Here is a 72089-nt window from a genome sequence, read left to right on the forward strand (position 1 = left end):
TCCACGAATTCTTATTATAACTATTGTTCACATTTTATGTGATAACAATATACTTAACATCGATTATATGGATTCAAATTTTTACAGATACCCCATATCTCCATATATCTAGTCTTCATAATTGATTATATGATTATAAATACGGTAGTACATTCTCACTTTCGACCGTTAAGTACATATTCTCTTAAAGAAGAACCATGCTCAAAGATAACTGTTAAAATTGTGAATCGATCTAAATTTAATTTCAGTGTATGAAACTATAACTTCTTACCCACATCTTACAGAAAATCCCATCCGATTTGTTTCAGTGGTCAGAGAGAAATGGGGATCTTTGTAGAGCATGTCAAGAATCCCTCACCTCCGAGTTATGTCAACTATGTTTACACATTAATATACAGTTCCAATCTCGAGCATCCACGAATTCTTATTATAACTATTGTTCACATTTTATGTGATAACAATATACTTAACATCGATTATATGGATTCAAATTTTTACAGTGGTCGTTTCTATCCCTAACTCATAATTATGAACTATTCTAAAGCACTAAGGCTGGATTTTTGTTTCATCTGCAAAAGGTAAAGTATGCCTTTAAATCTCTTACCCCAAAATTGCATTCAGACATATTTCTATCATAATCAGTGATAATTACAATTTGTATTGAAATTTGAGGGAACACACTGTGGGCCTATGGCTTCGATTCTGGAACGCATACCAACAAAGCACGTTTTTCCGATGAAATTCCTGCTGCAATGGCATTCGAAGTCGACCAATGTCTCCGAACAGTTTCCTCTATTTCCACAAGGATTAGGTATGCATGCTGTTTGAAAGAGGAAAGTGGTATGCTTAATCATCGAAGACGAAATTTTGATAAACGCTGTACCATATTCCATTTCATTTATTATCATTTTTACAGGTTGTAGCAATTCCCTCGTGCATTGCTCATCGGCTGTTTTTATATCCACAACGAATGTGATCACGAAGACTAACAATGTCATGGCATTTCTCTCCCGAGGACTACAATGTGAGGAAGAGTGAAAACTTCCAAAACTGCATAATGTCTAATTTTGAAACTATCACCTGTTGAACGTTAAAACAAAAGCCAACTATGCAATTTTACGAAAGCCCCGTGCATGGTTGACTATGCAACTATCAAAACGGTACAGGCCAGTGTTGAGTGTTGAGTATTTGTGTTCCAACATTGTTTTCTATTATAATACTGTAATCTATGAAAGTACGATGACGATATCGATATACTCCGCAAAGGTGATGGCGAATCTCCCTCACACCAGCCCTATTTTAACAGACCTTACCGTGACAACGTCGCAACAACGTCCGAAGAACACAATTCCTCATAAAACAGCAGCAGCAGCAGCAGCAGCAACTACAACAACACATTCTCACACACACACACACACACACACACACCAAAAGAAAAAAAGAAAATATAATGATATAAATGATATATAATTTTTAAAAAGTAAAACGCATGGGAGATAGTGAGGGGTACCGTTTTAACAGAAGTGTCACACCGAAAGCTATATATCCGGGTACTTCCACGGAGGGGGTGTTGTCTACTGATACAACTAACGCCTACCGGCCAGCACCGCCTAATATTCTAGGTTGTGTACATACAGTCACTGACCTCAACTACATTTTGCTACAGTCACACACGGCCGGATTTCGAACTGGGTCCATTAAAAAAAAAAAAAAAAAAAAAAAAAAAAAAAAAAAAAACGTATCGACATGGTACGAGCCGCAGAGACCAGCATTGACCCGCATCGTAACCCTTGTCCATTCCATGATGTTTCCGGGGGTTACGATACGGCGGTGAAAAATTGTTTGTCATGTTCAAAATTTTTGTCACGGATTTAAATTCCGTATTAATCTCCGACCTGAACAGGTTCAAATCACATTGACTCTCATCGACCCGCTGCAACCCGCAGGGTAAGACCGTATGGACCCTTGCCGCATACCGCATTGCCTTCATGCAACGGTTGATGACAAGGTTTACATCCGGGTCGGTAAGGGTATAAAAGCGGGTTGACACGGATCCATATAGGGGTCGAAAAGGATTCAGTTAAGGAATTAAAGCGGATTTTTATACGGTTCGATAGGGGTCAATACGGGTCTCTACTGCTCGAACCGGGGCGACACGGCTTTAATTTCTTATGGACCCGGCTTGAAATCCAGCCGTGTGTGACTGTATCACAAATTACCCTCCATTCCGGGACTAATCTGGCTCATTTTCATTCGGATCAAATCCGGATCAAATCCGTTTTGTGACCCGTCTGTGTGTGACTGTAGCATGGAGATCAGTGGCTGCAATCCACGAACATGAGGCATGTTAATCCTTCGTTGTCTGCAGTGCTGCGCGTGTAGGTTGAAGGTATCAAAGGAATGTCAACTGCTGTTGCATTCTTATAGAAAGATTGTCAGGGGAGTGTCGCAGTAATGTCAGGGCAACGCTGGGGTAGAATTTGGCAAAAGTTACCGTGACAACGTCCGCATAATTTTATTTTTTTTTATTTATTTATTTATTTTTTTTACGTGGACCGTTTTCAAAAGCAGATTAAAAAAGGCAACAAAAACCCTTACACTACCCGGACGTTACCGCAGTAACTCTAGTTGAAACACTGTTAAAACGGAATCGATTCAGTCAAAATGTATACGAATGAAATATAATGCTAGCTTTATGCAGCAAACTGGCCAACGAAACCAGATGTGGTACTAAGCCTAGTATCCCTCCTTGGAGAGAACCGTACTCAAATAGCTGTCTAGTCACCAACAGTATAGTACCTGGGTGGGCGCAGTAATAATTGGTCATCCCTCTGGCCTCCCTAGGAACCAGGACGTCATAATTAGGATGGTCAAGTGGGACGTACTTCGGAGTCAGCCTGACGTAGCCGCCAGTCCTTTCGGAGAATACTTTCGGACACGCGTCTTTCATTTCGCGATGAACATTACGACACGAATCCCCGTTTGATTCACAAATTCCTGTTAGACATCAGAGATTCTTTATTATATCATAAGGGATAGAACTTAGAGACTACAAACAATGTGGACAATGTGACGACACTGATCGTGTTTCATTAATCATAATTCACGTAATATAATGATACACAGGAATACTGCAGGTATAATCTTGGAGCGGCTATAATATACTTCAGGGTATCATGATGATGATCATATCACTGTGCATAAACAGTGTTATAAACTGACTTTTTTACCCCACCGTTGACTCGTGACTATTTTTATACCTGGCGAGCAAGTTGGCCCTCTTGGAAATTTCGTAGCCCGATATAAATTTTTAGTTGCCCATTGTCATTGGACCTCTTTATAGGGTAAATACATAGATACATAAACACATAAACACACACGCATAACATGTATATATATATGTATATATATATAATTATATATAACACATTCATGTAATAGTTGCCTAGCCGTATTAAAATTGGAATTGCTTGAAATAAAAGAGTCCTGTTCCTATACGATTTAGTGAATTAGCCTAGTCTAATCTTACTGAAAGCCAGGATGTGTATTTAAATTTCAAATTGCTGATATAATCATAACGACGTTAAAGTGGTAAATTATGGTACAAGAATGCTTGTTAAGCCCATGCGCAATTTACGATTTCAGATCTGATCAAATTAAGGTTGACGCCTCGATTCGGTAACAGGGTACATTACTGAATAGCTGCTATTTGATTACCTGGCGACGCTGCAATGTGGAATATGAGCAGGACATACAGGTTAATGAAGGCCTGCAGAAGATAAACATAAATGAATGTCATTCAGTTACATCGTGTTCACTTAATGTTCTTCAATATACAAGTTCAGAACTTCATAAGGCAATTAAAGATCAAATGGTTAATCAGCTTTGAGCTGATAAGCATTCTTCGCACAGTGCTGTTATGTTTGTGTTTTCTCCTTTTCCCCTCTTTCTCATTCTCTTCTCTTTGTTGTGTGTGAGTGTGTGCGCAAGCAAGTACACTTGCAGAGAGAGAGAGAGAGTGCGTGTGTGTGTGTGTTTGTGTGTTTTGTGTGTGTAACTGCCTGTCTTTGACATTTTTTTTTTTTTTGGGGGGGGGGGGGGACCCTACTCCCTACAAGGGCATCAGCTGCTTCTGTGAAAGTTCCAACCGCATATACAATTTTATTCATCCGCCATGAATGTAGTGTACTTGAGTTTAATTTCAATTGATTTTATGTCATGTAAATGTTATTATAATCTTTATACGCTTAACTAATAATCCATTTGTTTATTACATTGTCATGTGGATGGATGTTGCAAATACAACACTGTGTAATTTGTGTGGAAACTTGACCAATGAAATTAAATGTATACTCTTTATAAGTTTCCATAGCTTCGAGTTATGACCACAAAGCTAAAACCACAGTTATACGTCACCTCACTATGCCGATAAGCATAACTATTGGTGAATTTCGACAGGGTCAAGAATAAAATGAGTAATGGATTTTACGTGATAAGCATTGTATTTACACACAGTATGGTGGTATGACTCATTAACTTGCCACAGCTTCGAGCTGGAACCATCTTATACAAACCATAGGTACATTATGATGATGTATGATGATATATGGTTTGCCTATGTACTTTTTTTCTTCTCTTTTTAAGGCTGTCGTATCTTCAAGCTATATATGCTTATTTGACGACAGTCTTCTGGATTTACACTCCCAATACATGCGTCATGATTCATTCAGATCATTTGATTCACTTTATCCTGGGTTGTTCCCAGTTGACGTGCCCTCTTATTCTTTTCTTCAATCTGTACACGAATATTCCATGGTGAAGAGAAAAGAAAAAGAAAGGCAATTAAAGAGCGAGACAGAGAGCGAGAGAGAGAGAGAGAGAGCGAGAGAGGGGGAGAGAGAGATGTCGGTGTCTAATCTCTAACATGCTATGATGAATGACGACATAGTACCTGTCGTGGTTGATTATAAACTGCCATGGTTTCAATCACGTGCACTTTTGTTAGGAGGGAGACCAAGCGAGTGATTTTCGGATCAGATCATTATTACATTATTATCAGAATCAATAAAACATCAAACATCAAGGATTTCGATATTGACTCATTAGCAATATTGATCAGTATAATGATCATGAAGACGTATGTTCATGAAAAAGGTAATAGCAATTATAATGATCGCCGCGTCTGCCTTAACAACAGTGTACTCGGAAGCGACCAAGGTGAGAGAGGCACGCCGGGGTACAATCGAAAGTAGCATGCAACGGTGTGGTTTTTTTTTATCGAAGAGATTCAGGATTGACATATTTTTTAAAGAACATACGGCCCATTACTGATAGGAACAATAACAGAAAGTAACGCGGATATGATAAAAGTAGTGCAGTCCAGATATGAATGGGTGAGAATAGTTTTCATTTCAGTCAGATGCGTTTAATTTTGACAAAATTCCTACTTTATGATGTCATTTGCACGGATGAGTAAAATTAGGTAGGCCTATAGGTAATAAAGTGTAATGCTGGTGGCTGCAAACTGAAAGAGCTCATATGGGGTAAGAGGCCGTGAACAACAGAAGATTTGTCATGTATATATACACTGTAAAAACATCAGTGTTAGATTTAACACCACGGGTGTTAAATCTAACACCGATCAAACTTCAATAAACGACCACACCCACAGGTGTTAAAAATGCACTGTGATGGTGTTGAAAAGTGTTCACCTGACACTTCGTGGTGTTAATTTGACACCGTACCTGGTGTTATTTTGACATTGTACTGGTGTTAATTCAGAAATGACACCACATGGTGTTGATTTGATATTTGTTGGTGTTGATATCAATGGTTTAACACCCGTCCAGCTTCAATAAGAGACCACACCAGCTGGTGTTAGTTTGGTGTAAATTTATTTTCACATTTTTTTCAAAAATCTAGTATTTCAATGTAAAATTCTTGATCGTCTTGTTTAAATTAAGAATCAACAAGAAGTGCAGTTACTAAGAAACTCTTCAAAAAAAAAAAACAGTTTCAAATTGGGAAATGACACCCGGAGGTGTTAATTAAACACCATAAATGAGCACCGAAAATCTAAAACCAGGTCGGTGTTCACTATTTAGCACCGGACTTTTTGCAGTGTATATATATATATATATATATATATATGAACAAAAGATTTTAGCGAAAATGCTTATCTCGTTCCCCCCGCAATTCTCTGAGAGCCTTCAATGAACCCAAACGAGATTCTTTGTGCTCGTCGACACAGAATGGATAGATTGTTTACCAGCCTGTGCGAAAGCAGTCAAGCAACATATGTATCCCCTTTATGTGGTTAACTCCATGTTGCCATCGAACAATGCAACGTAACTATTGGGCATCATGATACATGAGTTATCATCAGAGCATGCGCTGATAAATTTACAAATTCTTTTGCTACACACTGTAAGAATACCTGAATTGGGTCAGTGAATGCAAAAATCTAGTGAGCTCATACCTCGATTGCTTCAAACGTCTTCATACAAGTTTGATACCAAACCCAAGCACACCACTAAAAAAGTAAATTAAACAAGGGTACACCCAGGTGTGATACAGAAAAAAAAAGAGGAGATACTGATAGGAAACACCTTTACTATTTTGCTGAAACACATGATGTTTTTTTTTTTTTTTTTCTGGTCAGCATAACACAGTAATAAATGTTGACCTTAACGCGGAGACTACACTAAGAACGGATCCTACACTAGGGCATAAATCTACCACCTCTCGATTACTGTAATGTTGTGAGGAATTAAGGTCTGTAGTTAACTGTAACATAACAAGATTCCAGATGCTGCAAAAAGACTCGCTGGATTTACTATAGTCAGTGCCATTAATGCTTCGGAAGGTAGACTGCCAAAGAATCTAGTCTTTTTTTTTCTTTTTTTCTTTTTTTTTTCTTTTTTTTTCTTTTTTTTTTTTTTTTTTGGGGGGGGGGGGACTTCTTTGATACAAAAATGTAAATGGACCGACCTCTGCTTGCTTATTCAAACTCGATAGGATGGTATACGTGGGAAGGCTTTGGACTGGTTTCGAGATTATTTATCAAATAGAAAACAATTTGTGAGTATAATGGTCGTGATTCTCAGTTAAAGTTAATTTCATGTGGTGTTCCACAGGGCTCCTTACTAGGCCCACTTTTGTTCATTTTTTACATCAACGATCTTCCCAGTTCCTCGCCAATTCTTTCCTTTATATGTTTTGCTGACGACTCCAATTTGTTTTTTACAAACAGGGATCCTTATACTCTTGTTAACACAATGAATAAAGAACTTAAAGGGATCATATAGTTTTGGTTGAGACCTAATTTCAGGTTTCTAACATTTTTTTTTTTTGTGAGATAATGAGAAACCTCTTATGAAATATGAAAGAGCATGTAATTCTTAGAGGAATTCAATGTTTATTTGATGAAAATTGGTTTTGAAATGGCTGAGATATCCAAAAAAGAGCGATTCTAATAAAGTGTGGGACCCGCACTTTATTACGATAGCTTTGTTTTACTTTGTTTTTGGATGCTTCAGTCATTCCAAGCCCGATTTTCATCCAATAAACTTTGAATTCCTCTTAAAATGGTATGCTCTGTACTATATCATAAGTGTTTTCTTGGTATCTCGCAATAAGTTAAAAGCCCAATTCTCATCTCCACCAATACTGTACCATCCCTTTAAATCTGTGCAATCTTGGATATACGCCAACAAATTGTCACTTAATATCGATAAAACTCATTGTATGCTTTTTAGCAACAGTCTTAAAACCCTTCCTTGTAACATTAAGTTTAATGAAACTGAATTAAATCAAGTTAGTATCATAAAATTTCTAGGGCTTTTTATTGACAGTGATTTGTCTTGGAAATCCCACGTTAGTTATTTAAGTAATATTCTTTCCAAAAATACGGGTGTTCTTAATAAACTGAAGAGTGTTTTTTCCAAGTCAAATCCTGCGTAATCTTTATTCTACTTTGATTACTCCGTACCTTAATTATGGTATTCTTGTTTGGGGAATGCACCTAGAAATCTTCTTGATATACTGTTCCGTGTTCAAAAACACGCCATCAGAAATATCAACCATGTTGGATATTTGTCCCACACGAATGATTTATTTTTCAAAAATAAGATACTGAAAACATCAGATTTATTTAGTTACAATGTCGGCATATTTATTTATAAACTTTCTGCCAATGAATTACCGGATGTTTTTACTCGCATGTTCAGGAAAAACTATTTGATTCATAATTATCCTACCCGTCAAAATGACGCATTTCACCTTCCACGTACTCGAAGAATTTTCGCTCAAAAAACGATAATGTATACGGGCCCTAGATACTAGAATGACCTCTCCCCCGAAATAAGAAGCTGCTCATCTTTATATTCCTTTAAACGCAAATTAAAAGAGTCTTTATTCAGTGCATCGAGCCAAAGTAGGCTTTATGATTACGCAAATCATGCTGTACTCCTGAAACCAATGTTAGCTTGGTCACATTTCAGTATTTTTTTTTTTCTTATTTGGCACCATTTAAATATACATCATCTGGTCTTATCTTCTATCAGTTCTCCGTTTCTTTTTCAAAAAAACACTGATTACTCGGGGCTTACAGCCAAACAAGCTTGCTTTCATGTAGGTCCCGTCATACTTTTCTTTGATCAACCCCATCTCGATTTCGATCTTGACCAGTTATCATTACTACACAAATGATGCACAGGATAGAGTGCTTTAGTGGAGGCGTATAGCGCACTCGAGGGTATTTACAATTGTGAAACATGCACGAGGCGAAGCCAAGTGCATGTTGCACTACATTGCAAATACCCGAAAGTGAGCTCCATCTCCACTAACGCCACGAAATAATCCTGTGCATCATTTGTTTTATAAAATGGGTCGAAAATTCGAAAACTAACAGCATTTTTAAGCGTTTTTCACGTACCTTTGTGGGTCAAGACGTCCGAAGATATAAGTATGATGGGGGGTTGGGTTTCCGGACACTTAAGTTCCCGCATGAAAACTTACTTTTTTTACATAGAATATGCACCCTTTACCTTAAAGACTTGATATAGACTCCTCATATAGGCCTACTAGACAACATACTCTGAAAACGGCGTGAGAATTAACCTGCTAAATCGTTGGATTTGCCCTTCAAAGTGACGCCATGTACGCGTCCGGTCCCACAACGCTTGGTCTACTGTACTGTACGTATAAGAGTATACGTACGCCACATAATGTTATGCACAAGAAAAAAACAAAAAAAGGCCGGCCGGCCGGCAGCCCGAACTAGAAGTTGTTTACAGGATTGACAGCGCGTATGCATGCAATTCAAAGGAGCCGCCGTGCGCACAGACGATCGGCAGTAGGATTTAACACGCAGTGCGATGGGACTAGAATAACCAAAGCACACGTGACTCATTTCAGCGCTTCCTATTGGCTACATTCTTGAACCCATTTTATAAATGTAATTACTGTGTTATCACCATGTATATTGTTTGTGTTTTGCACATTGTTCACAAGGTAAAAGAACTTGTTTGATTTCTGTTATAGTGTCCATAAATGAGAAGTATGGAAATAAATGAATTGAACTGAATTGAATTGAATTGAATTGATAGGCAACTTACCTTTTTAACATCAGATTGCCTTTAACTGAATATATATATATATATATATATATATATATGTGAGTGTGTGTGTGTGTGTATGTATGTATATATATTCTTTCCACTGTCATGGATCTAACATTTGGAACAATATACCCGACTTCATTGGGAATGCTAACTCTGCAAGCGTAATAAAGTGTTGTACTTTGTGTGAATGTGTGTTTGTGTATTTCTGGGTGGTACGTGATGGTACTTTTGTGAGGAGGTTTATGTGTATCTTATGTTTGATACCTAGATTTGATTTCATGTTCTTAAATGACTTGCTTTTTAACATTTATCTGTGCTTCGATTCTCTTTATCACCAGTTATTACAAGGATGTGGACTATTTTTCCCCTTACGCAGATTATTTTTTTGATGTGTTGCAGGGTTCGTTACATGGAGAAAGTACGAAAATGACAAATTTCTGATGTTTTCAGTCCTAGAATGCAGAACTTTATTCTCTCCTTCACCAGCTATACATTTTGTGAAATTAGTTAAGATTTGTAGCGTAGGCATGCTCAAATTAAGGTTTTGATGCTTTACCAATATTAAACTTCTTAAGACCACAAATGGTGAATGTAAACAATTGCATTTAGACTATTTGACTTTGTCAATTTCACTCTATCCCGTAGAGTTCTCAGAAATTTGCTGTTTGTTTAGAAAAGATAAGTTTAATTACTCGATATACGATACCGGCTAAAAGCACGCCTTAGCGAACGTTACTATGACAGCATGCTTTTTTGTGTGTGTGTGTGTGTATAGGATAATCATTTTATTGTAATGAATACTGCCCGAGAAATATTTTTCTCTCTTTGATTGTGCACACAACAAGAAATAAACATCAAATATCAAACTTGTCTATTAATGATCAGTTACTCTTCTACCTACAAAAGGAGTCCATTGGAAGGTCTTCCCGTCTGCAAGGATACTTCTGAAATATCTTACAATACGTCGACTGGAGCCTTATTAGTTTCAGCCATGTTACTCTCTGTGGTCTAAAAAACAACAACAACAAAATCTTGTACGTAACGTGCACCTTTCTCTGGTCTTAAATGATTATGTTTGAGATTGTCCAATGATTAGCAAACAACTAAACTCTATCAACATGGCACGACATAGTGGACAGTGCTATAGCATTTTGTTTCTTTTAACCACAGTTACCATAATAAAGTGAAGTATCAAATTCCAAATGTAGTTGAAAGCAGTTCTTTATCACAAAACTTACCCTATTTTCCCCATGCTTCTGTCCCAGGTATAGAAATCTCATCTTTCGACGAGAGGGCCAATTTATATGACTGATGCCTACTCCGTGCAGGTACTGGATATACTTAAGTGGGGTTGGTATTACATGTATTCCTATATTCATGAAGCACAGTAATATCATAGGGATGAGAAAATAATTGAGGTGATGTAACTTTCGGTGTCCTACCACGGCCAATCATAAACTCTGATGCTGTCTAGCTTTCACAGAGGAACTCATGAATTATTCATGGAGCATCATTACGTGGATAGGCATCACACCTGCTTTAGCCGTCGTGTTGACATCACGTGGTTCTCTCAGTTGATCGCCTCATCACACATTCTCATTCCGAGTTTTAAAGCGAGAAAGCGTTCCATGCACTGCAACCATAATTCCACTTCATTATAGGGCAGTGCTGCCCTGTAGAAATTTAGGCATTAAGGCAATAAATAATGAAAGCACACGGGAGACTATTTCGATGATTACTTTGGTATTCCCTTTATGTGAAATATTGGGCCGATACAGGAAATTAAAGTGGCAGAGCTCCGTATCTAGACAATTTGATTAACTTCATTAGAGAACCGCGTAGCGCGGACATTCATTGGTGAACCAATTCATTCGCTGCCCACCTGGGGTGCATACAAAATCACTAATAGCACTGGTCAGCGAAAACGTGCATTGAAGTAGTATGACGCTCTTCGATGACAGTCGAATCCAGTCGAGTTTCTGCGTCTGTGTGTGCTGTACACAGTAATTCATTACGGGGATTCTGGGAAATATCTCGGGCCAGCTTTCCAACTCTTTGAATCCCGAGCTGCAGGGTATTTATAGGCTGAGAATTAGGCCAAAAAAAAAAACAAAAAAAAAAAAAACAAGGGGTTGTATTGGCGTAACATGAGATCTTGAAATAGGGTTGGTCGGTCGGTCGGATTTTTTTTTTTTGGCTACCTGCATTTTACGTGTATAACTCATGCTCAGTAAACAGTTAGGATCCTACAACTGCTGCACCGTATGTGCTGTGCACATCTATTCTACAAATCATTTATGAGGCTGATATTACTCGAATTATACCCCTTCACAGAATTTAAAGATGTTGAAATCCCTATCCTGAATGTTTTCACTTCATATTTTACTATTTTGACTTAGATAAGATAGATGCAAATTGACCCATATGTACGATCTTCTCATCGCACATGGCGATCTCTATTACAGTCCCACATATACAGATTCGTGTAAGTTCTCCACACAAGAAACCTATGGCAAAACTGTGCACAATACATTGCAGTCTGAATGCTAAGTATACACTGTATAAATCTTGATGGAGTACGCGTCCGTGCGAGGCGCTAGCGAGATCTCTCCCTCGAGATCGTACATCCGATATCCCCAGAGCCGTTTCCACTTCCGGGTTTTTTGCGATCGCGATCGCAGTCAAGAAGATACTTGATATCGATAGAAAAAGAAATAATAAAAAAAAAAAAAAACATAGGGTTGGCGGAATTTTTAGGGTCGGGCGGGTTACGCCAATACATTTTTTTTTTTTTTTTTTTGCCTTACAGAGCGCAATGATACAAAATTGTTAGCTGACGAATATAGATATATATGAAGAGTTTGTTTGCAAAAACCGATAAGTCCATTTTTGAAGATTTTGAAGTACGGTCTCTGTCATAAAGTACAAAATAATACCTTTTAACTGATATATTGGTCACTACATATAAAGGTATATTTTTGAAGTTATAGTCAAAAGAAGCAAAAATTGTCTTATTATTCCCTTTATTTTTCTTGACCTTTAATCGCAAATATCTCCATTTGACAAATATGGACTTATCGGTTTTTGCAAACAAACTCTTCATATGGACTGGCCTTCAGGGGGATACGACATTTACTGGCTGAACTACTTAGAATTGTATTGCCCGAAGACGAGTCGAAGACGAGGGCAATACAATTCTAGTGAGGGCAATTAATGTCGAATTAAAAATCGATTGTATTATAAATACAAAATGGAAAAAAACTGAACGAACAAAGAACAAATATACATCATATAAAAACACATTAACCAGGATTTTACGTTTGGAAAAGAAAAGGTATTATTTTCAGCAGCTGTTGAGATACAAGTCTGATATTAAGAATACCTGGAAAGTTTTAAAACAGGCTATGGATATTCCGAATAAAAAAGCAGAAATTGGTGAAATAAAGTGGGATGGTGAAACAATTGATGACCCTGTTGATATTGCAAATATTTTTAATTCTTATTTTTCAAAAATAGGTGAAATGCTTGTTCATGGTATTCCGGCTACAGAACAGAATTTCACTGGATTTTTAGGCCAGAATAACCCAAATTCTATTTTTTTAACTCCAACAAATAGACATGAGATTATCGACATTGTATCCTCTTTAACAAGCAAACGAAGTTCGGGTTATGATGATATAGATAATTGTATCCTTAAAGGTGTTATATCCTCAGTTGGAGATCCCTTGGCCCACATTTTTAATCTGTCAATTTCTAATGGTATTTTTCCTGATAAAATGAAATTGGCTATTTAAAAGCATCTTATTATTTGGGAGTAAAAATTAAAGCATGGGATATTGAAATAACAGGTTTGTAAAATGCGGGTAAATTGGAGAAAGTGTTTAGCTAAAGAGTAATATTTCAACAGAAAAAAAAAACCCCACGAATCTGGTTACATCATCAGCTGTCTACCATTACGTACAGCTCAAGAGTACAAGTTTAATATTCTGTCAACACATACACATATCGCTTAGGATACTTCTTTACGATTTTGAACTGAATCAGATCGTTGCAAGCTAGTTAAATGGTGTTCAAATGAAGAGTTTTTTGCAAAAAACCGATAAGTCCATATTTGCCAAATGGAGATATTTGCGAATAAAGGTCAAGAAAAATAAAGAGAATAATAAGAAAAAAATTGCTTCTTTTGGCCATAACTTCAAAAATATACCTTTATATGTATTGACCAATATATTATTCAAAAGGTATTATTTTGTACTTTATGACAGAGACCGTACTTCAAAATCTTCAAAAATGGACTTATCGGTTTTTGCAAACAAACTCTTCAAATGTATGTGCAGTATTATTCCTCACGGACGTTCGCTGCTCTAGGCATTGTTGTGTTTAAGACATATGCACATTATAATGTTTATTACTATAGAGGGCGCTTACCCCTATATGTAAAAGCGTGTGACACCGGAGCCATGTTTACCTAGAACAAACCTCGAACTATCCTCACAGAAAAGGCCTGATGTTTTGTTTATTTGAGTGACTCCACATAAATTGGCGACGAAGATGGCTACAATAAGTATTCCTGCACCCACACCTTTCCTGTCGACGCCGGGTGAGCCTCCAGTGAGTTGGCCAAGGTGGGTTTCCAGTTTCAAAACTTACCTGATCGCCTGCGGCTTAGATGGTACAGCCGTCAGCGATGAGCGGCGCCGGGCAATCCTCGTCCATTGCCTGGGGACAGAAGGGCAGCGGATTTCCGCGCAGCTTGACCCTGCAGGTACGTGTACTAGTTACAGTGAGACTCTCAAAGCACTTGATAGTCATTTCGGGCCCAAGACAAGCACCATTATTGAACGGTATAAATTCAGGCAACGTGTCCAAGGACCTGGGGAGCCCATAGCCCAGTACGTAGCGGCTCTGAAAAGCCTTGTAGTGGACTGCAAGTTTGACAAATTAACAGATGAAATGGTCAGGGATCAACTGATCGAAAAAACTTCAATCCCTCGGGTCAGGGAGAGGTTGCTTATGGAGGATGACTCCCTAACATTGGACAAAGCGGTGAAACTGGCGACTCAGGTCGAAACTGCAATCAGTGACGCAAAATGTTTGAATGCTACTCGGAGTCAAACGCAAAGCGACTCTAGCAAAGGGCAGCCAGTACAGGGGGTAGGCCTACAGAAAAAAGGACAGAACCCCACATACAATAGCAAAGGTAATTGTTGGAACTGTGGTAGATCACATCACCATAAGGCTGACTGTCCCGCCAAAGGGAAAAAATGCGGAGCATGTGGGAAATTCAATCACTTCGCGAAAGTATGCAGGTCAAAGAACAAGCAAAAACAGTGAAACATGTCGAAAGTCATGAACCTGCCTATCCAGAAAGTGTCTACACAATCAATAACAATGCAAACTCAGGGAACTTCAAGCGTTGTGATGTTGAGATTGGGGGAAATGTACTGCCTCTTCTCATTGATGTTGGGGCGAAGGTCTCTATCTTGAATGAACATGTCTATCATGAGAACTTATCGCAGTACGCGCTCAACCCTACAACTGTGTCACTTCAGGCATATGATGGCACTGGAATTTCAGTGCTTGGAACAGTCACAGTCCCAGTACAGTACAAGCATGTTAGACTAGAGCATTTCACATTCTACGTGACAAATGGACAAAGTTTGATGGGAGTAAACTTGTTTGATCAGCTCGGTTTCCAACTGCATGACCCGAAGGGTGAGCAAATTCAGACAGTAGCGGAAGACTACACATCAAGGTATCCGTCCGCCTTTGATGGTTTTGGTGAATGCGTTGGCTATTGCCATGCCCCCCGGATTGACCCCAGTGTAAAGCCTGTTTCGCAGGGACTGCGGAGACTTCCCTTTTCTGTGCGTGAGGAAGTCTCACACGAGCTCAAACGCTTGGAATCGGACAATATTATCGAGCGAGTTGATTCCTCTTCCTGGATATCAAACCTTGTCATTGCCAGGAGGAAAACTGGTGAACTGAGGTTATGCGTGGACCTCAAGGCAGTCAATAAAGCGGTCATTCCTGACAAATACCCACTCCCTACGCTAAATGAACTATCAGCTAAATTTCATGGGGCGACTGTCTTCACGAAATTGGACATGCGACGGAGTTACCTGCAAGTCCCCCTGGCAGAACAAAGCAGACACCTCACGGCGTTTGTCACACACGAGGGCGTGTATCACTACCGACGAATGCCGTATGGCTTAAGCTCAGCCCCTAGCGCATTTCAAAAGATTGTCTCATCTGTCTTGAAAGGAATCCCGGGAGTCGTAAACCTGCTCGACGACGTGGTCATTTATGGGAATGATCAGGCTCAGCATGACCAACGTCTGCAGGAAGTGATGTCGCGCCTGACAAAGCACAATTTGACCCTCAACAAGGACAAATGTACTTTCGCAGCTCGAGAAATCGACTTTCTCGGGTACAGAGTATCCGCGGAAGGAGTCATGCCCATGCACGACAATGTAGCAGAGATTCGCAAATTGAAGGCACCAACAAACGCAAAGGAACTGAGTTCATTCCTGGGAAGCACCAACTACTACCGCAAGTTCGTACCACAATACGCGGATATCGCGGAACCGCTCCAGCAGCTGTTACGCAAGGACGCACAGTGGGTTTGGACACCCGCTCAGCAGAACGCCTTCGAATTGCTAAAGGACAAGATCGCGTCTCCCCCCGTTCTCGCACATTTTGATCCAGACGCGGTTACGTTCGTCACAACAGACGCATCGGGGACAGCGGTTGGCGCTGTTATGTCGCAAATTGTCGCGGGAACTGAACGTCCGGTCGCGTACGCGTCACGTACATTGACGGAAACAGAGCGCAAATACTCTACAGGGGAACGCGAAGCCCTGGCATGTATTTTTGCATGCGAGCATTGGCATATGTATCTCTACGGTCGCAAATTCAAACTCCGCACCGACCACCAGGCGCTGACAACGCTCCTCGCCACATCAGGATCGGGTCATCGGCCCTTGCGCATATACAGGTGGTCAGACCGGCTTCATCAGTACAATTTCGAGGTGGAGTACGTGTCCGGTTCGCGCAACAGAGTAGCGGATATGCTGAGTCGCGCTACAGCAGACGCACAGGGACACACACAGCGGAGCAACAGTGATGACGCGGAAGAATATGTGCAAGCGATCATTACGCACGCAATCGCTAAGGTTGTCACGCAAGTGGAATTGAAAGCGGAATCGCGCACAGACGATGTACTGCAAAGGGTTCGCCTGTACCTGCAAACAGAATGGCCCAGTGAAATTTCGGACGCATTTAGCGCATATTACAGAGTCAGACATGAACTCTCAGTTGCAGATGATGTGATAGTCATGCGCGGAACACAAGTGGTCATTCCAAAGACGCTTCAGCAGCGAGTGCTACAAATAGCACACGAGGGACATCCTGGAATAGTAAGGATGAAACAGAAATGTCGCACAGCGGTATGGTGGCCGGGCATAGACAAACGCATTGAACAACACGTCAAAGATTGCGAAAGCTGCTGTTTGAGCGAAAAAGCAGGCAGCGCAAGGCCCGCCCCTCTACAAACCGTACCATGGCCGCAAAAACCATGGCAAGCACTTCAGGTCGACATCTTCGGCGAAGTTGTTGCCGCTCCACACCACGAACGATTTCTGGTCGTTGTGCATGACATGCATAGTAAGTGGCCGGAAATTGCAACTACTGGTACAGTCACTACGAACTCAATCATCAACATTCTTGAGAAAATCTTCACACGATGGGGACTACCAGAGTCGATCACCACTGACAACGGTCCGCAGTTTGTTTCGGACCAGTTTGAAGCTTTCCTCGCTGGATATGATATCCGTCACAATTTGACATCGCGATACAACCCGCAAGCGAACGGTGGTGTTGAGCGCCTGAATCGCGTCCTGAAGGAGAGCATCAAAGCGAGTATCGCGGAGGGGAAGAGATTTGATGAAGCAATCCAGATCTTCCTCCGTACGTATCGGTCGACACCGCACGCGACTACAGGCATGACGCCGGCAGAACTGATGATAAATCGGAATCTTCGGTTGGGGTTGAACGTTATGCAACCTAGGACCCCACCAACTGCCAAGGTGAAGGCAAAAACATCCGAAATCGCAGCACGCCAAGAAAGAGCGAAAGCGTATACGGATCAACGACGACGCGCACGACAACCACTATTCAAAGTGGGAGACTGGGTTCGTGTCGCGCGGCCTTTCAGGAAGCACAAGCTCGCATCAGCACTGTCTCCTCCAAAGCGAATCAAAAAGCTGATTGGAAGCAATGCGTTTCTTTTGAGCGACAACACAAAGTGGAACGCGAGACGTCTAGTAGCGAGCAAACCTGGAAGCGAAACTGACAACGATGTCGGTTTCCCCTTCCCCGTGGTCGAAGAAGATCATCGACAACATGAGCGCGGTGATGTCCAACCACGACGCTCAGAACGACAACGACGTCGGCCCCGGTATTTGAATGATTATTGGTGAACTAAAACCAAACAAATAACGCAGCATGACCTGTAGGATTCACGCTAAATACAGAAAACTCAAAAAATAGATTTCAGGCTTATCGGACACTTATTGGACTCATGAACAATTGATTACGCTATTTTGGACATTGAACATTTGGACCCTTTTTATTCTCTGGAATATATATATCCCTGCCTTTAAAAGGGGGAAAATATGTTGTGTTTAAGACATATGCACATTATAATGTTTATTACTATAGAGGGCGCTTACCCCTATATGTAAAAGCGTGTGACACCGGAGCCATGTTCACCCAGAACAAACCTCGAACTATCCTCACAGAAAAGGCCTGATGTTTTGTTTATTTGAGTGACTCCACAGGCATGGCAAACTTCCGCGGTGAATAAAAACTTGTTCCTCTGGGAAAATCCTATAATTGGGTTCATATCAAAGCTTGAATTATACTCTTTCAGGTAAGATAAGTGATTTGGAGTAATTCCTACTCTTCAAATTTGGCGTTGTTTTGGCTCAATTGTACATCGTTCAAAATTCTGACATTCGGATGAGTCGGTCCTTTTCCGGGTGAGTCGCGGGGATGCCCGGAGAGGTTCACGCAGAACGCCAGTAGGAGGCCCTCAGCGGCAGCACCTCGCAGGCAACTCCCACGCAGGTACCTCGCAGTCCCCGTATGCAGCCAAGATAATGACATTCTGTGGGACTTCCAAGGAGGTACTACCTCGCATCATAAAAGAGGAGATTCAAGAACTTCGAGAGGAGGTGCAAAATTACAGACCAGGCAGCAGTGTCACTTGCCCAGACAGAGTCTCGTTTCCTGAACATATTTTCATCGGTCTGTTTGGGCGCACGGGATGTGGCAAGAATTCGCTGATTGATTCTCTGAGATTTGCTGCAACTTGCACTGGGAGACTGCGGCGAAGTAGGTGGCTTATGGTTGCAGGCCAGGAAACAGCCGGAGGACACACCATGTATCGTAAGCTCACGGACGTTACGAAGTCCATCTTCATCATTGGCATTGGATAATGTGAATGTAGCATTGATCGTAATCGCAGCCCAATTAGGAAAGGAAAAAGAGGCCTACCCATAAGAATGACATCTGCCCCCTCCCTCTCTCTCGCTCTCTTCCTTTCATTTTTTTCTCCTCGTGATTACTTTGGATCTAAAATAATTCCTATATTCCAGTGACATATTATGTGTTTGAAGGACAAAGCTTTGTGATACCCGAAAGGGGGGGGGGGGGAGGGAAGAGAAGATGAACAAGTAAGATTCTTCATGACGCTACTTCTAGAGCTTCGATTTCACACATAACGATTATGTTCTTGATTTATGAACAGGATGATATCAGGAGATCGAACGACAGCAAAGAGGAAATCAGGCAAAATCAGCTCATCAACAAATTTCGGAAGGCATGAGCCTCTATGGTCTGATGACGGGAAACAATTAAAGATCACAGCTGCAAAGGTAAATGCGATTATTCATCGTCCGGCGCCGTCGTGCGTCGCTCGGTCGGGGATGGAGGTTGCAAACTCCCTAAATTAAGGATTCTTTACAATACTAGTATCTTCAAATGGCAAATAAGAATTAAGTGCCATGAAGAATGCGCATATTAGTGAGAGAACATTTTTTTCAAAGCTCTAGCTTATTACTTAATGTTTAAATTAGAAGATTTGTTTGGAAAAAAAAATCCTCAACCTGACGTATTTGTTCTCCCACCCAACCAAATTCCCCTAACCCCCCCCCCCCAAAAAAAAAAAAAAATGAGAATAAAATAAAGGAAATGAAATGAATAAAGAAGTGAAAAATCAGAGCACAAATGAAACAAAAGAAATCTCTCACCCTTGTTTTTCATGCTCGTTCGTAAGAGAGAGAGAGAGTGAATGTGTGTGTGTGTGCGTGTTTCGATGTAGGTATGTGAATATTATATCCAACATATTACAATGTTATTGCAAAGTAACAATTATCATTAACAAGTAGATCAAAAGGAATATTTGAAAAGTACAAAAAAGTAAGTACGAAAAAGGACATCCTGTAAATAACGATGAATAATGTTTATTTTGATTAGTTTTATTTCTGCATTTGTCATCAGTTTATTTCGAATGTGAATGTTCTCTTACTAAGAATCTGAATCTTAATGTGTAGGTCTTTCATTATAACACCCCCCCCCCCCCACCCCAACTCAGGCCGTCAACCATACCCATAATGCTTGTTCCAGATTTCTAGAGATACCACCTTTAGGGAAGGAAATGTGTTAGGATTTTTACACCCTCACTGCTCATTGTTTGTTTTTTCATTTTCTGGTTATAAATTTGACTATGTTCTCAGATTTTTGCTATTAGCACACAGGCACAGCGAAAACTTGCGGATATTAGTGTCTAGCCTTAGACCTATGCCAATTTTCATATAGACCCTATGACATTGACTTTTGATGGATCATAGTAGTATTCATTCTGTACTTTGACCACGTACGATTTACATTTCTAGACATTTCACCCTTTGGCCGATATAATAACGTGTTTCCAAGATAAGAATTTTTTACTTCTGGAACAACACTGTGTGAGGGTATAACACTGGATATTTCAATTTCTGTGTGGCACAATACAACATGTTTATATTATGAAAGAAAGATATTATATAGATGGGTGAAGGTTCAGGTGTGAGTTTCTTCAATTGGGCTCCCTCTACAAATTAAATTTGTTAAGATCGCAATGTTGATCTGTAAATGCACAAACATGTCGGGGAAAAAGGAACCACTGGGACTCGAACCTTAAAGGGGCCCTAAAATCCAAATGCATGTTGATTTGTGTAGATTTATGATACCCTCAACATCACTTTTGCGGTGAAACGTACATTCCATATATTTTTAACGATTTTCTCTTCTATTTTTCTTCAGATTACTTGGGAACGCCCACAAAAAAACCATCCATACCAATATTTCTCAGATCACCTCATCTTTCAATCATTGCTAAAGTACTGAAATGTTGAACAAAAGACATTGAATGCACCTTCCCCTCGACTCAGCATAACTTGCATGTTCCCTCGCCATGTCTTTTGTTAGTCACATTAATATCACAGAAACATGCAAGACTACAAGATTACACTATTTTCTCTACATGCAGAAGTTTTGAACATTTACAATTGGTGTACGAGACTATTTCAATCATACTACTACTACTACTAATTCGAGGGCATGTATTACTAGTAGCTTCAGCCTATGCCAACTCGGGATCCATAAACAAGTTGCACTTCCAAACCTGTCTATCTAACATGACCGTCCTTCTTCAGTACACTGATGAAAGTGGCCTTACTTCTTCATCTTTTTGCAATTCCCTGTTTGGGCTCCCAGAGTACGAGGGAATTGGCAGATAGCTCACTCACAGGGTGTCGCGCACAGTGTCCCGCTAATCTCATCCTTCTCTCACGCACTTTGTCAGACACCTTTGGTAATGTACTATACAAGTCATCATTTCTTACGTATATATTCACTCCATGACACATTAAGAGCTATCCTGAGCATGCGTGTGTTCACTCCGTCCAATGCTTTCTCTTGTCTGGCTGTAAGTGTCCCCGTCTCTGTTCCATACAGTAATACAGACTCAACTGTTGTGTCAAAAAGTCGCCGTTTTAAGTCGTCATTAAGCTGAAATTTCCACACTTTCCTCATACTGTACAAAACATTCCATGCCTGGCCACGTCTGATCCTGATGTCTTGTTCTGTCGAGGCAATCCAGGAGCCCAGATACTTCTTCACATCGAGTACTACACCGTCTAAGGTTGTGATAGTGGTGTCGTCGATATTAAATGCCATCACCTTTGTCTTCTTGGCATTGAGCCGTAGACCAATCTTCTTGCACTCCTTTTTCACTGCAAATAGCAGCTCCCTTGCCCTTTCATTCGTATCTGATACTAAGGAAATATCGTCAGCAAAATCAAGGTCAGTAACCATTACAGGCGGAACACAACGGCTTTGACGGGACACCAATGTAAATCCAAGCTTCTCCTCCTTGCCATTGATGGCAAGCCTCAAAGCATAGTCAAGGGCTACGATAAACAGAAAGGGTGCCAATGTGTCTCCCTGAAGTACCCCAGCCAGTATTTCAAAATACACTGTCTCTCCATCAGGCGAGCACACCATTGCATGCGTCTTGGAGTAAGTGACATTAATCGCACGAACTAGTTTTTCAGGAATGCCATAAGCGTTGAGAATCTCTAGGAGCTTCCCCCGATGGATGCTGTCAAAGGCCTTCTTGAAATCGATAAATGTGATCACTGCAGGGAGGCTCCTATCTCTCACTCCTTCAAGTATTCTTCTAAGTGCTAGGATCTGTACTACAGTCGATCGTTCCTGTCGAAAGCCATTCTGAGAGTCCCTAAGCAGTGGATCAATGTAGGGTCTGATACGGTTCAAGATCATTCTGTTATATGTTTTGGCTAGTACTGAGCTCAGACATATCCCATGGTAGTTGTCGGTCTTGGAGAGATCCCCTGACTTTGGTACTGGGATGATGTTAAGTGTAGACCACTGTTCCGGCTGGTCCCTGTCCTCATATGAGCAGTTGATAAATTCTAAGATGATGTCATCCACAGGAACATATTTCAGAACTTCAGGAACTACCCCATCCTCCCAACTGCTTTTGTTGTTCTCCATGCCTACTTTTGCCTTCTTGTGCTCACTCATCGTAAATGGGTCATCTGGTATGGGAAGGTCACTAAAAATAGGTGCTATTGGTTCATTAGTTTCTAGAAGCTCAGGAGGGTTGCCCAAGAGGTTCTTGAAGTGTGAGTACCAGGTCGCAACTCTCTTTTCTACACTTTCACCTCGAATACTGACAGACTGAGATGTATTTCGTCCGGAAATGTCATTGTGATGAGCTTCCAGCTCAGTCCATATTTTCGATTTTCATGTGCTTGCTCTACTTCAGCTATTTGCCTTGTCAATTTTTCCTGATCCAAATTGCATATGTCCTGTATAAGTTTTCACTTGTCTTTGCATACTCTTCTCTGCTCTTGTCGTCTTCACCCTTGTCTGCGATGAACGCTCTATATGCAGCTTTCGTCTTCTTCCTGGCAACAGTATCTTTAGGGTTTAAGCTTTGCTCCTCCCTCCGAACCTTTTTGACCTGCTTGAGACATGCTTCAGCTGCTTGTTGATTTGCATCAATAAAGCGTTGGTAAGTTTCTGTGGCAGACTCATTTTCCTCTTCGAGTATATGGAATCTATTTCTTATTTCCACTGCGTATTGCTCCTGTAATTGACGGTCAGTTGTTAGATCCTCCCAAGCATATTTCACTCTTTTCACTTTCTGCTTTTTCGGCGCCCTCAGTCTTACTGTTGCAGTCACCACCCTGTGATCATACCCAAGTGGGGATAAGGACCCATATGCTTCAATGATAACGATGCTTTTACGCCACTTCTGACGTGTCAGAATATAATCTAACTGATGGGTGGTCTTGTTTGGTGACGTCCATGTCCATAGTTTTCCCTTTCGTTTCTGAAAGAGCGTGTTTTCAATCATATTGTGGTAGTGATGACGAGAAGTTTACTAAGATTACCCAGCATTACTCGGCGTAATCCATGAACACTCAAATTTCTTTATATTCGTGGTCTTGAATACATTGTTAAAGACACGGGTTGGACATTTTGTTAATACTTATGTTACATTTTTTCCGCAATATGATGTAATATCATATGTATACATACATACATTAATAAATATGTATATATATTACGAGAGGTTGGAAAAAAAAAACACACGTACGTGCCGTAAGCAAAAAAACAACAACAACAACAACAAACAACCAAAATAAATGACAACAAACGGTAAGTGATAACAGTTCAGTACTTGCGAATATCATAATCACGCAGAATGCTTTTGAAATCACGCGCATATTGATATGTAGGCCTACTACAGTGGTGCAGCCATTTCTAATGACGTAATCAGAACATGCGACAAGTTTCAGAGGAAAATAAAGCCAGATTCATAAGAATACCAGACAATTTTCAACACCAAATACCAGCAGGCTACAATATTTACTCTATCGATATCCAAAATGGAGTAACTTCAATTCTTAATATCTATATCTCACATATTTTGGCGACCATATTTTTTTTTTAACTTCTATTTGGCATAAAAAGGTTTTCAGTTGTATCTTTGTGTTCGTAAGTTTCAGTATGATGTCAAAATCAATCTTCTTAGTATGCTAAAAAATTCCACATGAGACATATTTGATATCTTAGTATGATATACTGACATATATCAAAATACCATTGTCACAGTCATTATGGATGCCAATAATTCTTACATTAATTTGTCAAATTCACTCAACTGAATTGTATTTCAACATATGAACTATTGCATATCACCATGGATTCACTTTAGAGCAAATTATTTCACCATTTATAAGAAAAGATAAAAGAATTTTCGTTTATACAGGACATTTTATAAATACCCTCAGCACCCACGAAATGTGCTAACTAGCAATTTATTTTTAATTTTCACCATACAGAAAGAAATGAAGAGTTTGTTTGCAAAAACCGATAAGTCCATATTTGTCAAATGGAGATATTTGCGATTAAAGGTCAAGAAAAATAAAGAGAATGATAAGAGAATTTTTGCTTCTTTTGACCATAACTTCAAAAATGTACCTTTATGTGTAGTGACCAATATATCATTTAAAAAGTATTATTTTGTATTTTATGACAGGTACCATACTTCAAAATCTTCAAAAATGGACTTATCGGTTTTTGCAAACAAACTCTTCAAATATTCATAATGGAATTTTGGCGGTCACCTTGAACTGCCCTCTTAAAACCCGAGCTATTGAAATGCAAGAGTTGCATCAACCAGATTCGGATTCAGCACCCTCGAAATAGGGTGAAACCGCCTTTTGTTCTTATTTTTTCACCATTTTAGAGAAAGAAATAGGGGGCGTATATTGGAATTTTCGTTTTTAGCGGCCATTGCGGCGGTCTTATTTGGCGGCCATCTTGAATATCTCCAAACTCTAAAGAATGCAAGAGTTGAATCTTCCAGATTCGGATTCAGCTTCCTCGACATAGAGTAAATCCATCAATTATTTTCAGCTTTTCTCCATTTTCTTATAGAAGGAAATACATGGAAGTTTCCGTTTTCGGCGGCCATTTTGGCGACAATCTTGAATATCTCAAAACTCTCAAATATGGAAGAGTTGCATCATCCAGATTCGGATTCAGCTACGCCAAAATAGGGTGAAACCATCAAAAAAAAAAAAAAATGGGTGCACAATTAAACAAGGTTCTTCTTTAGGTACCCAGACTAATATAGTAAATACCTTTATATTTTAAAATGTGTGTCTCATTTTATTATTATTTTTTTTATTTTATTATATATATTTATATATAGGCCCCGTTTTTTCCTTTCTACTCTTACGAAATATCTACAGTGATACTTTTATAACAAAACATTGACATTGAATCTATCACGTTATGCGATGAACAATATACAAAATAATAAAATGAGCAAATCTGGATACGCCTTAAAAACAGTATTGATAACATGACGACGTAATCCTGTCATAAATCTCTTGAACATTACTAAATGACAGAAACAAGATACCGTAATCAAAATCATTCAGGGAAATTAAAATGTATACTATAACGTCTTGAGAACTAAAAAATGGGAAAAATGGAAAACACTGAGAAAATCAAGTGAATTTTTTATTTTTATTTTGATGCGTTACGATCCAAGACAATCTGATGCCACGATCACAATTGATAATTTGTAATTCTCATTTTGTGAAAATTGCAGCAATTGAATTTTATCGAAAACATTCCTTTTCCATGAATTCCCAACACATTGAATTTGGCGTCGTGTAGAATTGTTGCTATATTTATTCCATAATCTTACAATTTCTATTGCTGGTTTCTTATGGCGTTTTAAGTTTTGAATTTCTAATGTTTGTTGTTGATGTTATTGTTTGATAAATAAAAAATTTCTGGGTGGCAGGGAACATGGGAGAAATACTTGACTATTCTCGAAAATCTCCCAGGATGAATAAAGAAACAACCTCTTAAATGTCCTTAACATAATATAGTAACGTAGAAACTGAAATATATTGAACTCCAGTGATGCTGTACACTAATCTTACACTACCCCTAGAATGAATGAATAATGGAATACGTGGCTTTCAGGTTACATATTTTTGAAATTATTTCTTTTTCAGTTGCCAAACAGGTTACTAGCCTACATCGTTTCATTCGTGATATTTTCACTGGTTTGTGCATATTTTTTCTGAAGTAGGTTAATCCTAATGACTTGCAATTAATTTGATCACTACAAATGAAAAAGTTACGCAATAATGAAAGAATATGTCTTTTTGTTTCTTTTTTGTGTTTGGAAATTACATTTCTCGCATCTCCTTTTCCAAATAAGAGAATATAATTGGCACTATTGTGATATTTGTCACTACTCTATTCACCATGTTCTGTTAGTGCCGGTGATCGGTATCCATCTCCGGAGAGTTATTGCACAGTGAATAAAGGTACAGGAGGTAAAAAGGAGGTAAAAAAATACTCGATTTAACCTTTTACAATGGTCCTAAATGTTTATTTATTTTTTTTTTTTTTTGCAAAATCTTCCCAATATTTCACCAATAGTGCGCGCCATATTGTTGATTTCCCTTCAAAAATGCAAAAGGCTCCCTCACGTGGTAGGGGATATACACTTTATTGAAATCGAAATGATAATGAGCAAATGCATTCAATCACAATCATAAATCAGAATTTCGAAGAGGCTCGGTGAATTGAATCCACCTCTGATGAACTGTCCCATTGAATGCGTAACTCTAGATCATGTTTCTCTTGGATCTTATTTCTTTAGATGGAAGGAGAGGATATAGCGACAAAGTGTCCTAAAAACAGTTACTCGGATGACGGATCATCAGACTCATCTTTGGGAGATACTTGTATGAGTCATAAGATAAGCTGCGTAGTATTAGTCGTCAGGTAGGTCCTACGTGACAAACAGGAAAGGTGCTCTAAAAGATAAATACCACTTTGCATAGACACAAACACATACATGCAAACACACACACAGACATAAATGTACATACATGTATATATATATTCAGTTGTATGTTTCAGTGATCATAGCGGCTTAAATAATACCCCAAATCATAAATTGCCTCACAATTTCAAAATGAAGTGTTAAGAAAAATAAATTGCCATTCTTTTGCTTTCATATCTAGTGCATTTTGTTGTTGTTGTTATTGTGTGCGTCTGTGTGTGTGTGTGTGTGTGTGTGTGTGTGGTTGTGCTAGGTATATGACAGAAAATATGTCAAATATAATGTCGTCAAAAACTTCTCATCTCGATCATGTTATATTTTATAGAGCCGAATTCTGTTCGTTTTTGCTTGAAGTTGTCTGATATGTAGGCTATAAAGAGACTTCAACCTTGGACATGTCGTTGAACAAAGTGAACTTTTTGGTGCAGATACAATGTATGGACTGCTTCAGCGATGTATAAGAGAGAGGCCTTTTATTCCCTCCAAAACTTTGACAATTAATGAAATCTACCCTATGATATCGACCAAAACAAAAGATCGTCCTTTTGTCGTAATAAGTCCTTTCAACCGTGTTTCTTTGTTCTCTAGTGCGATCCATGACATCGGCATGAACACGACAGGTTTGATGGACATGGTTGACTTTCTCCATGGCCATCATGTCAGTTTGGTTCTTACGCTTTCCGAAAATATGAATACTGGGTGCACATTTACCATTGCTTCCAACTTGCATAATAACTTTATTAGTGCTTCCCGCAGGCCCAAACTTTTTACTCTTGTCCTTGTCAAAGTCAACGCAGTATCTTTTCGAAAGGCGAAAATTACGTCGGGACTGACACACAAACATGCAAACGAGAGAATTTCTTTATACTGACTTGACCCCCGAGAAATCAAACATGCAAAATAGTGACCCGCATTGAACATAACACGTGCCCTTAGCTTTGATTGACCCACAAGGTTTAAGATTTTCGAATGATAGTCATTATTCTAAAATGATCATCAATATGGAATCCGTATTATTCACTTTCTTCACTGTTCTTTAGCTCTTATGAACATTTCGAATAACAACGGTGATGCTTTTGAAGAACGCTGATTGGTAGCTGGTATACTTATGGACCTCTCAAAGGCATTTTGCACCATTAATCATGATATTTTGTTATATGAATTAAATCGTTTTGTAAGATGTGGAGTCACCGTCGTGATTTGTCTAAACGCCTTCAAAATACAAAGTATACGTCTATTTCCTAGCATTTTAAAGATATTTATTGTTTGTGGAGAACAATACCTTTAAAATGCGTTAAAACAACGGCGTAAATCCATATCAAGGGAAGATGATTGGCTATAGTCATCACATGCATTCCCACCCCCATACACACACACACGCACACACTTTGTGTGTGTGTGTGCGGAAGATAGAGGGAGTGAATATTAGTGTGCAGTCGCACTTTTTGCATAAAATATAAGGTGGGAGGGGTGTGGTAGCAAAAAATAAATGAAGATTTTTTGTTGTTTTTTTTTTGTCAGACGATTCTTGGTTGTCAACCTCGTATCACGCCTCAAAAATGTGAAGTTCTTTCTTGTTTTCTTTTGTAATTTTGAACTGAGTGACAGATGTGTTGTACACTTCTGATGAATAATACTCGGAAATCTGTCACATTAAAAGTGTACTAGGCCTACTAAAGTAGAAAGGACCGAACGAGGAGGGTATGGGAATCGGTATCCCCCTCCCACGCGAGGGAGATTTTGCATTTTTAGAACTACAATTCAGCAATCTGGTGCACATTTTGAATGAAATGTTTGGACAATTGTCTTTCATAACAGCAAAAAAATTACCACACCTTGTAAATAATTGTGGGGGGGGGGGGAACGAAATGAAACCAAATTAAGGAATACACCGCGGGAGGACACATCCCTCCCCCCCCCCCCCCGGATTTACGCTCATGATGTCCCACAGGCCCTTGGGTCTTTACTATAGGACCGCTTTCACATAAATTTTGCCGAGTAACGTCTTAATGCTATAACTGCGTTTATGCAAAATCAACTGGGTATCTTTATTTATCAATCCGTCATTGGCCAATTCTCCAATATGTTGACTTTACATACATCGTCAGTACAGCACCCGTTCCTCTCTATTTTCGCAATTAATACGTCACATCACGCTTTCACGTCAGCATAAGGTTTTGAAATTAATCACATTGAATCTTGACCATCACCTTTTTCTATCAACCCGAGCATGCATGGAATACGTTACCTATTCATATCCATCCTTTGCAAAATTGAATTCTTTCAGAGCTAACTGAAAAGAACATGGCCCTTTGCACAGATGTATACATACGAGTACACCATAATAAATATGCCGTCCGTTCGTCGTCGTATAGGACTAATATTATTTTTGAAAGCTCGAAAGATAAAGTCGATTTCTGTCCACTATTAAATTCTCGTGAGAAAAAATAAATACATCTAAGAATTACATCAAACGTAGGCCTATATCCACAGTATAAAAAAGCAGCCCCCCCCCCCCCTCTTTACGAAACGTTCTAAAACCCGCCTCCCCGGTGTACAGCGGGGGAGGGCGAAGGGGCGGTCCCCCCCCCCCCCAAGATTTGGAAGGTGAAAAAAAAAGTTGCGTGTATATAAGCGTAAAATCAAGACATTTGTTTACATGAAACCCTTTTTATAGGCAAATTGTAAAATAATATTCCACTTTTGGAGACAATGACTTCCTGGAACTATTTCTTTTTGTTTTAACTGCCATATCACAAGCGGTGCACCCATGAAATTTAAGCTGAATTATGTATTTATTTTGGAGCAAGCGCCATGAGCGCCTGACTTGGCGGATACCGGCGCTATACAAGACTTCATCATCATCATCATCATCATCATCATCATCAAACTACTGCTGTAATGTAATTTTAACACATTAAAGAGTAAATCTAGAATTTAAAAAAAAAGACTTTCAGATATTTGCCAGATAACGAGTTTGCTTATGGCATGTTCAATAACACGAACTGACATAATTGTCATTTCGTATTGAAGTTTTGGTTATTCAGGTACAGAATTTATGTTATGGCCGTAGGTTTTCCAGGTCAATTTCATAATTTTGTCATTCAAGTTCCTATTTCGAGCATTAAGTTTCAGGCATTCCATACTCTCACTACTGAATCAGCAAGCAAATTCAAAATCAGGTCATTCAAATTCACTATCGGAGCAACTAATAACTGTTCATTTGCGTCATTCAAATCAAAGATTGAGCATGCATTTCAGCAATGAGCAATACAATTCATCTTATGCCCTCGATAAAATCTCGTCGGTCATTCGAATTCGTGAAAAGTAATCATGATCTAATTTAGTGCAGTCAGTTTGAAAGGGGCATTCCGGACGATTTTCATGATTTTACATCATGTAGTACAACAGCTTCATGTACAAATTTGTGGAATGTATTGTGGTTCTTGACCAGAGAAATAGTACTTTGAAAAACCTTAAACAAATTACACTAAACAAGGATGATGACATAGGAGCCTCACATAGTTCAGAAATGTAGCAGTTTCATTCCATAACAATACCGCTCGCTTGCAAGTTCACCTGGGTATAATCTATGCATGCCTTCTCCTTTTGTTCTGCTTCCTTGAGCCCCAGCTCATGCATTCTTATGTTGAGGCTGCCATGTCATCATCCTTGTTCATTGCAATTTCTTATGAATTTCGAAAACATTCTTATTCTTCATCCCAAAGATTATAAATTCTGAAAATCTGCATAACTAATCTGTATTTGTTCAAATATAAAAATATGAAAATCATCCGGAGGTCTCCTTTAAAGAAGTTCTGAATTCAGTTAGCGTGGGGCCATTTATATGTGGCTTTTTCGTTTAGCTTGGAACAGATTTGGCTTTATCATGAATATTAGTATTTATTTTGCCGTATAGGATGTTTAGGCATATGGGTGTGTTAATACGTATAGTTCACTCTGCTATGTCACCCGGAAAACGAATGTTATTGGGTTAAGGATTGATTGCTTTCCTTATTTATGTATATGTCTATATTTCTGTATTGCATAATATGCGTTTCCATGATTACATAGAATGAAGTCGTATTTTTCTTGATGCCTAGAAAAAACGTTATTTATAGCTGAACGTGGTTACCGAATTGTAAAATTGAATGGTGTTGAAATTTTGTTTATAGGAAAATGTTGAATGTTTAGTTACGATTATTTTTTTTTTTGATTTTTCCCAATGACGCTTATCAGCATGTTGTTCAACTTGACTTTTTTGTTTTTGCTTAAAATTGTTATTTCAATAAGCAGGAAATTTTATTTTTTGGTTGATGTGTAAGTATGTATACAAGAGTTGAATGGATGCATAAGATGGGTATACAGTATAGGTTTATTTGTAGACATTAGGATGTGATGTGCATGATGATGTGTACGTGTGTGCCCGTGTGTATGCGTGGGTGTGCATGTGCGTGCGTGCGTGTACGTTGGTGACTGTGGTTATCATTTTGAAGTGATACATTTTGTGTAATAATTGGTATGAACTGTAAATCGTGTTGATATGATGTTGTATAACTGTAATGTTAATGTAGTCGGTATTTGTATTTTTTTTCTTGAAATGTTGTTGTTTGATATTATTGATGTTTGATAATGTGATGCATTATAATTTAGCCTTCGGGCTACTACTTTGCATGTTGGTTTCAATACACCATTATGATTATCAAAATAAAATCAAATGCAAGCCTTTCGGGGGTGCCTAAACCTGTGTGCTTTAAGAGAAACTTTGTTTCCTTTTTTCACCCTCATCCGCACCCCGTTGCCTTTTCTTCAAAAATCTATGCCATTGACTTCATTAAATTGATTGCACGAAGTCGGAAATTGATCACTTGAAAATGAATTAAACGCACTAAATAAGTTCATCTAGACTATCGGAATTATTGGAAATTGAACGCCCATGCATGAATTCATTTGACATGGTGTTTGACGGAAACGAAATGGAGCTCCCATGTATAAAATCGCTTGGATTCTGAATTTGAACGCCCGTTCTTTTTTTTTTTTTTTTCTGTGCGCGTAAGCTGTTTGAATTTGAATGTACATTCATGTATTGGAATGACAAAAGTATGAAACTGGCCGGGAAAAACTATGTATTTCTAGACTTAGTTTACAACTTCCTATACCTAGTTCTTGAGCACAATAATGTACGTGACTTTTTTATTGGTTTGTGCTGATTGCAGGTCGCTACCCGATAGCCGTGATCACTCACGTCGACACTGTCGAAAATTCTGCAAAGGAAAATTTGAAAACAGTCCTCCGGATATCTGGAATAAGCGACGTCTTTGAGATCGCCAATATTACCCGGGAGAAACCAGAGCTAGAAGATGTTTATCAACTGAATCTCCTGATGTTTCTTGATAGGTGCATGACCGACGCAGACGAGACTCTCGTCTTCAAGCACTACCAGGAGAGTGAGGAGAAAAGAAAGGCGAAAATTCGGGGAAAGCGTTTAAAGGAGAAGAGAGAGAGGGAAGAAGAAAGGAGGAGAGAGTATGAAGCTGAACGTGAGAGGCAGGAATGGGAGAGACAGCAGGAAGAGATGGAGAAAGAACGAGACTATGGCGAAGGGTTCAGAAGAAGATTCTTCGACTCATAACAGGCAACATCTGAACGTTGAAGAGAAATGATGTCTACAGGCATCTGTCGGAGCCACCTGTATTTTACGTCAAGTTGCTTTGGCGAACTGACAATACCTTACAAAAGGCAAACTATTTACTAAACGTCTGGTTGACGTAGTCATGTAAAAATCACTAGCCATAAATCTTTTGAGGAAAGTGTATACATAAAAATACCTAAGATATAATCTAAAGAAATCTGTCAGTTTCACCGGTTTTTTTTTCTTCTGGAATAAGGCGTTTGTAGGAGATAAAATGAAAAGTCTGTTCGCAAAAACCGATAAGGCCATATTTGTCAAATGGAAGTATTTGCGATTGAAGGTCAAGAAAAATAAAGAGAATAATAAGAAAATTTCTGCTTATTTTGACCATAACTTCAAAAATGTACCTTTATATGTATAGTGACCAATATATCATTTAAAAGGTATTATTGTTTACTTTATGACAGAGACCGTACTTCAAAATCTTCAAAAATGGACTTATCGGTTTTTGCGAACAAAATCTTCAAAAATGGACTCATCGGTTTTTGCGAACAAAATCTTCAAATGATACCCCTCATGATTAACAATTCTGATCGCTCGCTTTTGAAGAAGAAAAAGTGAATCCAGGAAATATTTGGATGCGTTACCCAAAGGCGAGAATTCCATAGTTGAGATATGGGGAAATCATGGTTGAATATACAATCTGCAAAATGTGGTTGGGCAAAAAATGTTTGAGTTTGTTTCGGCTTCCTGTCTGCCGTGACAAAATTTTACCTAAAACATTAAAGTGAGTTTTCCAGGAGAGGTCGCTACCAATGTAAAGTCCTAAAAACCTAGTACTATCTACACGAGATAAACGAATATTATTATCAAGAATAACTTGCAGAGAATTGCTAAATAACAAAATAATGTGTTTTGTCACCATTTAATGATAACTTGTTGGCATAAATCCAGGACAAATTTCAGTTTAATATTCATAATTCTTATAAGAGTATTGTATCATCAGTGAAACATAAAAAGGAAAGAATCTGTGACGAATTTTGGAGATCGTTACTGTACAAGATGAATAAAATGTACAAGATGAATAAAAGTGGGCCAAGAAGAATAAAAGTGGGTTAAGAATAGAACCCTTGGGGGCAACGTAAGAATTCAACGTCATACTTGACTTACATGATATTTACATTTATGTAAACGAATTGTTTTCTGTTTGTGAGGTAGTCTTAAACCACTCTAAAGCTCTCCCGCGGATGCCGCAATGACTTAACTTATAAAGCAAAATATAATGATCAATGGTATCTAAAGCCTTCAAAAAATCGAGAAAAACACCGATAGTGTGTCATGTCTAAAGCATAAGCTGCTTCATCAATGAAGGCTAATGATTGGTGAGTTGTGCTGTGCTGTTTCCTGAATTCAAATTGGAAATTTAAAAAAAAAATAACATCTAACAGTATGTTTATAATCAAGCCATTCCAGAATTTACGAGACTGAGGATTGAAAAAAAAAAAAAAAATATATATATATACATATATATATATATATATAAACCCTTCAAAAAAAGTTTGGAAATCTGAGTTTGATCAATCATTTCTCATCTTTCCATTAAAATGATTCATTTGTGCTTAGTACCACACAAAGATTGTTTAATTTTCTTTAAAATGATACCATACTTGTTATGATTATCGTATACATAGAGGTGCAGTGCTTACAATTATGAGGTAAAGTCAGAATTGAAAAGCTGCAAAATGGCCCGATTTTTGACGTCCGCAATGCAATTTCCTCGTGATGAGTGAGTTCCCTATTTTTTTCTTTTCATTTACTGTAACATCAGCATTTTTATGGAGTGAAACATGTATGCGTTCAACAAAACAGATACACATACACACACACACACACACACACACACACACACACACACAAACGATCATGACTCAAACCATCATGACTCAAACCATTTCATCTCACTGAACCTCGCCACATTCACCGCAACAAAGACATAAAGAGGTGAAATGGCATGGGCTTGATTTTATTGGAGTTTCATCTTTATTTTGTCTTCATTTTGTGTTTACTTTATGTTTACTTTGTCTTTATATTGTCAATTAACATGATCGGGGCTCAGCATCTGGTGGACGAGCCAAGTGCTTGCACCACCGCTTGGCACCGTGTCCTCATGCTGTTGATTAGCGTCAACCAGTATCTGACGGAGTCCTGCCTATGTCGTTGCATTTGTGACCCTCTTCCCCATAGCTCGACCAAGTTGATCCCCAAAAATGTTCTATGGGGTTGAGGTCGGGGCTGCATGAAGGCCAGTCCATTTCTAATGAAGCCCTCTCTCTCTCGAGAAAGTTGCGCACATGTCTCGCTCTATTTGGTTTTGCGTTATCATCTTTTTGAAGCATCTCAGCTTCAATTTGCCCTATGGCGCGGGTTTTTTTTAACATTGCTTACAAGTGGCATGATGTACAACCATAAAACTTGATGAGCTATCAAAATTGCCTGGCATGCCACCACTGAAAACTTGAATGTGAAGTTAAGATGTCTATCGAAATTTGCCTTCATGGCTGACCTGTTGAGAACAAAAGATATCGTCACAAAAGAACATGTTCTTTATGTACTCTTCACGACCATTCTCATTCATAAGGAAAGTTCTTGTTCGTTTTGCAACTTTTCAATGCAGACCTTACTAGACATTTTTTAGTACAGTTCTTTACTTGATAGCAAAAATTTAATATTCTTTCCACTGATATAAAGCACGTATTTTATAGTGCTTACAAACTGGAGAAATTTACAACTGAAGTCAGATTTCTAAACTTTTTTTGAAGGGTTTAGTTGTTTATATATCGGGCGGTCATTATTCAAATTTTTGGGGACCTTTTTTGTATCATTTTTTATGGGAACAACTCTAGCAATTTTCATCTTATCTGAGACTTGTCCACTAGATTAGGATTGATTGAAAATATAAGTGGAGAATATATTTCATTTATTATGTTATATTGTGACTACATTATAACCAACTCGCCTCTAGAGGGCGACCAAACCATACACAATACTGGCGTGACTACATTTCTTGTTTTCTTTTTCCCCCTTCTCTTGGGAATGGCGCAAACATGTGCATATCATAATGTACGTACTCGTATGGAAACATAATGTATTCCGACACAGTAATGCAACACACTGTATGCAAGTGTACGTGTCGCTTTTGAGACAGAACCTTTCATACAGAAATAATTAACACAAAATATGAAGTCATGCTCCCTCAAGCTAAACAGGAAACATACGCGTACATGATAATTAACAACTTTATAATACCTTTCACTCAACCAAAATTACTTTAATTTATCTTTGGATTTTAACATGAATTTACTATACAAAATATGAAACCACTTAGAAACGTATCTAAGAGGTACATGTACTAGGTGTTACAAAAAAATAATTCCCACTTTTGATCCTTAATAGTTCGAAAACTATACATCAGATAACACTGTCTTTGATGTGAGTGATTGCTTAATAGTGTATGATTTAGCTGAAGGTGATTCGAATATGAGAGCATGAATCAGTTTCGTTAAATCCATGATTAATTTTAAAGGTAAGTTCCAGACTTTGTTCAAATTTGAACCCTCTGTACAAAATTGAACTCTACACAGGAAACAATGATGTGTGAGTGTGTGCTTACAATGACTATGAATAATAGACATGAAAGACATGAATACCACGAATACCACCCTTTTCAGAGCTCTGTTGACGAGGCTTCTGGTCTGTTGCTTCAAGGCACATCAATAGCCTATCAATAATTCATGATGGATTGCCCTGGGCACTGCTAGTCTCAATTCATGGTAAAGGGTAAAATGCATGCACATGAAAAAAATGAGCGCATGTTTTTATGTGCTTGCATTTATACACTTCATTTCAGGATGAATAAAGACTAGTTGTGATAGTGTAATTTCTCATGAATCTGTAATAGAGCATTCCAATCTTGGCCATTGTTCTGGACCACTGCCAGGGTGTTAACCACACACTCCCATACACACAAATTGACCACTGTGCAAAAAATAAAAAAATAAAAAAATGAAATTTTGTACAGAGGGTTAAAAACAGAGCAAAATCTGAAACCTAACTTCAAAATAGATCTTGAATTTAATGAAACTGATTTATGCTATCATTTTTAAATTACCTCCAACAAATTTGTACACTATTCAGCTTTTTCTCATGTAAGTGTCAGTATTATCTGATAAGTCAAAGTTTTTTGAACAATTCAGGATGAAAAGTGGTAATTTTTTTTTGTAATACCTATATTATAGTACAATGTATTCTGAACTACTGCCATACCACATGACCAATGTATAAACTGTCACAGCCGGTGAAAGCGTGTGATGGCTTGTTGATCCAGTGTTGACTACTTAAGTACGGTACTCAGACAAAGTAGCACAAAACGCAATGATTAATCAGTTAAGTTTAATTCCGGTCTTCCAAATTCGGATTCGGATACAAATATGATTACCAGTGGTACAAAGAACAACACACAGACAGACAGACACACACACACACACACACACACACACACACACACACACACACACAAGTACACACAAAGTTCAGTCAGTGCCGAGTATAACGTCTACTGAAATGCCGGCTTCATACCAATCTCCTGACTATAATAGTGTAGAGAAAACCTAACAACTGCTTCGCAATATGGCCATAATTGCATGAACTTTACTCCAGTTTCTGACATAGGTTTACACCTGCTTCTTTAACTCAACACATCGGTTTCATCGGTCTTAAACTATCCGCGGGCACAGTTTACAATTGGAGTTCGATTAAAGTCTAAACTGTTTGTTTCCTGAATAAACAAAACCTGACATTGTCATGCCGAAGTTGCCTCGGTGGTCATCGAACGCGAAACAGTTCCCGACATTCGCTGCGAAGGCGGAGACCAAGCCCTTGTCGAGGCGACGGTTTCCGACGTGTACCTAGGCCTAATGGCGGGTTCCTTCCCTGTCCGAAGTGGCCCGAGATTACATTCTCATGACCTGGACGCAAATCTATAATGATGTTCTAATGTAGCTATCATGTCGATACCTACTGAAGAAAGTTAAATGTTTTCACATACTTTAAACAAAACAGTCTTTAAACAAAACCATACTGACTTTACGGTTGAGCATTTATTTTGCTTGATAATGCTCCCTACAGGAGCTACTAGGCTAATGCGATATCCAGACATAAACAATTTGGCACTTTGTTTGGGAGTAAGTAACCATCATGCCAGTAACCACTATACATACTGCCTTAATTCTTACGGCTACAACCAATTAATTAAAACAGTGAAGTAACTTCTCTGCATTTCACATTATCACACTGTACTACAATGCACAATTCTCAAGCTGCAATAAATGGCATGTGCTATATATTAAGAGAGGCGGTTGACATAGTCATAAAATATCTCGTCATTTTTACCAGCGCCACTTTCCTTAGCAGAGTACAGTTTCAAGTAATAACTGTGTATGTGGTAACTTATACAACAAAAGAGATATACAAAAAAAAAAAAAATCATTCACTTACAGTTTGACTGATGCCTAAAAGTTGCTGTTACCCGATTTCATCTCGTCGGCTCAAGCAGTTACCAGCAGACCCTGCAGTCTAACTGCTGCAGCAATTAGCTTCTACAGATCCCAAAATAACTGTCTTGCCTACCCAAGATCTCAGCTTCTAGTGACGAAATTTTCCTGCTGCTACCAAAAATCCTACTGCTTCGCCTTTCTCAAAAATCCTAAGCTACCACCACTGGATAGCAACACGCCTGTGTATAGAAATCTGGCCTAGCAACAACACATTGCTGAAATACTGAAATGCCAGGCTGCCAGTGAAGAGCAGCAATGTGCTGGAGGAGCTAATACACATAGAAATGGATAATCATTCACTACTCTATATGTGCTTTACAGAGACATTAATAACATTATACTGTCTTCATGAAAACAAATTCAGTGGTTGCGCATTATGAATACGAACAGAGATCAAGGGATAAATGACTTGTAACATACACTTAATACGTATACACATGAAGGAATAACCTGTACATCTAATATCTACCAGGGAGGTGAGCTCACCTCCCTGTATCTACTATGGCTCCTGCAGTTTACGTGACTAACGATCAAACCAACACGAAAAGGAGCCTAACATGAATACATACTGTTTTTGCCAATCCAGTAGGTTTGAATCTGGAAAACCATGCATACACAACCACCTCGTATCTCCAAAACATGATAAACATTTACGTACTCCAGGTAATACGTGCAACGCCATTACAGTTTCAGAATGCATCCAAAGACTGCAGATGGCTCATGGAATTATCTCCTCCTTTTCTCTCTTCTATACACTAATAAAATAAATGCATGTTTCTGTGATATTAATGTCACTAACAAAAAGACATGGCTAGGGAACATGCAAGTTATGCTGAGTCGAGGGGAAGGTGCATTGCAATGTCTTTTGTTAAACATTGTTCAGTACTTTAGCAATGATTGACAGATGAGGTCGTCTGAGGAATATTTGTTTGGAAGGACTTTTTTTGTGGGCGTTCCCGAGCAATCTGAAGAAAAATAGAAGAAAAAAATGTTAAAAACATATGGAATGTTTCTAGATATTCGTTTCACCACAAAAGTGATGTTAAGGGTAACATAAATCAACACAAATCAACATGCATTTGGATTTCAGGGCCCCTTAAAGCTGGTGGACGTGATGAACAGCCAGTTCAAATCGTAAAAAATCACGACAGGTACGTAACTGTATCTAACTGTTGATGTGTCGGCCCCATGTCGTGGCCTGAAGATCTTGGTTGATGGGTGGGAACAATCCGATCGCTGCCACTACGCCATTACAACACCAGGAAAGGACAAGATTAAACACATCGGATTTAAGATGCAAAATGAACACTCCTCTTTATTGGAGATCCAGACTGAACATGCCCGACTTATGTGACTACAACAAACTCGCCTCTAGAGGGGGGACCAAACAATACACAATACTGGCGCTGCCTCTGCAAAACAATACCCGTTTTACGGGAACGATTGAATAAAAGTCAATGGTTTTACGACACTTTCCGTACCAAATTTAAGTAGTAATGTGTCGCATCTCATCAAGACCACCTGTTTATCATTCATCAGCGTTCTTCAGTCCTCAATCCTTTTGATGTAAATATCACCAGAGGAAAATGTCTTCAGCTATACACCTTTACATGTTACATCAGACGTTACGAAATATTCGACATGCAGAATTAGCAGTCTTTGAATGCAAAAATTAACACTTATGCAAAATACTCTAAAGCATATCATAGCTTGAGACAACTTTTCTATTGTAAGGACACTACATACAATGCAGTCACATCTTATTCTATTGACGAATACTTTACAAATATGTACATGCTGAGCTCAACAAATCAATGAGCATATACCAAACAAAGAAGATTACACTTTCGCCGTGTAAACAGTGAAGTGGTCTTATCAATCCTTCCAAATGAAGACATGACTCTGTCATCATCAACGTTTGTAGATGAAGATCATATATATGTAGTTCAACTCGATAAGTGCTTGTAGTTGTGTGATGATGTCTTTCAGATATTTCACTTATTTAACGATAGATTCTGAAACTCTTCACATGTGATAGTTGGGATCAGTGACAGATCGCCCAACTTTCTACACAGTAGGCCTACATTTATCATTAACACGAAACGAATATAAGAGCGCAGGCGGGGTTGACGCCAGTTTTAAAGGTCAAAAGGTCACCCGGGCAGTCAGTCATTGGACTAGTGAGAACCTCCACCATCAACCCGTTGTCATGGAGACCAACAACGAAAAGCGTACGACATGCGACGGCCAGGTCTTGTCGATATAAGACGTGCTGGACATTTACGGTAGTATCCCACGAAAAGCTTGTTGTAGTCAAAACCCTGACACTGGAATTATCCATGACGTACAGACGCTGCCCTGTTTTTTTTTTTTTTTTTTTCGTTTCACAAAGAGCAAACCATTACAAGGAAAACAAAGAGAAAAATCAATTAAAGAAACAGCACGAGACAGTGTTAAGGGGCGGATCCAGGAATTCCGTAAGGGGGGAGCAAAAAATATTTCCGGCGCCACTTCCGGGTTTAACCCTAAAAAGCCCAAGGGGGGGGGGGGGGGAGGAGGGAGTCACATTGTGCCCCTCTACCAGATTTTCATCTGCCACTCCTTAACTCTTCATCCAATTTCAACTAAATTTGGTGACTTTTCTCAAATGTTATTGCGAACCGTTTGATATATAACATATCTTTTTTTTGTTCCAATTTCAATTAACAATATCATAGTGTATGAAATGGGCGTTTCTTGGCAGAAATTCGCTGAAGAAGCAAAATGTGAAATGATAATGGCCCTGAAATGTTATTTCCTTTGTTTTTATGTGACAAAGACATAAAACAACAGAGATAATAGAGATAATTGAAAGGAACAGTATTTTCAAAAGATTGTCCGTCTCTCTTGTGTAATTTTGATTCCTTCACCCAAGTTACGCATTTAATATTATACAAATAATGAATGTTTATGAGTGCAATGGACAGAATATTTCATGAGGTGAAAGATGAAATGATCCATTCAACGAGGCGCAGCCGAGTTGAATGGATAAAAAATTTCATCTTTCACCGAATGAAATATTCTGTCCATTGCACGAATGAAAAACATTTATTATTTGTTTTATATAACGCCTAGAAGAGATCCTTGTCCTTTCATGTTTTATTAATTTAGAAACAAGAGAGAATCTGAGATCGCGAGAGTGCTCTCTGGGCGCTTTACGCTATGTAGCGCGCTGTCGCATGTCTGCAAAACGCAAGCGTATAGTACGCGTAGTATGCCGGGCTCTCAGTGAGCGTGCAATGGAGCAAATCATATGGATCCAAAATTGCACGGTAAATGGAACCACAATTGCATGGATGATGACGTCATAGTGAAATGGGCCGAATAATCAATGTCAAACAACCAATCAAATTACAAGGATCTCTTCAGGCGTTATATAGCATTTGTTTATCATACATGTATTATCAATATGCAAACTTAACATTCCAATATTATGGAAATATGAAATGTGACAACTATACACGTATCTATCTCAAACAATGCATCACAGGTCTCATAATGTATTTCTTTATGTTGTTACGAATGGCGCCCCCATGTGTGACCTTGAGAAATTTCAACAGTAACAAATAATGAGATTCGCAAATAATGAGAGACGCAAGCGTTTAACACGCGTAGTGTGTCAGGCTCTCCGCGAGCGTGCAGTGGAGCAAATCGTAATGACCCAAAATTGCACGGCAAATGGAGCCACGATTGCACGGATATTGACGTCACAGTTAAATGGGCAGAATGATCAATGTCAAACAATCAATCAAATGACAAGGATCTCTTCAGGCGTTATACAATACTTATTATATAACGCCTGGAGAGATCCTTGTCATTTGATTGGTTGTTTGACATTGATCATTCGGCCCATTTCACTATGACATCATCATCCGTGCAATTGTGGCTCCATTTACCGTGCAATTTTGGATCCATATTTGGTCCATTGCACTCTCGCTGAGAGCCCAGCACACACGCGTGTAAAACGCTTGCGTTTTGCAGTGTGTGTACTAGGTATGGTTGGGGCACCCTTCGGCAGGGCACCTTCCCATCGGCACCCAGCGTATCATGGCTGTTTGCGTATAGAACGAAAAGGTAAGCGCGGGATTAAGTGTCATTAGCTATAAAGACAATAAAAACGAAGAAACAAAAATCAAATTCAAACAAACCAAGCTAAAAATTTCACATCCGCTCAGTAACGACGCATGGCTGTGAAATTCACGTGTATTACCTATGCTGTGAAATTCACGTGTATACCTATGGAGGGGAGGGGGTGCCGATCGCAAGGTACCCTTTTTAGCTGCGCGAAGAAAACGGAACGCACGCACTAAAATTGCGCTATTTTAAAACGGAGATTCATAATCAACGAGACGGTCACGACATTCAAAACTGCAGTATTTATGGCATATTTGAGGTAAGAATTAGGCGAATTTGTGTTACATTTTTAGAATAAACAAGCTACAGATCCTTAGGGTGACGATAGGTGGTACCCCCAACCCTACATGTATATAGTATGCTACAGCGCGCTAGAAGCTTGCGTTTGCATTGTGTGTATGCGACTGTGCGCTAGCGTAAAGCGCTCAGCGAGCACTCTCGCGATCTTAGATTCTCTCTTTGTTTCTAAATTGATAAAACATCAAATGACAAGGATCTATTTTAGGCGTTATATAAAACAAATAATAAATGTTTTTCATTCGTGCGATGGACAGAATATTTCATTCGGTGAAAGATGAAATGTTTGATCCATTCAACTCGGCTGCGCCTCGTTGCATGGATCATTTCATCTTTCACCTCATGAATTATTCTCTCCATTGCACTCATAAACATTCATTATTTGTATACTATTCTGAGCTGTATATCTCCATCTGTCTTTTTGTCCGTGGAAAGTTGTGGGTTGACAAAGGTAGGGTACTCCCCTCCCACCCTCCCCCCCCCCAAAAAAAAAACAACAAACAAACAAACAAACAAACAAAAGACGTGGTTATTTCACGAGCACAACGCCATGAGTAGTACGGCCCACGAGCTCGATGTTTGAAAGAAAAAAAAAGGCTGATGAGACATACGGCCCGCGAGTCATACGGCCTCTGACCTCGACAACTAGGAAAACCAGGCCCACGAGTCTGACAGCACACACACACACACACACACACACACACACACACACACGACTGTGACTCTTATCAAAGAAGGCTCATGCGACCGCGTACATGACACTTCGTACATTAGAAATTGTGATGTTATTAAACAGTGCCGGACCATATAAAGAAAAAAAAAACGGACATAATTTCAAAATACTGACAGCTGCAAGTTGTAGTATTTGATTATACTGAACTCCGAAAGAAGAAGTTATACTCTCAAGAGGTAACATAAAGATCAAGCATTTTTGGAGTCCCAATTAATAATATTGAATTCATACCTTCACCGTCAATGCCGATACTAGAGAACCGATATGGATTCCCGAGTTTAACTACCGTTTCCTTCGGCGAGGTATTATTGATAGCAGCGAGTCTTTGACCAGTAAAGATACCTGTAATGTATTAGATAGATAGATAAATAAATAGATGAATACATATATACATGAATATATATATATATATATATATATATATATATATATATATATATAATATATCTCTTAGTAGTCATAACTAAACAGCCAGTTTGACCGCTTTGTTCAAAGTATGTTGGGGTTTTTTGGTGCTTTTATGTTAGTCATAATATAATCACGATAATGTAGGAGCCTATGGGTATTTGCGTCTTATTTTTTTCTCCACAGAACGTCCTTGATTTATCTGGTAAATTTGAATGTCAACATGGTGACTGCATGGTCACAACATGTTGACTGCATGGCAACTGTAGCAAAACCAAATTGAACACAATTTTTCTTCTCCAGAAAAAGGCTCTTCGTATATGCACACATTCAAATTTCTTGGCTCACACTGATCCCATATTTTATCGCGTAAAAACTTTGAAGGCCCATGATATACATTTATACCTAACTGCCATATTTATGTATAGACACACTCGAAATTTATGACCATTTTTTCATAATGCCCTAGTAACCAATGATTATATTCACTCATACCCTACCCGTCGTTCCCATGATTTTCATTTAAGTAATCCAAAGCTTTTACTTGCTCAAAAGTCGATTAGACATCACGGTCCGGATACATGGAACACTCTTCCTGAGGAGTTGAAACAGTGTGCCTCCTTGTTTTCATTCAAAGCAAACTTAAAGAAGCACATTTTATTACAGTATACTTCAAATACGAACTAAAAAACAAATAATTTATATGACTAATGTTGGTCTCCCGATAGCAACATCGCATATCGTTCCCTCTTCCAGCAAAGCAATTCTACTACTCTCAATTCCGGCCTATCTGCTCTTGTGCACTTTCAAGCACCTGCACGCACATTCACCACCATCACACATCAGAGTTTATTTTCCCCTGCTATCTTCGCAGCAGAATTTGTATTGTTACGAATCTAGTACGTCCCTATCTTTTCCTCGGACCGGCCATCTTTTCAAGCAATGCTTATAATGGCGGGCCTCTGCATAATTGCTTCTTAACTACATTTGTTATTGAAATCCCTGCTGCATAAACATGCATACTGTATATTATATCATTAATTTCCTTTTATATCGTTGTTTATGCAAGTCAAACGACCCTGTAATAAATTTACTTTGTATATTTCCTACATGTTCATGATTATGTAACTTATGTATATTGATTTGCATAAGATAAAGTAGCTATCAAATCAATATATGTAACTAAAATCATTTCATCTCATTCATTCATTCATTCATTCATCCATTTTATTTTTAAGCTTTAGCTATGGCTGTTGTTCAGCATTTGCGTGCACAAACTAAAAGCAAAACAAAACAAATATACGATGATACAATTTTACAAATGCTACAAATTTTACTCATGTACACATTAATAGCATTGGGAATATTTGAAAATGACTTTGGAAATAAAAATCCAAAATTTTCATGAATGTCAGCATCATGATTTCAATTCCTAAAACTTACTTTGGCAATATACTTAGTTATTGAAACACCTGATAACAAGTTACGCGAACAATCTTGGCTCATGTTCGATTTTAGAAACAGGGTTTCAAGAATGACACAACCTATATATATATATATATATATGTACATATTATATATATATATATATATATATATATATATATATATATATGTATATATATACATATTATATATATATATAAGATAAAAAACAAAACAAAACCGAAACAAAGTTCATACTGTATTCACCAACGGTTTATTTCTGCGCACAAATTTTCGAGCGACTCGCTCTTTCTCAAGTGTTAATACTGAGCGAACAATGTCAAAAATTAAGACATATCAATAATTCTTGTTATTGTTCTCTCAGTATCAACACTTGAGAAAGAGCGAGTCGTGGAAAATTCCAAGACTATTATTGTTATATATAATATATTATATCCCTCATGTAAAGCTTCTTGCCATAGGATTGTACAGAGCACGAACATGGTGTAGTTTTACTAGATAGCTTGAGCTACGAGCAGCTGGATGCGGTGCAATTGGTTACTAGCCAGCGGGATATAGTACTTTTGGGAATCCACGATTTGCACCCAATCGTGATCGTGTGATCGATATCTACATTTCTCACTTAAGAATGTACGCAGTGCGCGTAGTAGCGATACTTTTGAGCGACAGTCTAGTCCTGTGGCTTGTAGCTAGCTAGCTAGCGCTAAGAGCTAGAGCTAGAGCGCGGTGCGGTGTGCGACAGCATTCAGAAATCTGTGGTGCGATGGCGTGGGTGTGTGTAACGTTAGTGGACGTGTGATCAATGCATTCAGCTCACTTGACAAAGTGACTGCTTCAAGTAACGGAAGAATGATCGCAGGAGGACACCATATCAGGTACGAATTAGGAATAAACTAAAACCGATTTTGAAGATGATCTGGGTAACGAAGCCGCTTTAGGCCTACTTCTAACGTAGTCCTGGACCTCCTCGATCTTTCCGAGTTTTGCACGCTGTAGTGTAGCTCTGTGTAGGAATCAACAACAGCGCAGCGGTGTCGTTCGCTACGCGCTGCACGCACTGCTGCTGCACTGCTACGGCCTAACGTTAGATTTATCGTTCACAAAACCTGCACACTTTTCCAAAAGGGAACCGTCATTACTCTAGTAAAATGCTCGAGAGGGATATAAAACAAATATCGACTGCTTTCTTTCGGGCCATGGTAAAACTATTTGACCTCGGTGATGTCTCAACAGTGCCATGTCCCTCGACTTCGTCTCGGGACATAGCACTGTTGAGACATCACCTCGGTGCAAATAGTTTTACCATTTCCCTCTGCAGCAGTCGATATTTGTATATTATCGCCTAGGCTGCAGGGTGAAAGTTAGAATCTCACCCTTCCATGTCGTCGACTGCAATACTCGTTACATTGCCAACATCCGTGACAAAGCTTTCTTTGTACAGGAAGTCCAGAAGGGAAACAACAATGATGTCCACAGTATGAATGTTTACATATGAGGTAACGAAGAGGGCGCGCTTTGAGTCAGCTAGGGCAAGTCTCATGCTATGAACTGGGAAGAGAGAAATCGAGAGTCAGACAGGCAAAGAAAGCGAATTACTTATTACGAAATTATCTGTTAATTAAAACGATTTTCTGAACCATTTCCATTCAATTAAATTCAAATCAAATTTCATCTCTAATATCACAATTTTGTTTTGGATACACATTCAAGGAAAACAAAACATACAATCATGTCATTACAAATATATACGTATATATATATAATATATATATATATATATATATGTGTGTGTGTGTGTGTGTGTATGTGCGTGTCATATACATTGTGAAAATATTTGTTCAAAATAATTGTGTTATTGCAAAAGATAGGTCCACGTAGAAAAAAAAAACGACTTGTAGACGCCTAGCTGTAGTTGATTTTTAATGAATAAACTTTAGGCCATCAAGATGACATCAAGACGTTTTCTCAAAAATGAATTCACTATTTTCATAACATGTTCCGCTTTTTTTTTTTTTTTATTAAAAGCAATGTCGGTCGCAACGACATAATATTATGTTCAAAAACGCATTTAACAATATTGATGTTAATGTAGTCGTACATCCTACATGCAAACATCTAAGGGCTAGTATTTTGCTTCCTATATAAGTAACCACATAACAGTATAACCAAAACCTCGATCTTACATTCATACACCTGTTCAGGCTTTCCGTTGGTAATGCCAGCCCTACGGATAAAGAAAGCACTGTTTGTCCAATAGACCATTTGATCCTGTCGATCATATGTCAGATCCGTGGCTGTGGCTGGAATTGTACGGTGGATGGTGAAATTCATGTCTGTTCCATTTGCCACATAAATATTCCGTTCATCAGCCAGGATCACTACGTTGTCTCCTGTATTAAAAAGTGAGAAGGGAAGAATGAACGCACAGCAGAGTAAAAGTAGTGGTTTGGGATATTAAGCACAACATTAAACCTGTTTATCAGGTTATGATAATGATGATAACAATAATGAAAATAATAATAATAATAATAATAATAATAATAATAATAACAATAATAATGATAATGATAGTAATAATATTAAAAAGATAAGAAGAAGAAGAAGAATTTCATTTATATGGCGATTTAAACAGATGTTTCTAATCGCATTGGTGCTATTCATACAAGAAAATTAGAAAACACAATGCAAAACCAAATAGTAAAAAAAAGAAGAAAACACAAAACATGTGATACAATGATACAAAAAAAGATAATAACTGAATGATGTGTGCGCCTCCAGAAAGAAAAAAAATACAACTGATTAAACAAATGAGTTTTGCGATGAATATTTTAATTAATTCAATAGATGAGGCATTCTGAATAAATTATGAAGAGGGAGTTTATACCAAAGCTTATAAGGTGCTGATCCTTTTTTTTTTCTTTTGTTTAAGATTTTTCAAAGTATTGTTTCTCTGCTCGAGGACTAGAATAAATTCAACAAATGGAGCTGCCGATTTAAGTACTACATCAATGTGAAATTATGAAAATCTTCTCGAATGCCCCTTTAAGATGACATTATAGTGCTATTTCAGAACAGGAGCTCTTCCACAAGAAGGAATAAATAAACACCCCTGATAATTTGTCCCAAGTAATTAAACAATTCCCCGGAATAATGCATTGTTTGATTATTTGCTGCCAGTACAGGAGTTATGTTCCCGGGTTCATGTCTTGTTATCTCAAGTCAAGTCATGATCTGTAATGTTTTGGACGTACACTGCAAAAAGTCCGGTGTTACATATGAAACACCGAGCTGGTGTTAAATTTCCAATGTTTATTAATGGTGTTAGATTAACACCTCCGGGTGTCATCTAAAATATACTATTGTATTTTGAATGATTTCTTAGTTACTATTCTTCTTGGTGATTTTGAACTTCAACAAGACGATCACGAATTATCCGATAAAGTACTTGATTTTTAAAAGAAGGTGTGAACACAGTTACACCATAGTAACACCAGTTGGTGCGGTCTCATCTTGAAGCTGGACGGGTGTTATGCCAATGACGTTAACACCAGCAATATCAAATCAAGACCATGCGGTGTCATTGCTGAATTAACATCAGCGCAGTGTCAAAAATATCACCAGCTACAGTGTCATATTAATACCACAAAGTGCCAGGTGAACACTTTTCAATACCATCACGACATACTTTCTACACCTGCGGGTGTGGTCCTTTATTGACACTTGATCGGTGTTAGATTTCACACCCATCGTGTCAGATTTAACACCCATGGTGTTATTTTTTTTCAGTGATTCGTTGGTTTAGTACCTGCTGGCTTTTTCCGCCTGATGGGCTGACAAGAGACGAGTTCACGAAAGGGCGGGCGATTCATGCGTTTCACAACGAGTTCAACCTCAATACAGTCGTCTGCGCAAATCACAGGTTGGCATGTTTATTTTAATTATTTTTTACCATGGATAAGCTCTCTTCATTTCACTCTCAATATTTTGTCAGAGGACAATCTCTTTCTCCATTTTGGCTAAAATCGAAAAGGACAAGTTTGAATTGACGGCATGTATTGAATTCACTTTTATCAGTTTTATATTTCATGGGAATTTATGAGCAGGTGGTGGTTCATTAGTGGATGTATATTGGCGTTGACTAAGTGTCACGCGAATCTACGTAATCGAAATATATGAACATTTTAGTTAATATAATGAATTTTGATTTACTGTCTGATGTCCTGGCTTATGTGTGTTGTGTGAGGATTGGAAGGGAGAAACAGGGGGAATTTAAACACCTGAATATATAATAGGAAGTATAGGCCGAGGGGAGGGTCATAGGGGAAACTCACCTGCGATGATGACCATCATAAGTAGAGTCGTTGATCTCATGGTGGAACTTCTTTCGTAAGATTCGGAGGCAAACTAGAAACCGAAATAATAGTTTTACATAAAGTTGGGACGGAGAATACTTACAGGGAGCAGATCTACCTTCACACTAACTACCGTCATCGGTGAACTCACCCCTTACTAATCCCATACCTCAAAGCGAGACTTTAAATGAATTCGATGCCATGGAATGCGTGTCGAAAAGCTCTGCTAAAAGCACGTTTTTTCATGTTGTGCTAATGTTAGACAATGTCTGCCGTGGCAGCCACATTTGCGAGTTAATATTTTACCTTCCCAGCCGATCTCGAAGGAGCCACAGTCATGGAAATAGCACCTCATGAGGGCGTGTATTAGATAGAGTTAAAAGTACCTTTATGGAAGTTTTTAACTTTGTAAAAACAAACAACCCCCCCCCCCCAAGTTATCATTCTATCTTTATTTTGTTATTGTTATCATTATCATAATTGTTATTATTGTTATCATTGTTATGATTATGATTATTATTATTATTATCATCATCATCATTATTATTATCATGGGGCCTACCACAAAGAGTCAACAACAAAACATTTCAATGTGGGATTCAACTTTATGTACTTACCGTGCTTGTTATTCAGTGTGGAGTTCACTCAACATGACCGTGATTTTCGCGCAAGACAGGCACCATTATGCAAATTGAAATTTGGGTCTAAATTAAGAAAATAAAATAAAGAAAGACTTCAGACTTGTTTGTTTTGTAGAATGTACTTCGTAAAGTAGGAAATGTAATGATGTATCGGCATCTTAGCTGCTATCATTGAACTCTACGACACTTGTTATGACGTACCGTCTAGCTTTGTGTAGGATACGCCGAGGCAATGGATCGAGATTAGGTTTTTTTTCTTATTCTTTAAATGGAATGATATGCTTTGATAAGCTTCAAAATTTTGATAAACGTTTGAGAAGATAAATGCATCATTTCACACACTCCTTCTTCCCCGAATAGCCAGAACGTAGTGAAGTTTTGTGTCTGAATACGAGTAAATTTGCTTGGCCCAAAATTTAGCAATTACGAAGTTATACCTAAACTTCAACTCTAGCAGATGGATATACAGTGTATATTATCGAACTTGATAATGTAGTTGCTTTTCATTTTTTTTTTTCAATTTCAAAAGAAATGAATCAAGAGAGATAAAAAATCGTACGGAAACTGGCGTCAAGTAACTTCGCTATTGATCCATTAGTTTTGTGTTCAACATGTTTAAAGTTCAATGCGCAATTTTTGGCATTGGGTGTACACTTTCCTACCAGAAGTCTGGTTTCCTTCTATCGACGGCAGCGATTTATCTATCATGATACTTGGAATGATATAGCACTTTTTGAGCAAAAAAACAAAACAAAATAAAACACACACACACACACACACACACAATCCTTAGAGACGCAAATAGACTCTTTCTTTGTCTACACTTCTCGCAAAACTAACTCCATGTGAGGCTCAAATGCATCTTATTCCATTTATCATAGCTACCTGCTAACAGAAAAAAAACAACAACTTACAGCTATATAGAGTCTTTTTCAACTGTTCATTTACGTGATTTAGACAACAATATTTTTCATGTCTGTATCTACATTGACAATGGAGCTGACTAGAGTCACAAATCACTCAGTTCCCATTTCCTCACATTCAACATTGCGCTCTCCATAGGTGAAAATTATAAAATAGTAGCCCTCCAAAGGTGGATTGCTTTTTTTTTTATACGCACTGTACTATTATTAGATTAATCTCAGATACATGTTTTCTTTCTCTCACTTGAATTTACATTTATTATTATTGGAAACTTTTGAAATTAAGTAATCAAGTGAGAGAAATAATTGTAAGAATAAAAAAGCAGTCTTCCAGTGCCTTTCCTTCTGATTTCTGCATTTGGTGGTAATCTGTTTGATGATCTCCCCACAACATTTTGCATCGGGAACATCCTCTTCTATAAGAGGCCCAGTTTCCACCAAACAGGAGTGCCTATAATAATTAAAGTAATAATGATAATAATAATAATAATAATGATAGTGATGATGATAATAATAATAATAATAATAATAATAATAATAATAATAATAATAATAATGATAATGATAATATTTAGCATAATGTTTGGCATAAAACCAGTAAGTTTTCGTTGTTGCTTTCTTCAATAGTGTTCAGCAGAAGACACTGCCTTGGAGCCGCTATCGACACTTTTTTTTCTACACTGATTGCAAAAATCGAAGAGAGATAAAAATGCATCCCGTGCCATTAGCTGTCTGCCGAAAGCTATGAAATATTATTCGTTTTGTTTTGTTTTGTTTCGTTTCGTTTTCACTAAGTTTATTAGCGTACCGTTACTACAGTGTACAACCCTGATTTGGTGTTCATATTTTACATGCACATCCGACCTACTAGGCGCCAGACACCCCTCATGAGCACTTCATGAGCGCGACATGTGGAGTTGATGACAAGTTTTTCTGTGTATAAATGCCAGCGATACGTGTAACTTTATCGGTGAAAATGTTTAAGCTTTTTGCTTGTGTCTCCCGGGTGGCGTCGAAATGTCTTCAAGTGGAAATTCGTTCTTTTTTCCCCACCGTGATTGCAGTTTGCGGACACGACCAACATCACAACTGATGATATTGAAATTTGAATCTACCTTAAAGGGATGGTATATGTATAGTCTGTGATAATGAGATGGGGATTCAGTTTTCCAACTTTTTATGTTAGATGAGAAACTTCTTATGATATATTATGAAAGAGGGATTCAGAGTTCATTTGATGAAAATCAGTTTTGAAATGACTGAGAAATAAAAAACAAAGGGATCCTAATAAAAGTTGGGACCCACGTTTTATTAGGATCGCTTTATTTTACTATGTTTTTAGACATCTCAGCCTTTGCAATACCGATTATCATCAAACAAACTTTGAATTCCTCATAGAGTTGTATGCTCTGCAACATTTCACAAGTGTTTTCTAGGTATCTCGCAAAAAAAAAATTAAAAGCTCAATCCTCAGCTCAACCAAACCTAAAGGCCTAAATCATCCTCTTAAGAGAGTAATGATATACATTTGCACCATGTTCTCCGTGGACTCGGCAGTCCCGTTTCCCAGAAATTCAGCTGTCAGCCGCTACTCTAATGTTTGTTCATTTCCATCTGAAAAGATGGCTGGATAGCCCATATTCAGCTATGCTAAGCTGGCCTTCCATGGGGTCCAGTTTGATGTGAGGTGGGACCACTTCACCGGGTTAAACACCCTGCTCTTTGCGATGAATGAATGAAACTTGGATCATTTACGTGCTGTTGCTGTGTGGATATCAAAAATGTAGTATAGCTTAGTTTATGAGGGAATACGAGTAATCAAGGTACCAAATTTGGGTTATATTAGTTTTGCTCACTTCAGCCACTATAACTTTTACGGACAAAAATACGCATTATATCGAATTTGAAAATATGAGATATTTCTATCTCTCGTACTCAAATGTTTGATCATTAATGATAAATTCAAACAAAAAGAAAGAGAGCAAGAGAGAAAAATAATTGCACGGGAAGAGCAGCATCCAGTAAATTATACTGATTATTACGTTGAAGTGGTTGATCTACGCAAACGATTTCCATACCCTACCCGAGCTGAGGGCAGGTTTCTAGCTTATGGCAGTTATCAGCTGACATCAAGCTATGGGAAAAGAGGATGGTTTGTTAGTTTGTATGTTTGTTTCTTTGTTTGTTTCGGGGGTACCTACTTAGGATCCGGCTGTCTTCATGATTTTTTTTTTTCGCACAAAACGATAAGTAAAAGGCATTCGACGCCATTAGCTGTCTCGCAAAAACTAAGGTCAGTTGTACTAATGTAAGTTCTCCTGCCTTATTCGATAGCCTCATGCTAGAGTTTCACATCGAAAAGTCGCTTCCAACTTGATAGGCGCCAGACACTCATAAGAACTTCAAAAGCGCGTGAGCTTTATAAACTCAACCGTATCAAGGCAATTACCCCCGGCTAAATACCGGTTAGTGATAAGGTTAAAGTAAATATTAGGGTTAGGGTTAGGTTTAGGGTAAGAGTTTAGGTTAGGGTTAGGTTTAGGTTCACGATTTAGGAATAGGGTTAGGGTCAGCGGAAGGGTCTGGGGTATAAATTGCCTAGGGGGTAATTGCCCTAGACCCAAAGTCAGAAGTAATGCCCCTTTGTTAGCTGCTGTTACGTGTTACTATTTTGGGGGAAATATCGAAAGGATTTATTTTTGTTTTGCTTTGTTTGTTTTTCTTGTTTTTCTTGATGCTAGCTCTTTTTTTTCCTACCACTTAGCAACAATAAAACGCCAACATTCAGGAATGTGGTTAAAAACTTGACTAATTCTGTGGGCAAGCTAGACGACAGACGATCATAATGAAAATTGAAATTTTAATAAAAGGTAACATTGTAGAGATTCACTAGCATTGTTTCTTTTGTATGTGAAAATCAAACATTCCTCGTTGCAAGTATTGTCATTATTATCGTTGTTCTGAACATGAAAAGTCATTATTGAGATAGATAATATAGGTTTTCCCATCCATTAGCACTTTTGTCATTCAATTTCAAATATTTATTATTCAATTTCATCCCGAGAAGCAGGTGGAACGCAAATCCTAACTTCAATTTCGTCAATTGTCATTTTAATTCGTTTTTCGTCAAACATTTTCGAAGACATAGCATTCAAAATCGTCAGTTGTCATTCACATTCGTCCCTCCCGCTGACGGATCGCAGAATGTGAAGATCGAATTCGTCTTTGTTCACACAATTTCGTGAATTTTTCATTCAAATTAGTCAGATGTTGTCGATTTTTTATTTTGATGGTGAACCAACTTTAAGCCGACATATTTTTAGTTTCTCTCGTAATCTGTATATATATATCGTTACACATTATTCCCTAACCATTTGTTTTAACAATACACAAAAAACAAGACAACCAACGAAAATCATTGAAGGATAAACGACAGTCAAAAGTCATAACCCAGGACAGTATGTCAGTGTCACATTTTGAACTTTAACTCGTAATGTTCAGGTTTTCGCATCATAGGCCTAATGCATGAAGCAAAGTTTAAATTTTATACCCTGGAAAGCAGCAAACATAATTATGTTATCCATTCTTTGACATTAAACAGGCGACAATTCTACACTTAAATTTTGTCTTTAATCATGTTTGCCTAGAAATTGTTTGTCAGTGTTTTCGTTTACGAGACGGTATACGTACACATGGTACATGTATGTTTGTTTCAGTGTGTAGTCGAATTGCTTGTGTGTGTGTCTGTATCTGTGGTTTTGTGGGGGGGGGGGGGCACTTAGGTGTATATTAACTCCTGAATGTAAAATGTGAACGGTTACAGGAAAAAAAAATACATGAATGACTGGAAAATCACATTGGGTAGAGATATGAGACGAATATGAATGAAAAACGAAAATGATTGACAAAAAACGAAATCGATCCTGCTGTTTTGAGTGCAGCGAGTGAGACTGACTTATTTGAACTGTAAATGACGAAAATGTATGCCAAATGACTAAATTGAATGGACTTTATTTGAAAATAAACGACAAAAGACGAATTTGAAAGTAAGATTGGCCTACTCTCGACATTCCGCGACGAAATTGAAGTAAAAATTTGTGAAGTTGAATGAAAAAAGTTTGAAAATGAATGTGAAAACCTATATCAAATTTCGCCATTTTAGCTTTTTGCATGGAAAATATAATAGTAGAGAAAGTGAGGTGCGTATGTGTGTGTTTGTTTTGTTCGTTGTTGTTGTTGTTGTTGTTGTTCATCTGGTGGATTTGTGTTTATCCCCGTAATAGTGCCGTTGCTAATACGGGGATAAACACAAATTCACCAGATGAACAACAACAACAACAACAACAACGAACTAAACAAAATAAAACCAAACATTTGCAGAAAAAAAAAAAAAAGCTTTGGAGGGGTATCACCTTGTTGACTTTAAAAGTCCATCATCAGATAAAGAAAAATTAAACATTTTCATTAATACCTCACTTGTGACATAACAAGGAATATTCTAGAAGTTATCATTACAAATGTCCTGTGTTTTCCCAGCATTTTCTTCATTTTTTCAAGCACCTATAATAGAAAAAAAAAATCTTAACTGAACAAGAATGGAGTGAGATCGTTTTGTGACAAAAATCTTCACAGCCAAAGTTGACGTCGAGTCACCAAATTTCCAAGCAGATCTCTTTTGGTGGTGCGATAGGGTGCTTCAGATTCGAAATCGATTGTGATGTTTTCGTTTATGTCAGGCTACTAAAATTTCAGATGTAATATTTTAAGTGCCTCCCCCACCCCCACCCCCCCCCCCCCAAAAAAAAAATGTCAGTGCCGAACCTTGAATTATTTATGCATATGTGAGATATGACAAAGGGAGAAGAAATCGGTGCGTAGCTTTGACATCATTATTCCTCTTACTGTTCCTCCTTTTCGGAAAAGCGCAAGAGTTGAAAAATTGGTCTCCGCCGGGAATTGAACCCGGGTCTTTGGCACGGAACGCCAACGCTTTAACCGCTCGCATAGCGATTCAGGCAGACCCAAGCTCGAGTACCTGACGGACCAACCCTTCAACTTTTTATGCGCATGTGCCATTTTGGGGCAGAGAGTTATGAATAACAACCAGCAGCGTGCCTCAGCTGGATCTTTTAATGAGATTCACGAAGCAGTGAATTGGGATAATGTTTTGCGAAAGAAGTCACCGCTACAACAGCTTTTTGGCTTCTCCTGAATAATTTTGCAGATGTGAGATATGAGAACGGAAAGAGAAATCGGTGCGTAGCTTTGACATCATTATTCCTCTTACTGTTCCTCCTTTTCGGAAAAGCGCAAGAGTTGAAAAATTGTCTCCACCTGGAATCGAACCCAAGTCTTTGGCATGGAACCCCGATATATTGTAATAGTAAAAAGATATATGATATGTTGATTGAGATAGTGTTATATTAACTGTAGTTATATATCATGTATATATGTTGATTAGGTAATCCACGTGTTGGCAAGATAAAAAGATAAGTAACAAAACTGGAACAAAGTTCATGCTGTATCACCAACGGTTTATTTCTGCACACAAATTTTCGAGCTAGTGTGTAGTCGGGAGGGTTAGGTGCCATTGAAAATCCCGGTATCAACACTTGAGAAAGGGCGGCGAGACGCTCGTAAATTTGTGTGCAGAAATAAACCGTTGGTGATACAGCATGAACTTTGTTCCAGTTTTGTTACTTATCTATATATACATATATATATATATATATATATATATATATATATATATATATATATGAAGGGTTTGTTTGCAAAAACCGATAAGTCCATTTTTGAAGATTTTGAAGTACGATCTCTGTCATAAAGTACAAAATAATACCTTTTAAATGATATATTGGTCACTACATATAAAGGTATATATTTGAAGTTATGGTCAAAAGAAGCAAAAATTTTCTTATTATTCTCTTTATTTTTCTTGACCTTTAATCGCAAATATCTCCATTTGGCAAATATGGACTTATCGGTTTTTGCAAACAAACTCTTCATATATATATATATATATATATATATATATGAAGTGTTTGTTCGCAAAAACCGATAAGTCCATTTTTGAAGATTTTAGAAGTACAAAAGAATACCTTTGAATGATATATTGGTCACTACATATGAAGGTACATTTTTGAAGTTATAGTCAAAATAAGCAACATTTTTCTTATTATTCTCTTTATTTTTCTTGACCTTTAATCGCAATTATCTCCATTTGGCAAATATGGACTTATCGGTTTTTGCGAAAAAACTCTTTATATAATAAATTCGTATATATATTCCGAGTACAAAGAAGTGACATCGGCTGTCACTAATATGCTTTCTGGGGGAGGGGGTTCTGAGTCAAATTCAGGTCATTTATGTGGTTGAGGAAGCATACTAGTGACAGCCGATGTAACTTCTTTGTACACGAACATCCCCCACAATGAGGGCATCAAAGCATGTCGAAACGCCCTCAACGCCCGAATGAACTCCTCCCCTCCAACCGACCAGCTCATTCGTTTGCTTGAACTTGTACTGCCATTGAACAATTTCCAGTTCAACGGCAAAAACTAATTGGAAATAGAGGGTACCGCCATGGGCACCCCCGTTGCCCCATCATAATATGCCAATATCTTCATGGGGAGACAGAGGCAAAGCTATTACATCTTACAAACGCCATCTTCTCGAAATCGTGGAAACGATACATCGATGACATCATATTTATCTGGACACAATGCTCTCAATTACGAGCACAATTTCAAAACAAAGTGAATGCCCTCCATCCCCGAATCAAATTCACTTTTGAGTCATCCCCCGACTGTGTCAACTTTCTTGACCTAAAGGTCCTCTCAGACGACGGAACTCTCCAGACATACATGACATAGTTATTTTCCAAACCAACAGACTCCCACACATTCCTTCCTCCCTCATGCCACCCCAAACATATTTTCAAAAGCATACCATACTGTCATTCCCTAAGAATTAAACGTAACTATTCTCAGCCAGAAAACACAGACAAACATCTCAAAGACATCCAACACTGTCACGACCAATGAAAGAGAGTTATGGCATAGCCAGCTGAACTATTACGAAATTTCATTTATTACAAATAAATTGTGAATTACAATTGACTTGTTGCCATTACAACTGAGTTATAATTACAACATTGACATCAATCTCAGGAAATTAAACTGTTTCGTGAGTTCCAAAAATACAAATGCACTGTCCTGTATTAATTGATGGTTGAAGTCCAGTCCATTCAGCGATTATAGATGATCGTGTTGTGACGTCATTGAGGTGGCGTAACCGTGATGGCGACTCGTGCGATGACGGCTCGTGCGATGACGGCGGCCCAAAAGAAACATCCGACGTTCATGAGGCAGCGTGAGGCGCGTCCCCGGCAATGCCCGGGTGTGGGTAGATACTGTGGTGCTCGTCTCGTCAATGCTGCTTAAACGACACCATGACATTGAAACAACCCCTCTTTCTCTGCGATGTGGAATACGAACTCAATATGTAGTGCGACTCGAAGTCAAGCACGAACTCGGCTCGGAGGAGGTGCAGTACAGGAACACGGGGTAGGAGCATGAACTAGGGATAAATACTTAAGAAATTGGAATAAATTTCCACTAGCTGAAAACCGTATCCAGATTTCATATAATAACTCCTCATTTATACTCGATACTTCATAAATCTCATGTACATTTTCAATAAGTTAGCCTGTGACTAATTGAATTTACCTCTGGATAAGTTATCACTTACCCTAATTCAAATCCATTTCTGTTATCCGTTCCACATCAACATACATATATCATGAATATCAAATATCTCTATAAGATAACATTTTTTACTGAAAGACTTCCGTCAGCTTCTATCACAACCATAATTATTTGAAAGTAGCTTCAGTTATTCTTCAGTTCCTGACACAGATACATTTGTATCTAACTATCTCAACTTTCTCAGATTTTCTGACATTCAGATAATATTCTCCACGTACAGAATAATACTGTAGCTTTCTTGAACGCTGCCTAGTATAAAACTGATAGAAAAACTATTTAACTCACAACCATTGTAGGCACACAACTCCTCCCGAAATGAACAGAACTCAAACTCGAGGGCCATAGCCTGTTGGCTCCTCAGGAAAGTTCACCTTCACATATGGATTGAGTGAAGGCAACAATGTTAGTAGAACACATCAGTGAAAGTTTGGGGAAAATCCGACAATCCGTTCAAAAGTTATGAATTTTTAAAATATCTGTGCAATCACTGCTGGAGGAGAAGACTACTACAGTGTATGATGTCACATGCGTACAACGATATAAGGAAAATAAAAAGAGAATTTCACAAAACTTGACTTTTTGAATAAAGTGCATATGTCCTCGACTTGTTACTGACTTATGTTAGGGGTAATATTATTCCCCCTGACTTCTGAAAGAGAGAAGTCGAGTGTTCTTTTATTATGTGAGAAAGGTGAGAATATCTTGAATTTTCTTTATACTTTCTTTATATAGTTGCACTCATTATGACATCACAAGCTATAGTAGTCTTCTCATCCAGCCGTGACTGAGTATAAACTTCAAAAATTCATAACTTTTGAACGGATTGTGCGATTTTCCTCAAACTCTCATTGATGTGTTCTACTAATACTGCTGCATTCACTCTACCCACATGTCTATGAAGGTGAACTTGTCCTTTAACTCTCTGCTGCCAAAATGAAGAGTGACTCTCTCCTACACTGTGGCAATACAACCTGTAGCTTGGGGCGGGTCTTGACATTCCAAGTATTCCTGACATTCACCCTTGCCTGGGAGCAATTACAAAACACTGCCTGTCTCCCTCTCTGGGTGGATTCAATACATTTTCACTAAGCTACTTATTTTCTTCTCTTTTTTTTTTTTTTTCAAACGCAACTTTACCCAAAAACATATTATTTTGGCAACATCTTCCCATCAAGAATATACATTAAAAAATAAGAAAAAAAAACCCATTTCTTTTGAAAATTTCAAATACTACAACATTTTGATATTATTTGCCAGATTTCAGAATGTTGCGGTTGGGAAAAGAAAATACCTGTGACAAACACTATCTCCACTTATTGTGATTACCCTCCTCAACAATCTAAACAACAAATCGACAAAGCTCGCTCCATCCCTCGCGCGGAATTATTTGGCAAAAAAAGAGCGGCCCCCTTGGGAAGAACTCCACTCATCTTAACATACATTTCCGCCACCGCCAAACTACACAAAATTCTCAAAAGGGAACAAAAAGCCCGAGGCGAATCGGATTCACTATCCGAGATTTTCGGATCCCCCGTTGGTTGCATACTGACGCCCACGCACCCTCCGCGACGTGCTAACATTCTCTGGCGACCCAAAATCTGACCAGCCGAATGAACCCAACACAAACGGCTTTGCCAAAAGTGAAGCCAAACGCTGCATGCTTCATGACTTTGTCAAAGAAGGCAAACAGTTCAAAAGCAGTGTCACGGGGGAAGAGTTCCCAATCACATGTAAGATACAATGCAAATCAAACTGGCTCATTTATTTGATTTCCTGTACGAAGTGTAGCAAACAATAAGTGGGAAAGAAAGAAACATCTTTGTACATCAGATTCAGCAACACCAAATCGGAGATACTTTTTAAACTACAATACACCCAACAAGCGGACAACTGTAACCTACACAATACACTTCAACCGGCCTGACCACTCAGTTGACAATGCAAAGATCACCGGCATTGAGGCAATCAGAACAAACCCCACCAAATAATCCTCCATAGAGAATCCTTCTGGATAAAGAAACTGAAAACACTGACCCCCAATGGCATCAATGCCGACCAATGAACCCCACATAGTCCCTTCTCGAACTTCCTCACTCTAACTTCACACTCGTAGCAGAACACCCGTAGCAGAACACTCAGTCTTGACCAGACAGGACATATAGCCCAACACAGGTAAAACACCTTATAGTTCTCAGTTCAGATACATTCAACATTCAACATTCAACATACAACTGTTGAGATCTCATTTGTATGTACCGATATTTATTGTATAATCATAAGATATATGTTGAGTGTAATTAATTTAACTGATTGGATATGACTGATATGTATGTGGTGGATGATGGATTTATGAATAGTTATTATGTACGATTTTGTGAATTTTGACATGTATATGTAAAATAATAGGTATTATGACTGAGTGTCAGTTATTGTGAAATTCTGTATGAAATATTTAATGTATGATTACACGATATATGATTAATGTTGAGTGTAATGAGTTCAAATGATTGGATAAGAATGATATGCACAGTCTTATTTTGGATTGGATAAGAATGATATGCACAGTAGTGTATGATGGATTGGGGAATATGATTTTGCGATGTTTTGATATGATTATGTTTGATTGTATAATTATGTAAAATAACAGGTATCATGATTGAGTGTTATTTATTGTATTTTTTTTTTTTTTTTTGGACAGAAGATGAGCACACGGTGCTGTGATGCAGGACATCACGTCAAATTATACACGTCCCAGGTAATTCATAGAATTTTGTTGTTGTTTATATATCTGATTTAAAAGTTAATATATTTTGGTAGTTGTTTAGGTTATTTCGGTAATATTAAAGTATATGATATGTTGATTCAGATAGAGTTATATTAACTGTAGTTATAAATGTGTATATATTATTTATACATGTGTGTGTGTGTATGTGGGTGTGTGAATATGTGTGTATGTATACATGATGCAATGCATATAGACATATGAATATACTATTATATATACATGTATCTGTTTATATATATATATATATATATATATGTATATATATATTTATATAGATATATATATATATATGATTGTATCGTGTTTGTAATTATGTTTAGAATGATGATAAAAAATGATTATTATATTTTAGCATTTTGATATAAGAATTTATTTATATATGATGGATATTTGTTAATGAGGTGATGTTAGATTGTAATTTTGTATTGAATTGAATGACTGATTTGTGTATATAAAGGCAACATTTCAAAAATTGGTATTCTATGATATTGAATTATATTATGACACATTAGGCCATTTAGATGATATTATTGTTTTGTTGGTATGTAGATCCTAATGAAGGCCTGACGACAGGCCGAAAGCTTGATCGATTAAAAGGGAGAACAAGATCGAGAGCAAAGTCCGCCTCAAGTCTAATTTCTTTCACTATATGCTACCCACAATGATGCACCGCGTACGTTTGGGAAGGGAACTATCTCTCGCACTATCTATCTATTCTATTATATATATATATATAATATTAATTATGTATATCATATATTACAAATGTATGTTGATATAGCCTTAGGGAGACACTGTGTAGACACTAGACCTGAAGGAGACAAATTTGTATCTCCTTGAATAACGGTTTTAACTATATCAGATCTAATTTAATTCATGCTTTACTGCTGACAACACTTATTCATATTTTTCATACACTGTAAATCTGGGTTCAGATTGTATTATATTTAGTTATATATATACACACACACAAATATATATATATATATATATATATATATATATATATATATATATATACATATACATATATGCATGAACACTCTGAACTCAGTCTAAGGGAGACAGTGTATGAAACATTGTCAGCAGTAATTTATATCCTGTACATGTATAATGAAGAGAGAGAAAGGAAGAGAGTTGTAGTGATACTGCCTTGGGTTTTCCTTTATTCACTTTATAGTTTCCTCACACATAGTAATACAGTTGGGGGACTTTAACCTGTGTATATCATCAGGCATGGGGTTATATTTCATTAAAAAAAAAAAAAACAAACAAATAAACAAACTTCCAGTCACCACTACAGTACGACACAGTTTAAAACAGTACTGACTTGATACAATCACCGATAGTATATGTACCGATAGTATTATCCGGAATGAGAGTTGCTGCAAATGAATGAATGAATGAAGGAAGGAAGGAAGGAATGAAATTTATGCATGCACAGATAGAATTAAGGCAAATAGAATGAGAAATTCCTCACTGGTAAAGTCTTAAAGTGCAAAGTTCAGTACAGTTAACAGAAATCAATAAAACTTAGAATGTCAATGTAAATACCCTTTCAAAACATAAGGACAAAGGTGTGTAAATAAAATTATGTAGAGTGTAAAATTGGGTGAAAAGGTAGTAGAAATGTAACATGAATATTCGGGAATGAAGTATCGTTCTTATTGCAGCTGCTTGAAAAATTGTCCTACATCGATGTAAACAAGCACTGAATTGATCAGTGTTTTATTACATTAGTCATGACAATATAATTATATCAAGGGCATATACGATATGCTCGAGGTATGTAGGGCATTTGTCAGTCAGTTCCAATAAAAACAACTTGACGCAAGAGTCTTATCAATTTGAAGTTAAGTTCATTTTGCATTTCTTGTACATATTAAGTCACTGTACATGCATGTATGTTTGCATGATTACAAATCAAGAAGTGGCAAGTATACGATGTATTAACCAGCTACAAAGTACAGAAGATAGCCTTTTGCAAAGGCACCTCGCTATAATTTCTGCACACGCACAAAGAGAGCAATGGACTCGCACACAGCGCGCGACCTGCGAGCTGCGAGACGGTGGTAGGTGCACGCGAGTCCACCGCCCGCCGTATGCGAGTCCATTGCCAGCCGCCTTTGCAAAAGGCTAAGAAGATACCTTCTGGTCTTCTCAAATGTAGTATTAAAAATTGGTTGAAACGATTTTACGGCGTTTTATCTATTTGTGGATAAAAAGCAGTTTACGGCGAGCATTTCTTTCTATCTTTTGACTGTGATATGCTATGATATTTCCATCAATTTATACATGTATGTACCTACCGATCAAACTATTGATTTATCTGATTTTTACACAAGTCATGATAATGACTTGAATGAAGTGATAGACCACCAAGAGACTTAAAGGTATGCACTACGCGTTTTTGCTGTAGAAGACGATGTGACTCTCCAGAAGTTAAAGGAAAAAGAAAAAGAGAGAGAAAAAAAAAAACCAACAACGTACGAATATGATGATGGTGATGAAGATAGTTATTATCTTTAGCATCATCATTATCATTATTAATGCTACTATCTATATATTATTATCAGTGTAATTATTGTTACTATTATCATTACCATATTATATTTAGATACACTATACATAGTTCAACTATCTACAGCGCTTACAAAAGAAAACAAATGTGCAAAGCAAGGAAAATGTATCAAATCGTTACAATTGAGACAAAAGCAAAAATCAGTTTTCAATCACCTTCATAGACATGTGGGTTGAGTGAATGCAGCAATATTAATAGAACACATCAGTGAGAGTTTGAGCAAAATCGGACAATCCGTTAAAAAGTTATGAATTTTTGAAGTTTCTGCTCAGTCACGGCTGGATGAAAAGACTACTATAGCTTGTGATGTCACATGAGTACAACGATATAAAGAAAGAATAAAGAAATTCAACACATTTCCATTTTTCTCGCATAACAAAATAACACTCAACTTCTCTCTTTCAGAAGGCAGGGGGAATAATACTGCCCCCCCCCCCCCACGGAAAAAAGCAGTAACTGACATTTTTATGAATGTTTACTTTTTTGCAAAAATGAATAGTTTACCCAATGCTCTCCAATGTTAATAGGTCAGTTTTGCAAAAACAAAAATGAAAGTGACCAAAAATGCAATTTTTCACTTTTGCAAAAAGCAGTAACTGCATCCAGTTGATTCAACTTTGCAAGTTTCCCCCACGGAAGAAAGCAGTAACTAACAATTTAGTCTAATCATTCAGACTCTGTATAGTCCTTCCTGTATATTTTTTCCCTAATACCATTTATTTTTTCTACTAATTTTTTTAAAAACAAATGTAAACAGCAGTTTCTTCCATAATTTAGGGGAGTAGATATAAAAAGATTGTTTCACCAGTAACTTGACTCTGCCCGCAGGGAATCATATGACAAGTTGTAGAAAAAGCTTCTTTCTGGAGACTAGCAAACCTGGCAGACTCAGCGCGCTCAGAGTGCAGAATACGCGTGCAGCTAGCTGCATGCGCATAAATTCTGCAGCATACAGTATAACTAGCTAAACATTGCATCACATCACAGTCATCACTTGCACAGTATTGCAGGTCTGGTACAGTCTGAGTGATCATGCCAGTGCTAACCATGCTGTCACACAGTTTCTGCGGTCCAGGCATGCCTGTAAATCTATCATGAATTGCAGAGGAAAAGTCATGGTAGCCATGGCTTTGGCCAGAACCAGAAAATCTAGGTGAGCTGAAAATATATTGAAGGGAGATGAGCACTAGTATTAATACACTAACGTTAGTCTAACGTTAGATGTAGGCCCTAAAGTTAGGTCTACCAGATCTAACGTTACAGAGTAGATCTAGAGTCTAATCTATTGTTAACTGTTTAGTGTTAGACAAAATGTCAGTAGGCCTAATCTAACGTAATAGATCTAGGTCTAGCACTAACATTGGGCATAGATCTGTAGTCTAGCTTTAAAAGTGTAACGTCAGAGTTCGACTAGGATCTAAGACGAAGAGACTTGACACTTATTGTCTAGTCCAGGGTCATGTGTTAGGGGCCAGGCCGGGTACTTCAAAGTTCAACTTCAATTACCTTATTTTTAAAATTTTACACAGAATGCCATTCAATCGACAAGACCTAGTCTAGGTCTAGCGTTAGGTCCTAGATCTTATAGATCTAGACTAACCAGAAAGTAGAAGAACTTTATAAACCGGTGGTGGTAACAATTCTCCTCCTATGGTCATGTGACATGTGCAGTTACTGCTTTTTTCCATGGGGAAAACAGCAGACTCCTGCCGTCTGCAGTTACTGCTTTTTTCCGTGGGGAAACTACCCAGAATCAAGGGTGAGCCACCGCAGTAACTGCATTTTCCTAAATAACATTTAAAAAATAACGGAAACATAATTTTTTCCTAGGTATTGTTAGACAACTAGGTATGGTGCATAATCATACCACAAAATTATTTTTGAATGTTTCTGTGTTTTTAAAGAATCTGCAAAAAACACAAAATCGCATTTATCTCAGCTCAGCACAGTTCGGGAAACCCACTCACAAGGGGGCCCCTCCTTATAAGTAACCCGTCCCCCTTATAAGTAACCCCGTCCCCCTTATAAGTAACCCCCGGGCACCCCTTATAAGGAGTCTCCACGCTTTTTTGCAATGCAACGCGAAAATGAAAGGACTGCGGCAATTTGCTTGATTATGTCCATAAAGCTTCACAAGTTTCCTAGTTACTCACGAAATTTGAGCAAAATCGGTTTGAGGCATCATATCTAAAATCATGGATTTAAATGCGATGTCAAACGACCCATGCGAATGCTGAAATGCGAGCGATTACTGGCGTGAGTGTCGCCAGGCGCGACGGCGCGGCAATGCTTGAGTGCAGACGTGGCGACCGAGTACGTACTCAGTCGCCACGTCTGCACCAAAGAGTATAGAAGCGCACGCATCGTGCGCTCTATACTCTTTGGTCTGCACTCAAGCATTGCCGCGCCGCCGCGCCTGGCGACACTCACGCCAGTAATCGCTCGCATTTCAGCATTCGCATGGGTCGTTTGACATCGCATTTAAATCCATGATTTTAGATATGATGCCTCAAACCGATTTTGCTCAAATTTCGTGAGTAACTAGGAAACTTGTGAAGCTTTATGGACATAATCAAGCGAATTGCTGCAGTCCTTTCATTTTCGCGTTGCATTGCAAAAAAGCGTGGAGACTCCTTATAAGGGGTGCCCCGGGGGTTACTTATAAGGGGGACGGGGTTACTTATAAGGGGGACGGGTTACTTATAAGGAGGGGCCCCCCCTTGTGAGTGGGTTTCCCGAACTGAGCAGCTATGCAGTTACTGCTTTCTTCCGTGGGGGGGGGGGGGGGGGGGGGCAGAATATTACCCTTAACATATGTCAGTAGCAAGTGGAAGAAATGTGCACTTTATTCAAAAAGTAAAGTTTTGTGAATATCTCTTTTTATTTTCCTTATATAGTTGTACGCATGTGAGATCATACACTGTAGTAGTCTTCTCTTCCAGCAGTGACTGCGCAGATACTTAAAATATTCGTAACTTTTGAACGGATTGTTCAATTTTCCTCAAACTTTCACTGATGTGTTCTATATACTAATATTGCTGTATTCTCTCAATCCTTATGTATATGAAGGTGGACTTGTCCTTTAACCCTATAAAGCCCAAGGGGGGCACATTGTGCCCCCCCCTACCAGATTTTCATTCGCCACTCCTTCGCCCTTAATCCAATCTTAACCAAATTTGGTGACTTTTCCTAAAATCTTATTCCGAACATTTTGATATATAATTTAGCTATATTTGATATTGCTGGTTGCCATGGCAACCATAAACTGACGACCATGTCAGTCAGATTTTGCGTATTTTTCTGTTCCAATTCCAATTAACAATATTATAATGTATGAAATAGGCATTTCTTGGCTGAAATTTGCTGAAGAAGCAAAATGTGAAGTAATTATGGCCCTGAAATGTTTTTCTATGACAACGGCATAAAACAATAGACATAATAGAGATACTTGAAAATAACAGTATTTTCCAAAGATTGCTGTTCTATTTTGTGTCATTTTGATTCATTCACCCACATTATACCTCTAATATCATTTGTTTATCACATTATCAATCTGCAAACTTAAAAATTCCAATATTATGGGAATATGAAATATGATAACTATGCATGTACCTATCCCAAACAATACATCACAGGTCTCATAATGTATTCCTTTATTTTGTTATAAATAGCGCCCCCATGTGGTGACCTTGAGAAATTTCAACCATAACAAAAAATGAGCTTTGACGTACACATCATTTGTGGCAAATATGAAAAATATAGGTCCATGATCAGACATATAAACTGGGGATAAAGAAATTATTCAGAAAAATCATGTTTTTAGCATATTTCCAATGTATTTCTTTATATTTTGGTGAATGGCGCCCTCTATGGGTGACCTTGAAAAAATTCAGGTATGCGGTCATGTAGAGTATGAGTTGTTTTACCCATGTGGCAAATATGACGATGAAACATCAAACAATAACAAAGTTATAGGGGGGGGGGGCACAATGTGCCCCCCCCCCCCCTTGGGCCTGGGAAGGGTCAAAATAGCTTGGGCTTTATAGGGTTAAATGATACCTTGCCACTGCAGAGGAAGATCAATATTATCTTTTATATTTTGAGAAAAACTGAAAAAAAAATCAGGTCAAAAAAAAGTAAGTATAATTAATAAACATGAGGAAATTCGATGTGTAGTAAATCACACGGTAACATGAGACGTCATTCAATCTAGAGTCCACGGAGTGCGATCTCTGATTAGGGTTGATCCAAGAAGGATTTGATCAAGTCCTTGACTCAACCCTAGTCTTAGATTAATATGATTAAAGAGGTATCACACCTCCTTGATATGAACAAAACTACTGAATCGATCGTCATCTCTCCCCGCAGGCTACGTTTGAGGTAAGCCTCGCGTTCTGGGCCTGTGACGTTTTGGATGACGTAATCCAAGTCGCCTCTGGTGTGATGTCGGAGAGGGGGATTACCCCTGCCTCTATCAGTAGGACCTTAATAAACCAAGATAAAACATCGAACAAAATTAATAAGCAAACAAACATATCAACAGAACTCAGACCGAACCTGGTGAACGCGGACTTCATGTTTAAGAAAGTGTACAAAGTAATAACAATGGTTTTCTCATCTTACATATCATTATCAGAGTCACAAAATTATAATGATACCTTTCTCAAATGTAATGACATCATGCAATGCAATATAGGTATGAGGATTCCGGAAGGATTTACTTGTGTCTCCTTTGCTCAGTAGTCATCTAGGTGCGTGGTCTACCGATCATTAAGATCACTTTATTCTGGCCTGATTTTATTCTACGCAGGGTTCTAAGCCCCTATTTCTGTCTCAAACAAGACTTACTTCTCCGGTCTTCTAAGCCGGTGTGACTTGTCCGTTGGGACACTGCGTGCAGTTCACAATAAGTTTGCCGCCCTCAACGGCCTCGTTGATCGCATTTAAGATGTCTTTACGGTCTGATGGAAAGTTTCCCGCGCCTTACGTCATCAACACAACGCCCTTGATGTCAGCCTGGAGATGTGCCTTCACGTGTTTGATGTTCAATAATACGATATTACGATTTCGATTTTTTTTTCTTATGAATGCACTGTCATGCTAAAAGGACAGCTCCAGTTGAATTTAATGAAAGTAAGTAAGCAGTGTATGTTGTTGTTTTTTTCGGTGCATTGTATATTCTTTACGAATGCACTGTTTCTGCTGAAAGTACAGCTTGGTTTGATTTCAATTGTGCTTTGTTGAATCGTGGATTCTATGATACATGTGATTTGATTTATCATGAAACTGTATTGAATATGGAATCAATAAAAGATTATGGGAAAAAAAAATCCCCTGTTCGCCCTCGACCTCCCCCCCCCCCCTTTCCACCGGCCGTGGGAAGAACCCTTAGAATCGTGATTCTCAACATTTTTTTTTTTCAAACCAGACACCCACATTGGCTCCTACAGACTCTATTGAGACCCCCCCCCCCCCCACTGAGGCTCAGTAAGATTTAATATATATATTCTTTTTTAGTTCATATTTGGCGGTCCACCTGCGTGCGAGAGCTTCTCGCAGCTTCACTGGTTGAGAGGAGGGGAATTAGAACATAATTCTGTGGAATAACCTTTTAATTGTGGGTAAGTGTGGCGTCACTAAGACCCGAAATTGACACAGTATGGCAACTATGCGAATATGGAATTTTCAATTTCGTACGAATTTGGCTTTTAACTTGGTCAGAAGTTTACCAACTGCCGAAGTAAGTCCGATGCCTACAGAAGGTCACACGTCGAAGACACCCGAACCACATTCGAAGGTTACACGAAAATGTGAATCCGAAGGACCCACGAAGGAAAAATAGATGGCTAGTCATGAGTTTGCCACCGCTCACAAAAGTTGCTACCAGAGCCTGAGGAAATCCACCATCCATACGATGCCCTCACGAATTACCCGATGTTTCTGTAAGATCAGCGGCTAATGGGAACATTCCCTTTATCACGTGTTCATCTTTGGTCAATTTCGGGACAGTGTGACGTCAGCATAACAGGTTGGTGTGAGAATTATATCATTGATTGATCTGTTTGATTGTTTTTGTTTTGGTAATGAGTCCGGCCCCAACATGGCGTAGCAATGAGGGTAATGTTATATACCGACTATTGCCCAAACTCACCTTTTCGCGGGTGATGCTGTGTACCGACTATTGCCTCAGATGCATCCCGTACAGGGTAATAAAGCATATTAGTATTAATTATTATCATTAGTTTATCATGCTAATTATTGTCTCAAACTCACCCCGTCAAGGCTGATGTTATGCCGACTATAACCTCAAACTCACCATGCCGAGGGTGGTGTTTTAATTATACTAATCATTGTCTCAAACCCATTCTTTCAAGGGTGATGTCATACAGACTGTTGCCTAAACTCACCATACCGAGGGTGACGTTACACAGACTATTGCCTCAAACTCACTGTTTCGAGGGTGATGTTATACCGACTATTGCCCCGAACTCACCTCGTCGAGGGTGATGTTACATATGTATATCGACTATTATCAATTCTCAAACTCATCCCGCCGAGGAAAATGTGATAACATAGCGACTATTGCCCCAAACTCACCCTGTCGAGGCTGATTTTATCCCGATTATTGCCTTGAACTCACCATGCCGAGGGTGACGTTATACCAACTAATGCTCATTCAGTCGAGGGTGACTTTTTACCGACTATTGCCCCAAACTCACCATGCGTATAGAATGACGTTATACCGACTATTGCCCCGAACTCACTGTGTCGAGGGTGATGATGGGATAGATTCAAAGGAGATATACTTCGGCTGTCATGTTCGCCTTCACACTGAACTCTTCACCAGGTTTCGGTTGACGGACATTGGTCCAGATCACTAACCATAACGGGATAAAAAAAAAAAGATAAAAAGATGTCACATTGAAATAAAACAATGGAGGATGAAGGACGGTAACAAATTAGTGATCATTCATCAAGTAGCCCGGATTTACTAAATGCACAAGACGTAAGACTTCAACATCCGAACTACTATTAAACTGTTTTGTATATTATTTTGTCTTGTGGAGTGCAGATTCATGCCATTGACATTTCTGGTGAAGAATGAGACCCAAAAAGTGGTAAATATTTTTACACAACAATTATACTTCCATGACTTACAAATGTTGGTGAATAATAAAAGTATAAACATGTTTTCCCCTTTCCTTCAGTGCTTATCATAATTATACAGGCCTAAATATCAGTCCTTCCTCTATGAAGGTGAGAAAATAACTCTCTAGATTGACGATCCCGGTTGGTAAGTCACCTTAAGTGTCGTTGCCCACGGTGGCGAGTGGCGGGAAGTTCGGGGAGTCGAAGGCATTCCGTCTGATGCGGGAGAATTTCATGGCAATTTTATGGCAATTTCTCACCATCGCAAAAAATTACCTCACGAATATTTTGACACCAAATTTACGCGGTCTTGAAGTTAGGCATAATATTATGTATATCAATATACACCCATGTCTGTCCAAAAATTGCTCAAAAACGTAGATTTATAAACAATTTCAATGCAAATTGAATATCACCAACAAATTTTATCATAGAACAATACAAAATAAA

General features: G+C 38.2%; 1 protein-coding gene, 1 long non-coding RNA gene and 1 pseudogene across 2 annotated transcripts in view; 1 reads left to right on the top strand and 2 right to left on the bottom strand.

Annotated features, from left to right (window-relative positions):
• Positions 1–2950, bottom strand: part of LOC140235906 (lactose-binding lectin l-2-like) — a 4034-nt gene extending 1084 nt beyond the window's left edge. Inside the window, exon 1 of the mRNA XM_072315898.1 lies at positions 2800–2950. Coding sequence (XP_072171999.1) covers positions 2800–2950 — 151 coding nt within the window. The remainder of the gene's footprint in view (positions 1–2799) is intronic.
• Positions 2951–26927: 23977 nt separating this feature from the next.
• Positions 26928–32773, top strand: LOC140235907 (uncharacterized; annotated as a pseudogene).
• Positions 32774–71289: 38516 nt separating this feature from the next.
• LOC140236041 (uncharacterized) overlaps positions 71290–72089 on the bottom strand; it is a 2170-nt gene continuing 1370 nt past the window's right edge. Inside the window, exon 3 of the long non-coding RNA XR_011901744.1 lies at positions 71290–71367. This is a non-coding gene — a long non-coding RNA (uncharacterized lncRNA). The remainder of the gene's footprint in view (positions 71368–72089) is intronic.

Source organism: Diadema setosum, chromosome 12, assembly GCF_964275005.1.
Source record: "Diadema setosum chromosome 12, eeDiaSeto1, whole genome shotgun sequence".
Taxonomy (NCBI): Eukaryota; Metazoa; Echinodermata; class Echinoidea; order Diadematoida; family Diadematidae; genus Diadema; species Diadema setosum.